The sequence below is a fragment of the Lithobates pipiens genome, unplaced genomic scaffold (genome assembly GCF_037356315.1).
Source record: "Lithobates pipiens isolate NorthernLeopardFrog02 unplaced genomic scaffold, aLitPip1_a1.2 Scaffold_28, whole genome shotgun sequence".
In the NCBI taxonomy this organism is placed as follows: Eukaryota; Metazoa; Chordata; class Amphibia; order Anura; family Ranidae; genus Lithobates; species Lithobates pipiens.
In genome coordinates this window covers 171,976,124-172,048,212 of record NW_027507789.1, presented here as the reverse complement: position 1 = coordinate 172,048,212, position 72,089 = coordinate 171,976,124, and the positions used below count along the sequence as shown (strand labels likewise).

At 43.4% G+C, this 72,089-nt stretch overlaps 1 long non-coding RNA gene across 1 annotated transcript; it reads left to right on the top strand.

Annotated features, from left to right (window-relative positions):
• Nucleotides 1-22,547: 22,547 nt before the first annotated feature.
• Nucleotides 22,548-65,103, top strand: LOC143934924 (uncharacterized). Its single transcript, XR_013263431.1, has 4 exons — nt 22,548-22,916; nt 26,568-26,624; nt 64,599-64,710; nt 64,799-65,103. It is a non-coding gene; the product is annotated as an uncharacterized LOC143934924 (long non-coding RNA).
• The last annotated feature ends 6,986 nt before the right edge of the window (nt 65,104-72,089 follow it).

Below are 72,089 nucleotides of genomic sequence, written 5' to 3'. Positions count from 1 at the left end.
CATCCCAGATCCTGCCCCCCCATGTGAATGGGTAGGGTCATTCACTAAAAAAAGGTCAAAAAGTAAAAACCACAATAGACAGTTTTTGACAATTCCTTTATTAAAAAAATAAGTGTCCCGCGATGTCCATCCATTTTCAATCACGCCCCCCCACAGGCCCAAAAAAATAAAAAAGCTCCGCCTCTATGGGAGGCCTTCCGCCGACTGCTGTCTCTTTTGGTTGTGACAACTATTATATATATAGGCAAGGGTTGGAGTCACCTGGGGACGTTGCTGGGTGAACCCGCCGCTCATGTGATGTTGGGGTAATCTAACGCAGGTTTCCGTTACATTAGAGGGGGGCTGGGTCACCCATATGTCATTGGGGAACCCCTGGCTTCCCTCACTAGCGTCAGAGGGAGCGGGGTCAGGTGACGGGTGGCCCCGCCCTCCTAATATAAGAAACGTCAGGTGCTGGGATCCCCACAGTGTCTCCTCAGTGGAGACAGAAGATGGATGCATGGATGGACTGCGCTGGACTGAAAATCACCCATCGCTGGATCAGATCAGCCATCGCTGGACCCCGGAGAGATGATCATCTGTCACTGGATAGCAAGAGTGGATTATCACCGCTGGAATTTAAAAAAAAAATATATATTTTTAATAAAGGAATTTTTCAAAAGTGTGTTTGTCTTATTTAACCATTTTTTACACTTTCCTTGTGAAATGGTAGGGTACCCCCTTACCATTTCAAACAGGGGGGGCCCCGGATCTGGGGGTCCCCTTGTTAAAGGGGGCTTCCAGATTCTGATAAGCCCCCCACCTGCAGACCCCCACAACCACCGGCCAGGGTTGTGGGGATGAGGCCCTTGTCCCCATCAACATGGGGACATGGTGCTTTGAGGGGTCACAGGCCCCCAAAGCATTCTACCAATGTTGAGGGCATGTGGCCTGGTATGGTTCAGGAAGGGGGGGCGCTCTCTCGTCCCCCCCCCTCTTTTCCTGCGGCCTGCCAGGTTGCGTGCTCAGATAAAGGGTCTGGTATGGATTTCTAGGGGGAACCCCACGTCAATTTTTTTTTAATTTGACGCGGGGTTCCCCTTATTATCCATACCAGACCTGAAGGGCCTGGTAATTGAATTTAGGGGAACCCCACGCATTTTTAAAAAATGTTTTTATCAATGAATGAATTGTCGGCTCCCGTAATACAGAGAACACTCATTGAGTGTTCTCTGTATTACGGAGCCGTCAATTCATTATAGCTGCGAGTGATTTTAAAATACTTTTTTTCCTGCAAAAATGACACTTTGTGCAGGGACAGTTCTAAGCACGGGAAACATGTGCCCCTTCACAGGCATACTATAGACACCCCCCAGGTACGAAATGTAAAGAAATATTACACTTTTATTGTTTCACTTTAATCATTATTGTAATCACTGCTCCGGAAAAAACGGTTGTTTTAAAAACTTTTTTTTTGCATTGATACCTGTCCCCTGGGGCAATACCTGGGTTCCCATACACTTTTTATGGCAATAACTTGTATATAAGACTTTAAAATTAGCACTTTTGATTTTTCATGTTTGTGTTCCATAGACTTTAATAGGGTTTGCATGTTTGCTTCAACTTTTTGCCTGTTCACATGTTCTTCTGCAAACCGAACCGGGGGTGTATGGCCCATCTCTAGTCAGGAGAACACAATGGTCTGGAGCATGCACTGGTCACACAATGATCAAGGGCACACTCTGGTCACACAATGGTCTGGAGGCGGAGCACACAGCGGTCACACAATGGTCTGGAGCACACACTGGTTGCACAATGGTCTGGAGCACACATTGGACACACAGTGGTCCTGAGCACACACTGGTCACACAATGGTCTGGAGCACACACTGGTCTGGGGGCACACACTGGTCACACAATGGCTAGGGACACATTGGTTACACAATGGTCAGGAGAATGCACTGGTCACACAATGATCTCGAGCATGCACTGGCCTGCACAATGGTCAGGGACACACACTGGTCACACAATGGTATGGAGCACGCACTGGTCACACAATAGTCTGGAGCACGCACTGGACACGCAATGGTCTGGAGCACACACTGGTCACACAATGGTCTGGAGCATGCACTGGTCACACAATGGTCTGGAGCATGCACTGGTCACACAATGGTCTGGAGCACGCACTGGTCACACAATGGTCTGGAGCACGCACTGGTCACACAATGGTCTGGAGCACGCACTGGTCACACAATGGTCTGAAGCATGCAATGGCCACACAATGGTCTAGCACAACACACAGATGACGCAAAGGTATAGAGCACACAATGGTCAGGAGCACACACTGGTCACACAATAATCTGCAGCACACACTGGTCACAGAATGTCTCAATAAGTATAAAGAGGGGTGCTGGCTACAGTGCTCGCTGTAGCTTCCCATAGAAATGCCCATGAATTGGGCTTTAGCCTGGGGTGCAGCTGACAGCCAGTGCAAAAAAAAAAAAAAAAAACATGCATTGATCTGGTGTATCTGGGAGATTGAACAAGGATTTTCTATTGATAGTACTTCTTTGTAGTTTATTAAATTGCATTATTTCGTGCCCATTTAAAAAAGTAAATATGAGCAAAGTACAGTACACCAAACCTACATATATGAATCGAGCATATTTAGGTTAAAGCCCAATGCCAGGGCTTTAACCTAAATGTCTTTTATTGAATGCAAGCAGTGTATGTACATGTATTTGGCTTGGCATCATCCACTTACACTCCCTGTACAGCAGAGCTCAGACTGGGAGGGAGAGAAGCAGCACAAGAAGCATGCTGAAAGGAGTGGAGGGCAGAGTGACAGAGAGAAGAGCTGATCAATCTGCTGCTTCTCAGCCACAGCGCAGGGGTGGGGAGTTGACGTTGAAGTGAAATTGGAACTGCAGCAAATAAAAATAAGCCCCATCACCTGCTAGACAGGGTTATGCTATATGCAGAGCTGTGTAAATCTCAGAACTGAATGGACAGAAATACACTATATTACCAAAAGTATTGTGACACCTGCCTTTACATGCACATGAACTTTAATGGCATCCCAGTCTTAGTCCGTAGGGTTTAATAGTAAGTTAGCTCACCCTTTGCAACTATAACAGCTTCAACTCTTCTGGGAAGGCTGTCCACAAGGTTTAGGAGTGTGTCTATGGGAGTGTTTGACCATTCTTCCAGAAGCACATTTGTAAGGTTAGAGACTGATGTTGGAGGAGAAGACCTGGCTCGCAGTCTCCACTCTAATTCATCCTAAAGGTGTTCTATCGGGTTGAGGTCAGGCCAGTCAAGTTCCTTCACCCCAAACTCGCTCATCCATGTCTTTATAGACCTTGCTTTGTGCACTGTTGCAGAGCCATGTTGGAACAGGAAGGGGCCATCCCCAAACTGTTCCCACAATGTTGGGGAGAATGAAATTGTCCAAAATATCTTGGTATGCTGACACCTTAATGCCCTGTACACACAATAGGATTTTCCGACAACAAAACTGTGAATTTTTTTCCAACGGATGTTGGCTCAAACTTATCTTGCATACACACGGTCACACAAATGTTGCTGGAAATGTCAAACGTCAAGAATGCAGTGACGTACAACATGTATGACGAGCCAAGAAAAATTAAGTTCAATAGCCAGTGCAGCTTTTTTGCTTGATTCCGAGCATGCGTGGACTTTTGTACGTCGGACTTATGTACACACGCTCGGAATTTGAGAATCTGCTCTCAAACATTTGTTGGTGGAAATTACGACAACAAATGTTCTATGGAGCATACACACAGTCGGACTTTCCAACAACAAGCTCACATCCAACATTTGTTGTCGGAAAATCCTATTGTGTATACAGGGCATTAGGGTTCCCTTCACTGGAACTAAGGGGCCAAGCTCAACCCCTGAAAAACAACCCCACAACATAATCCCCCCACCACCAAATGATTTGGACCAGTGCATAAAGACATGGATGAGTGAGCTTGGGGTGAGGGAACTTGACTGGCCTCTGACCTAAATGAGATAGAATACATTTGGGATAAATGTGGAGACTGTGAGCCAGGCCTTCTCGTCCACATCAGTGCCTGATCTCACAAATGCACTTCTGGAAAAATAGTCAAACATTCCCATAGACACACTCCTAAACCTTGTGGACAGCCTTCCCAGAAGAGTTGAAGCTGTTATAGGTGCAAAGGCTGGGCCAACTCAGTACTGAACCCCACGGACTAAGACTGGGATGCCATTAAAATTCATGCATGTGTAAAGGCAGGCGTCCCAATACTTTTGGTAAAATAGTGTACTTATCAAATGGCACGTCAGTTCATCTGTATATTATGCTGTTTGCCTGGAATACAGCTTTAAATGTGCACTTTGTTCTTGCCCCATATGTGACAGATCCTATTTTTTATTTTATTTTACTAAACAGATTTTGGCATTATATACATTTTATACTTTGTGAAGTTTTTTAGATTCGTTTGAATTTTGTCCATGCTCAGACTTTGTGAAAATGTAGACTGGTATAACAGGATTTGTCCATTAAAATTCCTCTGTCATTGAGAGATGGGGTGATGTGATATACGAAGAAGACTTCAGGCCAAATACAGATTTCTCAAAATATAAGGTTTACATTCTAACCTTTCACCAGGACTGCCATACCAGAAAAGGCTGGTACATGGACATGTGATCATCAATCAGTGCAGTTTTGTTCACAGTTTTCAAGGTAGGGGTGTCTGAAGGCTAAATAACACCATAATTCTGTAGCACCGTTACTCCTAATGGGTACCGGCGCTAAATTTGAAGTTCTCAACTCCAGTCCCCAACATGTCATATTTTCGGGATTTCAAAACTTCAAATTTAGTTTTTGCCCAAAACTTTAGTGAGTTTTGGGGTTAATTGTACTAAATTGTACTTTGGCATCAGTTTGGCTTGGCTGTATAGAAGTTCTGCCTGGTCATAGGTGGGGTTGTACACCTGTGGGAGGCTATAGAATGCAGTCTGGTTGGACGCATTAGGTACCAATCCTTATCTCGGAACCAATCAGTGGACGTGTTTGTCTCACTGCATAGTCCGGGAAGGAGTATTTAAGGTGCCGAAGTCACATGGTTCTGGGTTCCAGTCCAGAAGTTGTTGCTGACTCCATGGTCCTGGTCCTCCTGACCAGCCCCCGGGGGCCCTCATGGCCTGGGGTGCGGATCCATCCGTTTCCGAGTCTCAGAACTGGCTAGTTCGAGGCGCAGTAACTGGAAGGAGGATTCTAAGGTGTTCCGGTGTCGTCTCGGGTTTGGAGAGGCCCAGGAACTCTACACGCGACCAGAGGAGGACTCTTTAGTAAGAGAGCCACGCACAAGGCTGGCTGCTCGGTAAGAGCCTGGAAGCTGAGCTGCCATCCACAATTCTTACGGTATCGCCGGACCGGCTGAAAGATTCTGATACAGTAAGAAAGGTTCCTACTTCTACCTTTCCAGTTGTAACCAAGTTTCCAACCAGGTCTGTGTGAGAGACTTTGAAAACCTAGAATTACCTGTTGGCTGCTAAACCCAAATCTTAAGGATTTATCCAACAGTTAAAGGATCCAGTTGCGAGTGGCTGTTCCCTGGATTGTGTATATAGAAAGAGACTTTATTTGAAGTCAGCAGTTCCAAGCACCTGAGCTAAACTTTACCCCGATACCCTCTATTCCCAACTTAGAGACTGAATTTGTTCAACCGTTTTATGCAAAATAAAAATCCTAACAAGGAATTCGAGTGTCGGTCTCTACAGTTACTGGGTTATCAACCCTGGGAACCCCTAGATAAGGACAACGAGTACGAGCTGGCGGAGGTAATCGGTAAGCCCAAATCAAAATCAGCCGCTCCTTCGGGGGTAAGAGCTACAATTCTGTTTCTGTATCGCTGTGGTTTCCTAATGAAAAGGCAAACCTATCCAGAACTGGAATACGTGGCTGTTGAGTTTTGTTCATTGTAAAATATATACTATGATGAGTGCAAAAGACAAAAGAGAAATAACTTAAAGTAGGCCAAACTTCAAGGTATAAGGGACAGGTCTGAGTTGTGTTATCAAGATCAGAGGCATTGCACTTTATCCAGTGCTCCCAGTAGAGGCAAATGTTGGCATGTTCAAAATGCAGTCAACCACATAGAGTTATTGCCTGTAGGCAACCCCTACCATCTTTTTATAGCCACTGCCAGGAGGTACCCAACAAACCACCATGTACAGCCACTGCCAGCAAGCAACTTCTCCCCACCTAACACACCCTTTGCATGCCACTGCAGGCAACCAACAGGTGGAAAGTTAGAAAATCCTGCTTTATGCAATGACATACCTCCATCGATCTAGTTTGTCTAGACAATATGGTCACCTTCTGATTTAGCACCCTCAACAGGCAGATTAAAGGGGTTGTAAAGCTTCAGTTTTTTGTTGTTGTTTCTTTAAACAACAAACATGTCATACTTACCTCCTCTGTGCAGCAGTGTTAATTTTGGCAGCAAATTTTGATTTCGTTTTAGTCTTAGCCCTTGTACACACGGTCGGACATTCCGATGGACAATGTCCGATAGGACCGTGTTGTCGGATAATCCGACAGTGTGTGGGCTCCATCGGACTGTTTCCGTCAGAGTATCCAACGGACCAAGTTTTCCAGCTGGGCTATAAAATTTTCAGAAAACATGATCCGATCGGACTTTGTCCGATCATGTTTAGAGAATTCCGATCGGACAAAGTGCTACGCATGCTCAGATCAAATTCTTAGACCAAAGCTATTGGCTACTAGCCTGAATGTAGTCCCGTCCTAACGAAATAACGTCATCACGTTAAGTACGATCGGATTTTCTGACAACTTTGTCTAACTGTGTGTATGCAACAGTTTCGGACAAAATCCGATGAATTTGGTTGTCGGAATGTCCGACCATGTGTACAAGGGCTAAGACTTAGGACTAAAATGGCATTTTAGTTTTAGTCCCATTTTAGTCTTCTGCGATTGCTTTACCTTTAGTCGTATTTAGTCTACTAAATCTCCAGTACATTTTAGTTGACTTAAATGTCTTACGTTTTAGTCGGCTAAAATTTCCAGTATATTTTAGTTGACTAAAACTCATTTTAGTCGTCTAAAATCGAATGGGTGCAATTCAATTGTATTGCATTAGTTAACAATGCTCTACAATTTGCAAACTCAATATATACTGCTGGAGTGAAAAATCTAATATGTTATTATTTATGTCATTGAGGTGGGAACATGCACTATAGACCAGTGTTAATTTTGAAGTCAAATTTCAATTTAGTCTTATGCCGCGTACACACAATCGGACTTTCCGGCGGACCAGAGTCCATCAGACAATTCCATCGTGTGTGGGCTCTAGCGGACTTTTTCTTCCCAAAAGTCCGGCAGACCTAGAAATAAGACTGGCTTCAAATTTGTCCGCCAGACTCGGCTTTTAGCGTACAATCCGTTTGCCTGTGTGCTAGTCTGACAGACTAAAACCGATGCTAGGCCAGCTATTGGCTACTGGCTATGAACTTCCTTATTCTACGTCATCACGTTCCAATCCATTGGATTTATGGAGTGATCGTGTGTGACCAAGTCCGTTCGTTTGAAAGACCAGTGGACCTCAGCTGCAAAGTCCGTCGGATTGTCTGCCGGACCAAGTGCACCGGAAAGTCCGATTGTGTGTACGTGGCATTAGTCTTAGTCTTTTGACTAAAATGCCATTTTAGTTTTAGTCCCATTTTAGTCTTTTGACTAAAATGCCATTTTAGTTTTAGTCGTATTTTAGTAATTTCAGATTTTTTAGTCATGTCTTAGTCGACTAAAATAATATTAATTTAGTCGTCTAAAATGTTTTAGTTGTTTTAGTGGATAAAATTAACACTGCTGTGCAGTATCCCCGATCCTCCTCTTCTGGAGTTCCTCAGCGGCGCTAGTAGCACCTCCTCTTCTCCAGTGCTCCATCAGCAAAGCGCTGTCTTTTGGGACACTGGTATGGGTGCGCTCCCGAATAATGCTTCTGTGTTTATTGACACAGAAAGCAGGACTCGGCTCGCCTCCTGATCATTGGATTTGATTGACAGCAGCGGGAGCCAATGGCTGCACTGCTATCCAATCAGGACCCAAGACACCGTCTTTTGCTGGTGTGCTCATCCCCGATGCGAGATAGAGAGGGTACAGGTAAATAAAATGGGGGCTCAAGGGCGGGGGGCTGCAGCATTAGAGGGGGTTTAACTCTTCAATAAGACACAAAATCCAGTGCAATTCTACTTCAGATTAGTGCAGTACAGAGGACGTTTCCCCAGTCTTTTGAAGTGTAAGAAGAAAACAACAGGGTTGATTTGCTAAAACTGGAGAGTGCAAAATCATGCGCAGCTCTGCAGAGAAACCAATCAGCTTTCATTTTTTTTTTGGTCAAAGCTTAATTGAACAAGCTAAATTTACATGCTGATTGGCTACCATACACAGCTGCACCAGATTTTGCACTCCCCAGTTTTAGTAAATCAACTCCAATGACTTTCAAAAGCCCTGTCCTGCAAGGACTGAACACTGACTGAAGATACATGGAAGAAAAATATAGAGTCAAGCTAGGACTGAACTAACACTAAACAGGGCCACCCCACCCACTGGAACTGGAGTACCCTGGGATCAAGTAAGGAAGGCTCCTCACAGTAGCTGGGTCTTGTCGAGAAGCTGCATGCTATTGGTTCTGGCATGGGTACCCGCACATCAGTTCTGACAGTGGAGGACTTCTCAACTGGCAGCTGATCTTTTGCCCGGCTACCTTTGCCTCATCAGGAGTGGACTCTTCGCTTTTGAGAGACGGAAGCTGAGAAACGTATCTTCCTTGGGCATGTCCAGGAACCCAGAGGGTTGTGGGAAAAAGAGGTAAAGGAGAGTGCTCCTGGAGGCATAAAGAGTAAATGGGTTCTCTGCTACACTGCCACCTATGTATAGTCATTGCAAGCCAGCATTCCCCCACCAATTGCAGCCACTGCCAGACAGAAGCCCACATGTACAGCCAAAGACTGCTGTATTCAACCCTTTACAACTATACACAGCCAGGCAGCAGAACCTGCCCCTTCATGTAAAAACACATGCACAGTGCTACCACAACTGCATTACCCAGCCCCCTCATACAAATCCGTAATATACTTAGGCTCATTTGTCCGAGGGCACACAATTCCTTAGTGATGGTGGGCTGCTGGGCTTCCTTTCGGTCAGAATATTGACATTAAAAAATAGCAGGATTAAGCAAACATTGCAAGTTTATAGTGATGGGACTGGGGAGGTATTATTAAGCAAAGCATACCTACATCAGTATCTAGGATGGATTATTACAATGGCATTCACAAATTGGGGCACTAGAGAGAGACATGTGCTTACAATGTCTGGGCCTACTGAGGCTTGTGAGGACAGTCCAACCACTAGAGTCCCCCAAAAATATTGCTTTTGCGTGGTTCGGCACTCTAAGCCATTGTACACACGGTCGGAGATTCCGACAACCAAATCCGTCGGATTTTGTCCGACGGATTTTGTCCGAAACTGTTGCATACACATAGTCGGACAAAGTTGTCGGAAAATCCGACGTGATGACGTTATTTTGTTACGACGGGACTACGTTCAGGCTAGTAGCCAATAGCTTTGGTGTAGGAATTTGATCTGAGAATGCGTGGCACTTTGTCCGATCGGAATTCTCTACACATGATCGGAGTATGTCCGATTGGAGCATTTTGTCGGAAAATGTTACCAACAAGTTGGAAAAATTGGTCTGTCGGATACTCGACGGAAACAGTCTGATGTAGACCACAGACAGTCGGAATATCCGACAAAACGGTCCGATCGGACACATTCCGTCGGAATCTCCGACCGTGTGTACAAGGGCTAAAAGAGAACTCCAGGAGAGGGATAAAGAGGCAAGGTTGCGATCTAAGGAACTGGCTTAAAGGTCTTTCTCATCCAGTTCCAGTTCCTCTTCAGTTGCTCAATACCAATGGGCACATCAGGACGTAGAATTGTCTAGTGGTTTGTGGTGACACTCTTCACATAAAGACCACAGGCCATGCCTAGAGGATAGAAGAGGCAGTTGGGTCTGAATGCTCATAGGCGCCAGCTTTTCAGAAGCGTTCCCTTTGGAGTTCTCCTGTTTACTTCTTTGTTCATTCAAAATAAAATGGATACACGAAATAGTCACAATCAACAAATTATATAGTGTCCATTGACTGGAGCCTGCTGTTTGTACTTGAAGGTGCTTTATTATGAAATTAGATAAAATGGGAATCGTAAATGCATTACCTATGCTAACCCATGTATCATGGTTCCCTTTTGATTCTCTGCCCTGAAACTGATTTACAGGAACTGAAGCTAAAGTGGGGTAGTCTGTTCTGACCAATTGGGAGAAATGTTTCCAATTAAAAAATCTGATTGGTTTCTCTGTTTTATAGCCCCACTCTTGCACCACTAAATCAGACTCAGTAGAATCCAGCTGCATGTGATATTGGCTACAGAAGAAATCTAGGTGTGTGTATTAAGGACAATGAGGACCAATTTAGCAAGCCAGAAACATGGAACCTAAAAATGGAGCAAATGTTACAGGTAAAAATCAATTATGTTTAATTTTTCAGTCATCGTGACTTTCACTGGTTGTTATGGTTCTTCTAGCATTATATGCTAAAATGAGAGGGACATTGTATAAAGGAATTTACATAGAGCAACCTTTCTAAATTTTTTAAACATGGAGGTACCCTTGAAACATTTTTAAAGTCTCAATGAACCGCTGCTAATACTTTCTTTAGCTACAGCACATGGCAAATTAATGTAATGGTTGAGAAATAATAAAAGAATAAAGAATGTGACATACTTGGTATATGTAAAACCCAAGGTTGTTCTATACAACAAAATGTTTTCAGTAATTATAATAAAATGGATAATTATGCCAGCAGAAAAAATGCAAACAGTGAAAATTATATTGTTCACTCACATTGGTACTTTGAGGAGAAACACCCTCTTATATTGGTGATCAGAGTAAGGCCTATTACATTAGTGGTCAGTTTAGGACCCCATCACAGTGGGAGAGGTGCCCCGTTACTTTGGTGGTCCATTAGAATTGCTCCCTTACTTTACTAGTCAGTGTGGAAATGCCCTTTACATTACTAGTCAGTGGAAAAGTGTCCCCTTACATCATTGATCAGTTGCAGGGGTGCCCACTTACTCTGGTGGTCCACGGAGAAGACCCCCCTTACATTCACAAAGTATAAAGCCAGCCACTCATGCCACGTACACACGATCGGATTATCCGGCGGAGTTGGTGACTTAGAAAGAAGTCTTAACTCGAAATTGTCCGCCGGACTCTGCAATCCGCTCGTCTGTGTGCTAGTCCACCGGACTTTTGAAATGAACGGACTTGCCCACACATGGAGTAAAGTCTGTTCATTTTGAACATGGCTCCAGATAGATGTAACTAGCGCAGGAAGTCAATGTCGCCGCCTTCATCGGCGAGATTGACACTTCGCGAGCCCCATCACCTGGTATGGATTTAAAGGGGAACCTCTACACCGAAAAAACGCTGTGCCCCCCCCAAAGTCTATAGCAGACCCTTATTCAAGCACGTAGCATGGCTGATCAGGAAAGGGGCTGGGAATGCCCCCCCCTCCTGAGCCGTACCAGGCCGCGTGCCCTCAACATGGGGGGGTGCTTTGGGGAACGGGGGCCCTGAAGGGGGGCCCTGCGACCCCCACCCCAAATCACTTTGTCCCCATGTTAATGAGGGCAAGTCCGTTCATTTCAAAACTCCCGCCATAGTCAGGCGGATTGTCCGCCGGAAAAGTCCGGGTGTGTGTGACTAAATCCGCCGGATAGTCTGGTCGTGTGTACGCAGCATCAGTGTACTCTCAATAAAAAAAATCCTTTTACTGGCTACATATAATACGACACAGCATCAAAAATGCAATGCGTTTGGGCTTATACAGCCTTCCTCATAGCATACTATTCATACTGTATAAGCGGAAAGCCATTGCATTTTTTATGCTGTGTCATTTTATATGTAGCCAATAAAAGGATTTCCTTAGTGAGAGTACACCGAGTTGCTGGCTTTATACTTTGTGGACTTATGCTTCGGGAGGTATAAAGCCCCAGCTTGAGCACTGGTCTCCAGCATCTGGATTTTGAATATAGTAGTCGAACTAGGGTAAAGTTGGTTACATTGCCCCCTTACATTGGTAGCCAGTGGAGAAAGATCCCTTACATCGGTAGTCTGTGGAGAAAGATCCCTTTACATTAGTAGCCAGTGGAGAAAGATCCCTTTACATTACCGTAGTAGCCAGTGGAGAAAGACCCCTTATATTGGTAGCCAGTGGAGAAAGATCCCTTACATTGGTAACCAGTGGAGAAAGACCCCTTACATTGGTAACCAGTGGAGAAAGATCCCTTCACAATGGTAGCCAGTGGAGAAAGACCCCTTACAATGGTAGCCAGTGGAGAAAGACCCCTTACATTGGTAGCCAGTGGAGAAAGACCCATTATATTGGTAGCCACCCCTTACAATAGTAGACAGTGGAGAAGGATCCCTTCTACTGGTGCACAGTGGAAGAATGGTCCTGTTATTCTTGAGGAAAGCAGGAAGAATGCTCCCCTTACAGATCAATAAAAAGATAATAGGCATCAGTGGCTATTTACTATAGAGTCAGAAATCGCTCATAGCTTAGGGAACCCCTAAAAACCATTGAAGGACCCCTGGTTGAGAAAGTCTGGTATGGAGTGAGCATAAAATCAACAGACACCTTAACACTTTTGCTTTAGTATAGTTACAATATTGAATACAATATCTGTAGTAAATTGTAAGGGTTACATTAAATAGTTCCTAAACTTTGCTACGTGTGGTATGTCAGGAGGCTTGTCTAGCTGATCTGTGTAAACCTGTTTAATATAGGAGGTATTCATACTATGAGTCACATTGCTAGAGGGAGAAACTCACACAAAAAGAAAAAAAGAGAAACGCAAACTTAACTCTTGCAGTATTGGAATGTAAGCTTACATTATAGCAAAAACTAGAATTTTCTAAGTTGACTGACCATATTTTAACATACATAGAGACTGTGAGATGCAGCTTACCGTGTATTATTAGGGTATGAGCTAAGCAACATTACCTCCTGCCAAGTCTAAAGATAGGTATATACTGTATATAGGGTATAACTACCCTAAGCCAACCCCCCCTTTCATGCTACTTGAACCCCTTCCTTAGATCAGTGGGTGACCCTGTGCAGGGGCTACACTATAGGATTGATTTACTAAGAACGGAGAGTGCAAACTATGGTACAGCTGTGCATGGTAGCCAATTAGCTTCTAACTTCAACCTGTTCAGTTAGGCTTTGACAAAAAAAAAAAGTTTTTTTATGCACCAGAGTTTGCACAGTTGTATTAAACCAACCCCAGTGTCTCACCCTACAGCTCCTCTATTGGGGTGTATTCAGTTTAGACAGTGCGGTATCGTTCTGCCCCACTGGCTAAAAAGAGAACAGTAGTGCTGTCTTGCATAGGCTGCGGCTTCTGTACTGGGTCACCCCAGCAGACCTCATGTAAAATGGAGTATAGGTAGTATGGGGATGGCAATGGGGAACTGTTAGGATTAGGTTTGTTAAAATGATTCCTATCCTTTAAACAGCAACCATGACATCAAGGGACCCAAGTATAGCACCCAGGTGTATACTCACATCAGCTTAGATACCCTTTACATAATCTGATTGAGCCACATGTAAGCTACTCAGTCTTTACTTAACCAAAAAAGGTCTAATTTTATTAAATGTGAGCAGCAAGGGGCTTTGGCTTCTGGTTAAGCTTCAAGTCGCCCAATTTGTGCTCGCATGGTCTGCGTTTTCACCATGGTTCAATTGACAATTCAACATACATTACAAGCTGGTGTGTATGTGTAACCCAGTTGCTGCAGGCAGGTGCAAAGTTTTTTTTTCTATAAAATTCACAAAGGTTGTTATAGTCACTTTTTAGAATTTGGTTGGGGTGCACCACCTAAATTGCCAGTGCTCGCGCCCAATTAATATATCTGTCAAGTACATGAATCTGCTGATGCCAGCAATGAGGTAGGAGTGTCTATACTGGACCCATTTTCCTCAGTGCATTCCCCCCTTAGTGCAGCGCAGTGTACCCGCAGTTTTTATTCAAGCTACACATTCTTTCCAAAAGACTTCTATTAGATTGGGTACTTGTAGGTTTCCAGCCAGAGTGACAGCATCTGTAGAGAGGGGGAGAATGCAGCCTGGTTGTCTTGTGTCCAGTCTGGAAGATGCTCAGAGGAGATGTGACCCTACGCTTTCCCTCCTCCTCAGGAACCTTTCCCTAAAGCTAGCACTGTCCCTAACAGATGGGGTACCCTTCCCTGCACTACCCACTTGCATAAAGCATACCAGGCCTGGGAGTCAGAGCCTTAAATAGGCTCTCCCTAACCCAAGATGGCAACCAGAGTCATGTGGGGCAACAGCATCCAACCGGATTGCTTCCCCAGGGACTAAGGAAACCATAGAGGAATCAGGTTACTTCTGACTTCCTCTCCAGCTGCAGAGCCACTGCGGTTGAGCGCCATCTGCAGTTGCAGAAGCAAACTGCACCTGCCTATACATTTCTGGTGTGTTTTATAAAAAAGCATCAAAAGTCCTGCATGCTACATCTGTGGTACATTTTTAGAAAATGCACCAAAACCCTCAAATCTAATAGACATCTTTGGGAAAGCGTGGGAAAACCTGCACGAAAACCGTAGGTACAACGCCCTGCACCCTCACTGTGGGGAAACCAGAGCAGGGCAGTGTGAAAGGAGCCATACCACCAGTAAAGTAATGTTTCTGCTTTATTACTGAATTTCCCTGTATGTGTTTGGTCTAATCCCACCTCCTACCTAATGTTACGCTGTGATTGGCTTTAGAAAACATTCCCCCACCTGGGAAAATTCTGCCTTTCTGGAAGTTTTAATTCAGCTCTGACTAACCTCAGCCAAGCTGATTGTTAGGCTTCGTTCAGATGGGCATTAACAATCATTCTGCGTGCCAGCTGCATTTTTATTGTGCTTGCATCCACCCTGAGCTGTGCACAGGCAGCCTATAGGGTGGATGCAGACGCAGTGGCTGCAAGGACACATGCCAGAATTTAAAATGCGTGCAGGAGTGGGTGTACAGATTCAAACACAAACAGTGTGCATTGTGATCCATGCACTCGCTCCTGCTTGAATGTAAAATTTTGACATTCAGCTGTGTTAGGGTTGCCACCTTTTCTTCAAGTCAATCCCGAACACTTTAGAGGCGCACAGCAATTTTTTTTTGTAGTATAAACTATACATATATTTTGCTATTAAATAAAATTTCTAATCATATGAAGTTAATAACAAGAATCCCCCTTTACATCAGAGACCACAGAGTTCCCCTTTTACATCTGAACTCGCAGAGTTCCCTTTCACTGTAAGGGGGGACTCTGCAGACTCTGATATAATGGGGAACTCTGGGAACTCTTATATAAGGGATGCTCTGGGAACTCTTTTAAGGGGGGACACTGAGAACTCTGATGTACAGAGAGAACTCTAATTGAAGTGGAAACACTGAGAACTCTGATGTACAGAGAGGACTCTGATTGAAGGGGGAACACTGTGGCCTCTGGTGTAAAGCGGGAACTCTGATGTAAGGGGTGCTCTGAGAACCCTGATTTACCTTAGTGTACTCACTCAGAAGCAGGAGATCGAAGGGGGGAGACTTCAGTCACAGACAGAGATGGGTGGTTGAGCTCACTCACCCCTTGGCAGTCAGCACCACTCACCTAGATGTATCTGAGACTGCCGGACTTCAAATTTTCAGCCCGCACTATTTTCTAAGGAGTGTGGGCAGACACAGAGGGGTATGGGCGGGAGGAAGAGATGCAGATCGAGCCCTCTCTCCTCTCCCATCTGTGTGTGTGTTTGGGGGTGGTGGGGATTGCTAGTGCTGGCTTTGGGCATCATGAAAGAGAGTGTAACAGACACTCTCAGCTTAGACAACTGCAGCCAACAACCCTGCTGTGAAGCCATAGTCCGGTCTGAATAATGTCCGGTTTTCAGGCACTCTGAAACCCGGACACATGATTCCAAACCCAAACTGTCCGGGTGAATCCCAGACAGGTGGCAACCCTAAGCTGTGTCCATGCAGCCAATGCGCTTGCATCTACCTCTATAGGATGCCTGCGCACATCTCTGGGTAATAATAACAAATACAGACCTGCACGCAGAATGTGTGTCAACACCCATCTGAATGAAGTCTAATGGTTCTGCAGCAATCATAGAACTAGCTGTACATAGTGAGGATCTTCAGCATTCAGCAAGCAAAACCCAAACTGGTAACTGCTTCCTGCAAGGAGAGTTCCTAAAAATGAAGTCAGTGTAGTGGGGGGGGGGGGGTCACACATCAATTTCGGTTTTAAACTATCTTTTATTAGGCATCCAATTTTAGTTATAAAATAGGCAGCTCGTCCACAGCAGAGCAACATAAAATCTAAAAATAAAGCCTGTCCTGTTTGGCACTAGCTAAATAAGTCCGTTACTACCATTTGAAAGGACCTTGTACCCAGATCCCTAAAAAGCAACAGTCAAAGCTGCCACCACATAGTGTCTCTCTGGAGGGCAATATACTCTGGCTTCCTTAAAGTGGTTGTAAACCCTTACAAACCACTTTGACCTACAGGTAAGCCTAGATTAAGGCTTACTTGTAGGTCCAAGAAATATCTCCTAAACCTACACGGTTTAGGAGATATTTACCTGAAGACAGCCACCGCTATCTACGGCGCATGCGCCGTAGACAGCAGCGCGCAGGCGCACTGGGCAGGCCGCAGATCGCGGCGATATGCTACGAGTGTCGGCTCCCGTGCGCATGCGCAGGGAGTGATGTCATCGCGGCTCCGGCGAATCACAGCGCCGGAGCAGCGAGACCCGGAAGTCGCTCCGGGATACATGGCAGCGGCGAAGAGGAAGACGGAGGACCGCTTCGGGGGCTTCGTTCTCAGGTAAGTTATTCATAATGAGCTAGTATGCTATGCATACTAGCTCATTATGCCTTTGCCTTACAGGATGTGCTTTTTATTTTATTATTTTTTTGCCTTTACTTACTCTTTAAGGCCCCTTTCACACTGAGGCAGTGCAGGCGTCAGCAGTAAAGCACCACTATTTTTAGCTGCGCTTTACCGTCGTTTTAGCAGTGGTATGCGGCCACTAGCGGGGCAATTTTAACCCCCGCTAACGGCTGAAAAAGGGTTAAAGGCGCAGTTGAAGTGGTTGAAGGAGCAGTGAATACACCGCTCCTTCACCGCTCCAAAGATGCGGCTAGCAGGACTTTTTTCACTGTCCTGCTAGCGCACCGCTCCAGTGTGAAAGCCCTCCGCCTTTCACACTGGAGTGAAAGGGGCCGTTTTTTTCAGGCGCTACACAGGCGTTATTTTTAGCGCTGTAGCGCCTGAAAACCGCCTTGGTGTGAAATGTGTTTAAGGGTTTACGAAGTTCTAGAAAGACATATCGGAAGGCAGATGATCAGAACTGTCCTTGATTACACAAGGTTCTCAGATACACACAACAGTCTTGCCAGATTGACTCTCCTTATTCTTCCACCACACACACACTACTTTAGAATAAATTAAGATTGTTAGCAGGTACCCTTTGCCACAGGTTCTTCTATCTTTACAAATTCTGGCATCCTCCTGAATGCACCACCACAACCTTTCAAAGATCTCAGGTCCTCCTACCCCCTTCCTTGTAACAGTACCCAGGCCTGGCACTTGATTGCTTAGGCCCCAAGCATTCATTCTAGGATATGAAATACATTCCACAGACACAAAGGAAAGGCAAGATGGATGCCAAGAGAACAATCAGAACATTTATTTACGGTACATTGGAGGATCTTTTATGCGAAACATACAGGACTATCTGTTACGACTCACCTATGTAATATGTAGAGGTGACTGTACCTGTATGTGATACAAATAACATATATAGAGTAGATATTAATATATATAGTATAAAGAGACCTAGTTGTGATTGGAATTGATACAGTTTACTGTGTGTGAGAGCAACCATAAATCCAGAGTAAACACAGTGTGTTTGTGTGTTGCTAATGCTATGTTAGTGGAATCTGCCCTGGGGATTTGGGTGTGGGTGCGCCGTCTTTGGCTGACATATCTGTACGAGTCTGGGCTGGGCCCTGAGGGATGGGCGCAAGAGGAATGCGAGTGATCAGCATTTTTCTTGAGAGCTGACAACACCTCAAGTTCTGGCTGGACTTGTGAGAATCTTCTTTACACTGTCCAGACCTCACAAGAGCCTGGTCAAAAGGTCCCTTTGTGTAGATAAAGTCCCTTTAAAACCAAAATAATTTAAATCAAAGTGATTATTCTTCTTCAGGTTCTCATATTTATGTAATTTCAGAAATTGACTTTAAAGCAGAGTTCCACCCATTTAAAAGTCAGCAGCTACAAAAAGTGTAGCTGCTGACTTTTAATAATCAGACACTCACCTGTATCACAGTCCAGCGATGCGGAGGACCTTCTCCGAGGCGCCAACATTCTAACTGTGGGCGCCCGGCTGTGGCATCTCAGGCGGTCGAACACTGCACAGGCGCAAGCCATGCTGTGTGCTGTGAATGGTCGGACAATCTTCTGGGACCTGTGACGTCCTCCTGCCGGCATCGCTGGAACCCGGGACAGGTGAGTGTCCATTTATTAAAAGTCAGCAGCTGTAGTATTTATAGCTGCTGGCTTTTAATATTATTTTTCCCCAGTACAGTCCCGCTTTAAAGTGTAAGTAAACCCCCTACCGTTTTCAGCCAAGGAAGTTGTCATCTTTGTCTCTGTTTAATCTACAACTGCCATGATGCTGCACATGTGATCAGTTATGACATCAGCCATTGGGTGGATTGACAGTTTGGTTGAGAGCAAAACCAATGGGAGTACTACATTTCCGGCATGTGCTGGAAATCAAACTGTTTTATGGATGGGTTTACTTCCACTTTAACCTCCCTGGCGGTATGATTCAGTCTGATTTTAGGTGCTGAAAGCGGTACAATTATTTTGCATGGAAATTTGGCGTTTTATATTGTAGTCCTGTAAGCCCTTGTACACACGGTCGGAGAATCTGTCGGAATGAGTCTTATCGGACCGTGTCGTCAGATAATCCGACTGTGTGTGGTATGCATCGGACTGATTCCGTCCGAATCTCCATCCGACCCAATTTTCCAACATGTTGGAAATATTTCCCGACCAACTGGGCCGGACGGACCTAATCCGATCATGTGTAGAGCATTTTCATCGGACCAAGTGCCACGCATGCTCAGATCAAATTCCTACATCAAAGCTATTGGCTACTAGCCTGAATGTAGTCCCATCGTAACGAAATTACGTCATCACGTTCTGAAAAATCTGATTTTTCGCCAACTTGGCCCGACCGTGTGTATGTAACAGTTTCGGACACAATCCGTCGGACTAAATCCGACGGGCAAAATCCGACGGATTTGGTTGGCAAAATCTCCGACCGTGTGTACATGGGCTAATTCTTAGGAATAACTCTCTTAAATCTGTTCAAACCAGAGTCTAGCAGACATCCCGGGTATGATAACGTTTATAATATAATAAATAATAATAAAAATTATTCAATAATGTAATCAAATCCTAAAACACTGAAAAAGGGACACTTTTTGGTTGCTATGGACAATCTTCAAATTTCAGGCAGAAAAAACAGTATTTATAATATAAAAGTGCATGCAGGGCATTGCACAGACCACTAGGGACAAAGGGGGTGTGTAATTTTTTTATACAGTACTGTAATCTGTAAGATTACAGTGCTGTGTGTGTTTTGTGTCTTTTTACTTTTTTTAATTTGCCGCCGTTCTCTGCTCCCGTGCGCCATAACGTCGCAGGGAACGGAGCTCGGCGGCATTCGGCACTGTGAATCAGGCGGAAGACAGCTCGATCACATAGCGCAGAGGACATCACTGAATCCAGGGGACAAGGTAAGTAACTCTCCCTGTGTCCTCCCTGTATCCAGCGATGCGATCCCGAGTCTGGCTCGGGGTTACCGCTCCTGTTAGTAAAATCCCAACCCGAGCCAGACTCTGGATTACCGCTAGGGAAGTTAAAGAGGAGCTTGAGTCTTACCGCCACCAAAAAAAATTAAAAGTCAGCAGCTACAAATACTGTACCTGTTGATTTTTAATATAAGAATACTTACCTGTCCAGGGATCCAGCAATGTCAGCACCTGAGGCGATTCTCCAATCAACTTCAGGTGCTGGGCTTCTTAGGTAAGGGAAACCGGCAGTGAAGCCTTCTGGCTTTACAGCTGGGTTCCTACTGCGCCTGCATGAGTCGTGCTGCACTCTCTGAATGGTCCCACAGTCTTCTGGGACCTGTGTATCCCCCAGAAGGCTGTGGGGGAAAGGAGGACCGGACATTATTAAAGATTGTCACTGCGATCTGAGAAGGAAGCTGGAGCAGGTACCTGTCAAAACCAGGTACCTGCTTCCCCCCCTCAAAAAGTGGTAAATGTGGCAGTGGAGGGGGGGGGGAGGGTGCAAACAAGCGGAGCTTCCCCTTTTGGGTGGAGCCCCACTTTACTTGAACAAGTTGGAAGGCTGGCCGCAGGCTAGCCTGAATTTGTAGGAAGAGTGCCTGTAGAGGTGTACACTGAAGTGCCTGCATGTGCAAACAACATGTTCACTTTAGACCAACCTATTTATCAAACATTGAAATAACTTTTCAGTCTCAGGGAACCCCTGCTAAAAATCACTATAGCTACAAATCATGATACATGAATTACCCCCTAATGCCCTGTACACATGGTCGGACAATACGACGGAAAATGTGCGATCGGATTGTGTTGTCGGAAAGTCCGATCGTGTGTGGGCTCCATCTGATTTTTTCCGTGTGAATATCCGACACACAAAGTTTGAGAGCTGGGTCAAAAATTTTCCAACAACAAAATCCGATCGTTTAAATTACGATTGTGTGTAGAGAATTCTGACGGACAAAGTGCCACACATGCTCAGAATAAATTACGAGATGAAAGCTATTGGCTACTGGCCTCTTTATAGCCCCATCGTACGTCTTCTACGTCATCACGTTCTGAACGATCGGATTTTCCGACAACTTTGTGTGACCGTGTGTATGTATGTTACCATGTGTAACTAAGATGAGTTTGGGCCAAAATCCGTCTGATAAAATCCAACGGAATTTGTCGTCGGAATGTCCAACCGTGTGTACAGGGCAATAGAGATAGCTAAAATTATCAACGGTGTCAATGGAAACTTATCAGAGAGGCAAAAATTGCCCGTTGTTTAAGGAACCCCTAACAAACTCTGGAGGAACCCTGGCTGAAAACCCTGCTTTAGAAAATAGCTGCACATAATATTCAAATAACTTTAGGTAAGGTAAGAACAAAAAAACAGTGATGAATATTTTGAATGTTAGGAATACCTAAGGTTGCATCAACTTTTTCTGCACAAGCAAAGTTCTTTGCTGTCCGTCATTATTACTTGACATGTAGTGACAGCAAATTACATTCGATTTTACTATTTCATCAAAAATCTGAATCAAAGCTTTAAAGCAGGGGCGGACTGACCATCAGGGTTGCCAGCCTCAGTAAAACCAGGGACAGTATGTAAAAATTTGTGTTTTTTTTACATCTGTCTCTGAAATGTCCCTTACCGACATCCTTTTGGTCTAAAAATCCTGAGATTATAGCTGCCCCACCTCTCCAGTACCTTCTCAGCCAATAGAAACATGTCTGTGTATACTGTGTGTACATGTATGTGTATACTGTGTGATTGTATACTGTGTGTGTGTGTATACTGTGTGTTTAGTTTTCTTCAAAGTACCAAGGATTCAGTGTATGGCAGGACCAAGTTGTGCAGTTGCGGTACTGATTGCTTGTTCAGGCACATGGATCCCCACCAAAGCTTAGACCAAATCTTCTGCTACACTTACCTCATACCCGCCACCACAGCTTGGAGCAGGTTCGGGGTTCCTATAAAGAAGCTTTTCTTGGTGTTTTTGCCATGAAGGAACCCTTTAACTAAGGTTAGTCAACATGCAGTCAATGTGGCAGGGATTTTGGGTTCTTCATTACTGTCTAGCAAGGAAGAAGAACCCTTTCCTATTAGTAGTACAGATTGGCAAATGATCGGGCAACACTGCCTGTAATGTGTATTAATGAATACAAAGATTCCTCTGCTTGACCCAGGTGGAGAGGTAGGCACATGATGTCACTGTAGCCAAGTCCCGGGCCTCTCCAGGCCTAATGGTGACCTCCAGAGTTAGGGACAGCTCACATCCTTCTGTGTAGAGTGGGTTATGAGGCATGGTTGGTGCAATATAAGGTAGACTAATGGGTGTCAATCACTTCTTGAATGCAAAGAGATTTATTTTCTCTTGAACAGAACAGTGGGAGAGAGGGTTAGGGCCAGGACACCCTTTAGTAGTTGCAATGTTAATTAGCAGACTACGAGACTTCTATAGGTAGATAGCTATGCAGAGAAAGGCACCCAGCTAGGCACTACATCTGCATGTGTAGACACGCTGTCTCCTATGACAACAATCTTGAACAGTTTCTAACACTGGTTGTAATGAACTCTCTCACTTACTCCACAATCTCCTTTTTAGATCACTCACCTGAGCTCCCAGTCTATCATTTAGACCCACTGATCCACTGCCACTGGATCTCCTGAGCTCTTCCAATCTTCTCACTGAGTATCTTCCTCAAGCGCCACCCCTCGCGCCCTGCTGGGTCCCTAGCTTGGCACTCACAGATACTCCTCAAGTGTCACTCCACTGGCCTATTTGATCCCTGGCTTGGCACATAAGACTGCTCTGCAAACGTCACCTCTACTGGCTGGGTCCCTGGCTTGACACCTGCTGAAGTTTCTCAAGTCTTCACCGTCCCCGGTTGGTGAGTATACTGCTCTGGTACTTACTTCAGCTACTGTGGTTTCCGGCAGAACCATCACTCTTGGTTTGACCCAACTCTGCGCTGCTTTCCTGCTTCTGGATAGGCCCTCAGACAGCCTAGCAGCCTGATGTCCCCAGGATTGGCCTCAGGCTCTGGCCTAGCAGCCCGGGGCAATGCAACACACGTTCACCCAGACAGCCATCCAGGTGGCACAGAACCCCCGATTACCTGACCCCTACCCAAATAAATAGGCTCTCCAAGCAGGCCAAGGGACATGTAGGGTGGAGCATCTTACATAACTTCCATTGTATAATGTCCGGGAAAATAAAATGCAAGATGCGTTCCACGAGTGTCTACAATACTTCCTCATATATAAGACACTTTGTATCCTATATTAATGTAAGTGCATTACTATGTTTTATAGTGTTTAAATATAGCAGTATTACACTATGTTCTGGTGCTCTCCCTGTTTTTTTCCTAAAACCTCATGGTCACTGCATGCTGGAGAGGAGATGGAGTGGGGGTATATTAAGTCCATTTGAGGGGTATATAAACCTGGTAAATCCAGGCTATCTAATTTTAAAGGCCAGGTTGCTAGATGCTGGGAAGATCTGCTCGGCAGGGGAAGGGATGGCTTTGTATTTGCCAGTAATAATGGCAGACACAGCAAAGGGTTTTTTTTTTTATTTTTTTTATCAAGTTCACTGGAAATGGAAAACACATGTAAAATAAACCTTGTGAAAGGGAACTTTCATTGTTTTTAGATAGCCATAAGAATAGGGTCAGCTGGGCTATCCCCAAACACAAAGGTTCCAGAGCCCTTGAGGTTCTCAGCTCAACCTGTTAGTATCCTCTAAATGGATGGTGGCCAGAGGCCTATATCTCCCATCCTCCCAACTGTGCATGGTTAACCTCCTCTTTGCTAGTAGTGTTCCCACGATAATTCCAAGCACCAGCTTCCAAGACTTTGAGGCCAGGTTTGCATCAGCAACCACTTCTCTCATCTCACCCTACAAGCCATATGTACCTTTTTACTATTCAAAGTAGTAATTATTAAGTAGCAGTTCATATATTGGCATAAGGAAGCAACTGATCAGATATTGGCTGAGGTAGCAATAGATCACTTCATGCTTAGAGGCTTGTGCCTTCAATAAATGATTAAGTTGATCCTTCCTATGCTCCATCTGCCCTCTAGTTCAACTGTTCCTCTCTTCCTAAAGGGGAGAACCAAGGAAAAAACCAACTCCTGGTCACAGTCCCTCACTTGAGCTCTACTTATTTTCCCCTAGATGTCCTGTCCTATATGGGGTACCCATCGACAGCCCTGCCTCCAAACAGGGGAGAGCAGGAGAACCTCAGCAGGTCTTCCTTGTCTTCTGCTCCCCTGGCCACCAAGACCCAGAGCCCCAGCTCCCTTCACCTTATAAAGAGAATCCCAGAAGCCCTACAATTCAGGCCTGTTCTAACTGCATGTGTGATCTACTTGTGTGTATCTGCTCCAACTGATTGTATGCTTTGACTGTGTACTGCATGTGTGCTCTGTGAGTATATTCTCCAACTGAGTTCATGCTCTGGTTCTCTGATTGCATACTTCTGCTTTAAAGCGCGCTTTTTCTGTGTGTCTGCTGTAGCTGCGTATAACATCTCTGACTGCAAATGTGTTCTGACCTCTAGAACTGCACAACATCTGAAGTGTCTACTTTTTCCAGGCCAAAGTTGTTTACAACCTTAATGCATATTGCACCATATGTTGGCTTAAAGCATACCCCTTTGATCTTGTAGTGCTGGAGTTCTGGTTTCCAACCCTGCCAGGACATAATTTGCATAATGCTTGAGAGCTGACCCAATGCATTGCAGCAACGTGCACTACCACCGTGCATGGCAATCAGGGCCGTCTTTAATATTGATGGGACCCTGGGCAAAAATTTTCTTGGGCCCCCCCAATGCAATTTCACTCTTCACCTGCTCTGAGACATACAATAAATAGCAGCTAGACTTAAAATCAGTTTACTGTATTAGATCAGGCAACAATTATGATTGGTTGCCAGTGGTTACAGTATATCATTACTGCTTACTGACTGGTTGCTAGAGGTTACAACACACATTACGGCTCACTGATTAGTTGCTAGAGGTTACAGCAAATGATTTCTGCTTGTTAATTGGTTGCTAGAGGTTACAGCACATCATCTCTTCACTGCAGGGGAGCATGATATACATGCCTTTATTTACATATCAATGCCACGGGCTGCAGCTATTTACTTAGTAATGCCTCCGTTATTTACATGTAAACACGGGCTCTGCAGGTGAGTCATCTGTACACAATAGGGCAGAGCTGGGCAGCATTAGTACCAGCACTTCACACTAGGGTTGCCACCTTTTCTTCAAGTCAAACCCGAACACTTTATCGGCGTACAGCAATTTTTTGTTTTTTTTTATATTATAAACTATATATATATATATTTTGCTATTAAATAACATTTCTAATCAAATGCAATTAATAACAAGAGTCCCCCTTTACATCAGAGTCCGCAGAGTTCCCCTTTTATATCTGAACTCGCAGAGTTCCCTTTCACTGTAAGGGGCGACTCTGCAGACTCTAATGGAAAGGAGAACTCTGGGGACTCTGACATAAGGAATCCTCTGGGAACCCTGATTTAAGGAGGAACACTGAGAACTGTGGCCTCTGTTGTAAAGGGGGAATCTGATGTAAGGGGTGCTCTGAAAAACCCTGATATACCTTAATGTACTCTCTCAGAGGCAGGAGAGGGAAGAGGGGAGACTTTAGTCACAGACTGGGATGGATGGTGAGCTCACTCACCCCTTGGCGATCAACACTTCTCATCCAGATGTATTTGAGACTGCTGGACTTCAAATTTCCGGCCCCCACTTTCCTTTTCTGAAGTACAGCGCCAGGGATTGGAGTGTGGGCAGACACAGAGGGGTAGGGGTGGGGGGGGGGAGAGGTGCAGATCGAGCCCTCTCTCCTCTACCATCTGTGTGTGTGTTTTGGGGGGGTTGTTAGTGCTGGCTTTGGGCAGCGTGAAAGAATGTAACAGTCACTCTCAGCTTAGACAACTGCAGCCAGCAACCCTGCTGGGAAGCCATAGTCCAGTCTGAATAATGTGTCCGGGTTTCAGGCAGTCTCAAACCCAGACATATGGTTCCAAACCCGAACTGTCCGGGTGAATCCTGGACAGGTGGCAACCCTACTTCACACTGAGATATCGGGACACAGCACAGGACTAAAACTTCAAGGGACGAGGGAATTTAAACTGGGATATTTGGCAAGTATGAGGCAGCTGCTTTGGGCCCCTAAACAATGACAGGGCCCAGGGCAGCTGCCCCTTTTGCCCTGCCTTAAAGACGGTCCTGATGGCAATGCACATTACATGTGTTGACTCATTGCAGTCCAGAGACTTAGGTGATTACCTATGATTCCCAGTGCCATACAAGTGTGTAAAATAAATAGGTTTATATACAAAATATTGAATTTATAGTTCCTATCTTTGTCCATTTGATTAATAATTATAACTTTATAATACATGTTATACACTAATATTGATGCTTTTTATGCTGACTTTGATTTTTGTTTAAAATGGTATTGTTAACACATACTGCAGGTACTTAATTTAGTGACTCCTTTTTTTGCAGACCTACACAGAATATAAATGTACATGATTCCCAGACTACTCCTGCTCTTTATCTTAGGTGAGTACTGCGGGTGCCAAGTGTTTGGCTGTACCCTGACTCATAGCTTCGGGTGTGTCCATTTTACAGGCAGAGCCTTGCCTCTTCCCACCCTGTGAAAGTCGATTAATCCACCTTTGTGTTCCTGAGATTAGCAAGCCAAGCATCTCAAGGACAATTTACTTTGGCAAGCGCTGCACCCATAAAATCTGTAGCTGTTGTTATACTTTAGTATCCAAGCCATCCGGGACATTAGATCCACTTCAAATAAATTTTATATTGTATATCTGATCCTCTTATTTGCACAATATCCATTAACTAATATAAAGATTTCCCTTAAAGTATATCTAAAGCCAAAATATATATATCTTGGTCATTTTGGAAGGTGTAGTGCAGCTATTCTCAACTACAGTTCCTCCAGAAGTTTCTAGAGGCACATTGAGCCATGACTAGTTGAACCTCCATCCGGAGGTGCCTTCATAGTTTGAGGCCTGTCACTACTTGAGAGTAGGGATGAGCCGAACACCCCCCGGTTCAGTTCGCACCAGAACTTTCGAACGGACCCCGCGTTCGTAACGAACGTTAGAACCCCATTGAAGTCTATGGGACTCGAACGTTTGAAATGGAAAGTGCTAATTTTAACGGCTGATATGCAAGATACTGTCCTAAAAAGGGTTTGGGGACCTGACTCCTGCCTCAGGGGACATGGGTCAATGCAATAAAAAGTTTTAAAAGCGGCCGTTTTGGCGGGAACACTGATTTTAATGACGATTAAAGTGAAAAAAAAAATGAAATATTCCTTTAAATATGGTGCCTGGGGGGTGTCTGTAGTATGCCTGTGAAGTGCCACGTGTTTCCCGTGTTTAGAACAGTCCCTGCACAAAATGACATTAAACGGAAATAACACCATTTAAAACTGCTTGCGGTTTTAATGTTATATCTGGTTCCTGCAATATGGTTGAAAATCATTCAGAAAAATGGCATGGGTAGCCCTCCCTGCCCATTACCAGCCTATTTGGGTCTTGTACGCATATTAAGGGGAACCCCGTACCCATATTAAAAAAGGAAATGTGTGTGGCCCCCAGGCCCTATATACTCAGAACAGCAGTATACAGGTGGTGCAAACAAGACAGGGACTGTGTAGGTTTGTTGTGTTAAGTTGAATCTGTTTGTAATTTTCAACTGGTACATTTTTAAAGTGTAGCTCCAGTCAAAAAAACTATTTTTAAGCTTTTTGGAAAACATAGGGAAGGGTTATCACCCCTGTATAATTTGTTTTGTCGTCCATCTTTTTTCATCTCACTTGCTGTTGTCTCCTTCCGTTTGCAAGTAGGAGATGTTTGTAAATTGGATGTTTGAAAGTAGGGGCCTGCCCTATATGCTCTGCAGAAATGGCGGAACAAGGTGTTGGTTTTGCCACAACATTGTAAGCCCTCAAAGTGACTCTTGGTGGGCGCTGGAGCGCCCTGCTGTGAACGATTATATCAAGAATTGTAATTACATGCCATTGTTGAACAGTGGTAGAAAAATTGACCTTTGGTGGTTGAGGTGCTGGTGCCACAACACTATAAGTCCTCACCGTTACTCTGGGTGGGCACAGGAAGGGGCCCTCCTGTGAAATATTATATCAAGAATTGTAATTACATGTCCCTGTTAAACAGGGGCAGAAAAATTGGGCCTTAGGCACTGGTGCCATCACACTGCAACCTCTGCCATATACTGTAGTTTTATTGCAGGAATTAGCCCTGCTGCAAAGCATTGCATCAAAAATTGGACTTAAACGCCCCTGTTAAACAGGGGCAGAAAAATTGGGCCTTAGGCACTGGTGCCATCACACTGCAACCTCTGCCATATACTGTAGTTTTATTGCAGGAATTAGCCCTGCTGCAAAGCATTGCATCAAAAATTGTACTTAAACGCCCCTGTTAAACAGGGGCAGAAAAAATGGGCCTTAGGCACTGGTGCCATCACACTGCAACCTCTGCCATATACTCTAGTTTTATTGCAGGAATTAGCCCTGCTGCAAAGCATTGCATCAAAAATTGTACTTAAACGCCCCTGTTAAACAGGGGCAGAAAAATTGGGCTGCTGGCATCACCCAGAACCAAAAATGTTCTTCCAACATATAAGCGGAGGAGGAAGAGGATAGACAATCAACATAACAGGACAGTCACTCAGCATCAGCATAGGCAGTCTTGAAGGGATGTGGTATTTCAAAAAAAATTATTCGGTTACATCAGCTTCAGGTGCTTGGTAGCTGTGGGTGATCCAAGACTGATTCATCTTGATGAAGGTCAGTCGATCAACTGATTCGGTGGACAGGCGCACCCTGTGATCGGTAACAAAGCCACCAGCAGCACTGAAGGTGCGTTCCGAAAGAACGCTGGATGCAGGACAGGCCAGTAGCTCAATTGCATACTGTGCAAGCTCTGGCCAGTGATCCATCCTCAAGACCCAGTAAGCCAGAGGATTTTCAGTGGGAAAGGTGTCCAAGTCTGACCTTGCCCCTAGGTATTCCTGCACCATGTAAATTAGACGCTGGCGATGGGTGCTGGAACCAATCATACCTTGGGGCTGCGGACTAAAAAATTGTCTGAAAGCATCAGTCAGACGGCCACCTTCTCCACCACTCCTTCTGACTGATGCCTCAGCAACACGTTGTCCAGGACCAGGAGTTTGTGACCTCCCAGTCTCTGGGAACGCGTTGCACAGAGCTTTCTGCAAGGCCTCCCGGAGATGTCTCATCCTCTGCTCCCTCTGCGATGGCAAGATAAGGTCGGCAACCTTACCCTTGTACCGTGGATCAAGGAGAGTGGCCAGCCAGTAATGGTCCCTCTCCTTGATCCGAAGAATACGAGGATCCTTCCGCAGGCTTTGCAGGATCAGGGAGGCCATGCAGCGTAGGTTAGCTGAGGCATTCGGTCCGGAGTCCTCTGGGTCACTAAGGACAACATGATCCGCAGCTACCTCCTCCCAGCCACGTACAAGTCCACGTGTTTCTTGGGACTGTAAATCATCCCTATAAGACTGCTGCTGCTGCTGCTGATGCTGAGTGCCAGCCTCCACCTCCATGCTGACACAATCCTCCTCCTCCTCCTCTTCCTCCTCCTCACCCTCTTCCTGTGTGATGGGTGGCACAGCAGGAACACTGTCTGGATAAAGGGGGCCTTGAGAGGCAAGGAAGTCCTCCTCTTCCTGCCTCTGTTCTGCCTCAAGTGCCCTGTCCATTATTCCATGCAGCGTATGCTCCAAGAGGTGGACAAGAGGTACAGTGTCACTGATGCATGCACTGTCACTGCTCACCATCCTTGTGGCCTCCTCAAACGGTGACAGGACAGTGCATGCATCCCTGATCATGCCCCACTGGCGTGGTGAGAAAAAACCAAGCTCCCCTGACCCTGTCCTGGTGCCGTAGTCGCACAGGTACTCATTGATGGCCCTCTGCTGCGTGTGCAGCCGCTGCAGCATGGCCAATGTTGAGTTCCATCTGGTGGGCATGTCACATATAAGGTGGTTCTTGGGCAGGTTCAACTCCTTTTGGAGCTCAGCCAGCCGAGCACAGGCATTAAATGATCGGCGGAAATGCACACAGACTCTCCTGGCCTGTTTCAGGACATCCTGTAAGCCGGGGTACCTGCCCAAGAACCGCTGCACCACCAGGTTAAGGACGTGAGCTACACAGGGCACATGGGTCAGTTGTCCCTGTCGGAGGGCGGAGAGGAGGTTGGTGCCATTGTCGCAAACCACCATTCCTGGCTTAAGCTGGCGTGGCGTCAACCACCTCTCGGCCTGCCCCTGCAGAGCTGACAAAACATCCACCCCAGTGTGGCTCCTGTCCCCCAAACAAACCAGCGCAAGCACGGCATGGCATCGTTTTGCCTGCGTACTTGCGTAGCCCCTGCAACGCCTACGGAGCACCGCTGGTTCTGAGGACAGAGCACTGGAAGAGGCCATGGAGGAAGAAGAAGAGGAGGGGGTGGAGGAGAGAGGTGTGTCACAACCAATAGTAGCATTTTGGAGGCGTGGTGGCGGAACAACCTCCAACACTACTGCACCTTGTCCTGCATCCTTCCCAGCAGCCAGAAGAGTGACCCAATGGGCCGTGAAAGACAGGTAACGTCCCTGTCCATGCCTGCTGGACCATGAGTCAGCGGTAATATGCACCTTACCGCTGACCGCCCTGTCCAGCGAGGCAAGGACATTGCCTTCCACATGCCGGTAGAGAGCCGGAATCGCCTTCCGTGAGAAAAAGTGGCGTTTGGGGACCTGCCACTGAGGAACCGCACATTGTACAAACTCACGGAAGGGGGCCGAGTCTACCAACTGAAAAGGCAGCAGTTGAAGTGCTAGCAATTTAGCCAAGCTAGCATTCAACCGCTGGGCATGTGGATGGCTGGGAGTAAATTTCTTCCGCCGGTCCAGCAGCTGGGGCAGGGACATTTGCCTGCTATAATCGGACGTGGATGTACCACTAGCAGAGTTCCCGGAAGCACTTGGCTGTGACACACCTAATTCTACACCTTCATTCCTCTCAGAGCAGGTTTCAGAGAGGACTGAAGGTCTAGTGGGGTTGGAGATGCCAGCTGATGAGGAGCAAGGAGAGGTCCGCTTTGTTCTTTGGTGTGGGTCTTTGAGGTATGCTTGCCAACGAGCTGCATGGCAGGTCAACATATGTCTGGTCAAGCATGTGGTGCCCAAGCGGCTGATGTTTTGGCCACGTGAGATACGCTTGAGACATATGTTGCAAATAGCAGCGGTGCGATCTGATGCACTCGTCTCAAAAAAGGCCCACACCAAAGAACTTTTAGAATAACGCGCAGAGGAAGCGTTCTGCGCAGGCGGAGCTCTGCGGTGTGATTCAGTCGGTGTGCTGCCCCTAAGCTGGCCCCCGGAGGGCATCCTGCCTCGTTGGACATGTGCCTCCTCCTCCTCCTCCTCCCTCCTTCCAGGCACCCACGTGGAGTCAGTGCCCTCATCATCCCCTCCCTCTTCATCGCTGTAGCAAACCTGGCAGTATGCTGCAGCTTGTGGAACATGACTGCCAGATTGCTGTGCTTCTTGAGCATCCTCTCTCTCTGCGCTCACGCTACTGCCTTCCTCTAGCTGAGTGTCATCATCAGAGCCCACCAAACACTGGGCATCCTCCTGGAGCATGTACCCAACACTGTGCTCAAAGAGTTCAGGAGACTCCTCAGGAGGACGTGGTGGGTCTAGGGAAGGAGTCACTGATGATGACATTGAGAGGAGGGACGACGATGTGTTGGCAGCTGCTTTTCTACTACCCTGAGACTGGGTGAGAGAGGATGAGGAGGATGAAGAGGGCTTGGTCATCCACTCTACCAAGTCGTTGGCATGTTGCGGTTCAACATGTCCAGCTGCAGAAAAGAAGGACAAGAATGTCCCACGGCCACGTGCTGATGACAATGCACCGAGTCCACGACCAGCACTGTTGTCTCTAGACACAGAGCCTGCTTGCCCTCTTTTATCGGCTCGCGCCTGTCTGCCTCTCCTTGCTGGCCTTCCAGACATGGTAATGGCCTGAAGGGAGTTGGGTAAAACAGTAGTTGGGTAGTTTATATTGTGCTGGAGGCACACAACACCCACTAACTCCTGCAGATGCCTTTTTTATAGAACAGCAGAGTTAAAGGGGTATATACAGATGTATACTGTGCTGTGCTGGAAGCACACACAACTTCCAATAACTCCTGCTGATGACAATCGGGCCCAAATAGAGAACAGCTATGTAGGTGGATTATAGCGGTATGTACTGGGTACAGAGCACGCACACAGCACGCACTATCTCCTGAGTGACACTACTGACTGCAAGCTCTATTGTTAAAGATGGACCACTAGCTATATAGGTGAGGTGAATATCACGGTGTATACTGCGGTCAGGGCACGCAGACAATAACCAGAAAACAGCAGAGTTAAAGGGGTATATACAGATGTATACTGTGCTGTGCTGGAAGCACACACAACTTCCAATAACTCCTGCAGATGACAATCGGGCTCAAATAGAGAACAGCTATGTAGGTGTATATAGTGGTATGTACTGGGTACAGAGCACGCAGACAGCACGCACTAACACTACTGACTGCAAGCTCTATTATTAAAGCTAGATCACTAGCTATATAGGTGAGGTGAATATAGTGTAGTGGTGTATACTGCGGTCAGGGCACAGACAGTAACCACTACACAAGAGCAAGATAGTAAATCAGCCAAAAACGATTGGTGTGTAACTGTGTTGAAGGTACACAGAACACCCACTGCTTCAGACGCCAACACACTGCACGAGGCCGCCTTAATTGCGGCCTTATATAGTGTGGGGCGTGCACTACACAGCCTGAGCTATGATTGGCCACAGGCAGGATGCCTGTGGCCAACCATGGCTCTCCTCGCTGCTGGCGCTGCGATTGGCCAAGCATGCGGGGTCACAGTGCATGCTTGGCCAATCGTGAGACAGCAATGCATTGCACCATCGCAGTGCATTGTGGGCCACACGAATTTTGCCGCGAACGGCCCAAACGTTCGGAATTCGGCGAACGCACGAACGACCGATGTTCGAGTCGAACATGCGTTCGACTCGAACACGAAGCTCATCCCTACTTGAGAGAGTCAGTAGCATGGCATCAGTGTTCTTTTTAGCTGGCTTTAAGGGGGGCAATCAAGCCACCACTAACCACCAATGTAACAAGCATTCTCCTAATGACCCCTGGTGGTCTATTCTTAGCATGCCTTCCATGAGACCTGGAAATTATTTCAAGGGTTCCTCTGGGGTAAAAAGGTTATGAAAGGCTGGTGCAGGAGATGGTAAGAACCCATCTCATTATTTGATATCTGTGTGCCAAGGAAGAGAAATCGCTCCCAAAGTGAGGGAAATCTAATTTATTCCTGGAACAGATGTCCTCATTGGAAGACTTTCTATTATACCTAATTAAGTGACAACCTCAAATGTTGGATTTTTCTTATCGCACGTGCATCTAGAAGTATTATAGCCAAAGGCACTTAAGGCACCAATTTCCCAATAATTCTAGACTTAGGTTGGCCATACATGGTGCAAATTACTTTTTTCTGCAGGCTTGGGTTCATGATTCCTCCATCAATATCCGCAATTGTCTTCTCCCAGTGGAAGGGGGGAGACTGTCCCTGCCAGGAGAAGACAATTATTTTGAATCCAGCAGGCTAGTTGTACCAAAGTTGATCAATCGTTTAACTTGATACATTCAGCCTGCCCATTAACGCTAATGGCCAATTATAAAGTATAATTCTGTTAGGAAGATATCACCCCTTTGGTACAGGAGATCATTGTTAATAAAGCTTTTTATGTTTGTGCAAGTTTTTATAGAGGTGTAAGTGATATTTGATAAATTGAGAGGAGTTACTTTTTTGAAATCTTGTAAATTTTATTTGCAGTTACAATAAATCATCATTATCCTCTATGCCAGTGGCGGCTGGTGAAGTTTTAGGATGGGGGACGCAAGACCACGCCCCCTCAGATTTGGCCCCTCTCACTTCTCACAAGCCACACCCCTTATCGAATCAACATCATATACCAGGCTGCACATTATACACAGGGCTCTACTAAAGCAGATGAATCATGCTTATCTTGTGTATAACCACATCAGGCACCTTTTCTGCAACCTGTAAATCGCACATATTTGCATTCTTCAACCTGTAAATCACATATATTTGCATTCTTCAACCTGCAAATCACACATATCTGCATTTTATAAATCGCACATAACTGCATTCTGCAACCTGTAAATTGTACATATCTGCATTCTGTAAATCGCATTCTGTAAATCGCACATATCTGCATTCTGTAAATCGCATTCTGTAAATCGCACATATCTGCATTCTGTAAATAGCACATATCTACAACCTGTAAACAGCACATATCTACAACCTGTAAATCACACATATCTGCATTTTGCAACCTGTAAATTGCCCATATCTGCATTCTGCAACATGTAAATCGCACATATCTACATTCTGTAAATCACACATCTGCATTCTGTAAATTGCACATATCTACAACCTGTAAATTGCACATATCTACAACATGCAAATCGCACATATCTGCATTCTGTAAATCGCATTCTGTAAATCACACATCTGCATTCTGTAAATCGCACATATCTACAACATGCAAATCGCACATATCTACAACCTGTAAATAGCACATATCTACAACCTGTAAATCATACATATCTACAACCTGCAAATCGCACATATCTACAACCTTTAAATCACACATATCTACAACATGTAAATCGCACATATCTACAACATGCAAGTCGCACATATCTACAACATGTAAATCGCACATATCTACAACATGCAAGTCGCACATATCTACAACATGTAAATCGCACATATCTACAACCTGCAAATCGCACATATCTACAACCTGCAAATCGCACATATCTACAACATGTAAATCGCACATATCTACAACCTGTAAATTGCACATATCTACAACCTATAAATCGCACATATCTACAACCTGCAAATCGCACATATCTACAACCTGCAAATCGCACATATCTACAACATGTAAATCGCACATATCTACAACATGCAAGTCGCACATATCTACAACATGTAAATCGCACATATCTACAACATGCAAGTCGCACATATCTACAACATGTAAATCGCACATATCTACAACCTGCAAATCGCACATATCTACAACCTGCAAATCGCACATATCTACAACATGTAAATCGCACATATCTACAACCTGTAAATTGCACATATCTACAACCTATAAATCGCACATATCTACAACCTGCAAATCGCACATATCTACAACCTGCAAATCGCACATAACTGCATTCTGCAACCTGTAAATTGTACATATCTGCATTCTGTAAATCGCATTCTGTAAATCGCACATATCTGCATTCTGTAAATCGCATTCTGTAAATCGCACATATCTGCATTCTGTAAATAGCACATATCTACAACCTGTAAACAGCACATATCTACAACCTGTAAATCACACATATCTGCATTTTGCAACCTGTAAATTGCCCATATCTGCATTCTGCAACATGTAAATCGCACATATCTACATTCTGTAAATCACACATCTGCATTCTGTAAATTGCACATATCTACAACCTGTAAATTGCACATATCTACAACATGCAAATCGCACATATCTGCATTCTGTAAATCGCATTCTGTAAATCACACATCTGCATTCTGTAAATCGCACATATCTACAACATGCAAATCGCACATATCTACAACCTGTAAATAGCACATATCTACAACCTGTAAATCATACATATCTACAACCTGTAAATTGCACATATCTACAACATGCAAATCGCACATATCTACAACCTATAAATCGCAAATATCTACAACCTGTAAATCATACATATCTACAACCTGTAAATTGCACATATCTACAACATGCAAATCGCACATATCTACAACCTATAAATCGCAAATATCTACAACCTGCAAATCGCACATATCTACAACCTGTGAATAGCACATATCTGCATTCTGTAAATCGCACATATCTACAACATGCAAATCGCACATATCTACAACCTTTAAATCACACATATCTACAACATGTAAATCGCACATATCTACAACATGCAAGTCGCACATATCTACAACATGTAAATCGCACATATCTACAACATGCAAGTCGCACATATCTACAACCTGCAAATCGCACATATCTACAACCTGCAAATCGCACATATCTACAACCTGCAAATCGCACATATCTACAACATGTAAATCGCACATATCTACAACCTGTAAATTGCACATATCTACAACCTATAAATCGCACATATCTACAACCTGCAAATCGCACATATCTACAACCTGCAAATCGCACATATCTACAACCTGTAAATCGCATTCTGTAAATTGCACATATCTACAACCTGTAAATCATACATATCTACAACCTGTAAATTGCACATATCTACAACATGCAAATCGCACATATCTACAACATGTAAATCGCACATATCTACAACCTGTAAATAGCACATATCTGCATTCTGTAAATCGCATTCTGTAAATTGCACATATCTACAACCTGTAAATCATACATATCTACAACCTGTAAATTGCACATATCTACAACATGCAAATTGCACATATCTACAACCTGTAAATTGCACATATCTACAACCTATAAATCGCACATATCTACAACCTGCAAATCGCACATATCTACAACCTGCAAATCGCACATATCTACAACCTGTAAATCGCATTCTGTAAATTGCACATATCTACAACCTGTAAATCATACATATCTACAACCTGTAAATTGCACATATCTACAACATGCAAATCGCACATATCTACAACCTGTGAATAGCACATATCTGCATTCTGTAAATTGCATTCTGTAAATTGCACATATCTACAACCTGTAAATCATACATATCTACAACCTATAAATTGCACATATCTACAACCTATAAATCGCACATATCTACAACCTGTAAATCGCACATATCTACAACCTATAAATCGCACATATCTACATACTATAAATCGCACATATCAACAACCTGTAAATTGCACATATCTACAACATGCAAATCGCACATATCTGCAACCTGTAAATTGCACATATCTACAACCTATAAATCGCACATATCTACAACCTATAAATCGCACATATCAACAACCTGTAAATCACACATATCTACAACATGCAAATCGCACATATCTACAACCTGTAAATCTTGTTGGGGGGGCAGGTATGGGGGTTAATGCTGCCAACCACCGATAATAACCCTTTTTTTTAAAAAATCTTGTTTGGGGGGTATGCTGCGGTGGTCGGCAGCATACCCCCCCAAACAAGATTAAAAAAAAAGGGTTATTATCGGTGGTCGGCAGCATAAACCCCCATACCTGCCCCCCCTAAACAAGATTTAAAAAAGGGTTATTATCGGTGGTCGGCAGCATACCCCCCCTTATTATTAATAACCCCCTTTTTTTAAAGCTTCTTTGGGGGGGTGTATGCTGCCGGTCACTGATAACACTATTTCTTTAAATCTTGTTTAGCAGGGGGTGGGGGGGTTGGGGTATGCTGCGACCACCATAAGATAGATCGATGTGGAGGGGGTACCGGCAGCTGGGCAGAATAAACTATCAATATTGTTTAAGCTGCCATGCGGCAGCCCCTTACCTGATCCTCTCAGGCGGGCAGAATAGAGAAGTGCCGTGCCAATGTCACTTCCTTGAGTGACATCGGAAGCACCGCTCACTCAAGTGCAAGTCTATGCACTTGCTCGGCCAGTCGATCGTGCCAGAAGCTGTGGCGCAATCGGCTGTGCCACAGATCGCTGTTTTTTTGGGCAAATGAAGCGCCTCGTCTGCAATCTTGTGATTGCATAGACGTGGCGCTTCCTATATTGCACTGCGCCCGGGGCCAGTGCACATAGGGGAGGGAAATTTGAAAAAAAATTTTTTTCTTAAAGGGACATGTTTAAAATATATATATATATATATATATATATATATATATATATATATTTTACTTCTTTTTTTTTACTACATGGGAGGGGGGGGGGGGCGGCGCCCGGGCGCCCCCTATGGACGGGCCTCCACTGCTCTATAGCCAGCTAAGGCAGGCTATAGATAATGCTATTTTCTTTCCTGCAACCTGTTTGCTGCAGGAAAGAAAATAACTAGATTCCACCATCAACACAGTCAATGTTGATGAGGGAATCCTTTCTGTGCTGGGGGGTGCCAGGAGATGTCCCTGCTGCGAGAACAGAGATTATTGCTAGCAGCTACAGCCGCTGGCAATAATCACATGTAAAATTCCAATTGATGGATCAACTTGGGTACAATCACCCTGCCCATTAATGGTTCAAATCTCAGCCGGTCCCTGCTGAAGCAGCCGAGATTCAAACCATCTATGGCCAGCTTAAGGCTAAAATAATCATTTTCAAACAGGTTGAGTTTTAAAGCATCACAGACATCTCACCAACTGAATTCCTATAAGATATAACAACTGCTGGGTGATCCCTGGCAGCTACTTAAAGCCAAAAACCTACAGAAAGAAAAGCATTAAAGGACCTGATCCTAAACAGCTTGGTCAGACTAATGTACTCTGTTACAGATTGTCTGAAACCTTTAGACCCTTAATGCTGAAATGGGGGCATGTTACTTGACTCCTGTGCACTATTAAGTAATCCAGGACCTCCATACATTATATCAGTGGTCATCAAACCTGTCCTCAGGGCCCACTAACAGGTCAGGTTTGCAAGATAACTGAAATACTAACAGGTGATATAATTTCCTGCTCAGTGATTGCAGTATTCTAGTCTGCATCCCCCCAAGGTAATACATAAAACCTGGCCTGTTAGTGGGCCCTGAGGACAGGGTTTATGACCACTGCATATGACCAAAAGTTGTTGGACACCTGACCATCACACCTGTAGCAAGGTCCCAGGCCTCCTTCAGTCTAATGAGAACCTCCAGAGCTTAAATTGAAGCTTAACAGTTCCTTTATCTTCCACTACAATCTCTTGTTGTAGTTCTTCAGCACACTGAGCTCCCTGTCTCTCACTAGACTGATATCCTTGAGCACCTTCAATCTTCAAAGTGGTATCTTCCTCAAGCGTCACCCCCGTTTCTCTGCTGGGTCCCTAGCTTGGCACTCTAGATACCTCTCAAGCTTTACCCACGCTGGCCTGCTCAGTCCCTAGCTTGACACACAAGGCTGCTCTGCAAGCATCACATCTCCCCAGTCGGTGAGAATACTGCTCCGGTACTTGCTTCAGTTACACACTGTGGTCCCTGGTAATAAGGCAGATAGTCCCTTACTGGCAACAGCTTCCCCACTACCTCTGACCATGACAGCCTCTCCAACCGGCAGAACCGCCACTTCTGGTTGGACTGCAAGCCGCAGTCCCAACAATGCGCTGCTCTCTTGCTTCTGGTTAGGCCCTCAGCCTAGCAGCCAGATGTGCCCCGGATAGACCAATCTCTGGCCTAGCAGCCCAGGCAATACCATACACGTCCACCCAGACAGCCGTCCAGGTGGCACAGAACACAGATCATCTGACTCCACCCAAATATATAGGCTCTCCCAGCAGGCCAAGGGATCCAAGAAAACCCCTGCTTATTGGCTGACATACCCCATATACCCATAACCTGACCTTGTGTTGCCCTTCTCGTATCTAGTACCACCAAGTACCCGGCCACCTAATGGTAGAAGAGAAAAATGCAACAAGGTCAACCTTCGGGAGAAATCAACGGATCTCTAACAATCAACCAGGATAATTATTTCTTGCAAGTAAATTTGTGAGGAGCAACCATGCCTAAACTCCAGTGTGCTACACACCCATATGAGCTTGTTGGTTATTCCATTTTTTAAAACCACTAGCATTAATATGAAATTGGCCTCACCTCCACATCTTCTGGAAAGGTTTTCAACATGATTTTAGAGTGTGACCATGGGATATTGTGCCCAATCAATTAATCGAGCATTTGTTTGATCAAATCCTAATATTGGATGAGAAAACCTGGCAATTAGTGTTCCATCCAAGGATGTTCAGTAGGGTTGTAGTCAGGTCTCAGTGCAGGCCACTCTGGTTCCCCCACACCAAACCTAAACCTAAACCTAAACCATGTCTTTATAGAGCTGCCTTTGTTCACAGGGGCACTGTCATACCGGAAAAGAAAAAGGGCCTTCTCTAAACTTTTGCCACAAAGGTTGGAAGCACATAACTGATTAAGGCTGGGTTCACATTTATGCAAATCAGTTCACACTTATGCGAACGCATCCAGTTCGCATAGCAGGAGATTATGACTGGCTCTCTATTGAGCCGGTCACACATCTCCGCAGCGGGACAGCTGCAAATTGCACAGGAGCCCTGTGCATCTTTTGGTTCCATGTCAGATCCGAATTCAACCCAAAATTCAGGCTGAAATTGGACCTGAAACGGAGAATGGAGACGCACTGGACTCCTGCTGTGAGCCGCTGCGTGTTCCAGTGTGAACCCAGCCTGAAAGGTCTTTGCATGCTGTAGCTATTGACAAAACCCATTACTGGAAACCCCTGAACTTAGTCATTTTGAGGGTTGCCCATGTTCCTTTTGCAATATAGTACATCTCTGCTAGTGGAGGTTTCTTATAATTATGAACAGAAGACATAGCAAATGCTGAGCTTCTCAGAGAGCATAATCTGCATGATGACATCAGTATTCTACTCCACTGGGGCTGGGACAAAGGGTGGGCAAGAAGGATGGCTGCCCTGGGCGTAATGGTTTATTGCAGGGGTGAGGGCGCCCTGTGCCAGTTGCTTCTGATACAAGGCTGACTGTAGTGGTGACAGCGACATTACTACTAAACATAACCATCCATCACTGCTAACCCTAACCATCCATCCTCTCCCTGTCTTGTACCATTGGCCACCTTGATTGGCTGGACCCTAACCATCAATTTTGTCACTGTTCTGTACCTTTGGCCACCTTGATTGGCTGGGTCCAGGCTGGGTCCAGGCAGGGCCAGGAAGGGGGGTGGGCACTGCCCTGGGGGCCATGGTTTATTGCAGGGCTGAGGGTGCCCTGTGCTAGTTGCTTCTGCTACAAGGTTGACAGGAGTACTGACAGCGACATTACTGCTAAACCTAACCATCCATCACTGCTAACCCTAACCATCCATCCTCTCACTGTCTTGTACCATTGGCCACCTTGATTGGCTGGACCCAGGCAGGGCCGGGAAAAGGGGTGGGCGAGGCTTCCCTGGGCACAATGGTTTATTGCTGGGATGGGGGCGCCCTGTGCCAGTTGCTTTTGTTTCAAGGCTGACAGTAGTGACAGCGACATCACTGCTAACCCTAAGGGGGGGGGGGGGGGGTTGGCATCTTAGGCCTTGGTGCTGTATGATCTTGCCCTGCACTGTACCCCGTGAATGTCTTCTTGGATTTTGGTCCAGCCAGTTGCAAGCATACATTTTGGACATTATCTAATGGTCCCAGTAAGGCCAGGCAATTTATGCACCTATGCCTGTTCCTGTATAGTTGCTATATTAATGTTCTAGATACAGTATTTTGCACTAGTGTGCAGTTTCATCGAGAAGTGCTGAAGCAGCTGGCTCTGGCTTCTCCACTTCCACCCTTCCTCCTAATTGCCCTAAAGCTAGGGCGTCTCCAGGCTAGCTCAGTAACTTGGTAATCACAGCCTTCCACTGCCTGTTTGGGCAGAGCTGCTGCATTCCTAGACACACCTATACAGCAAGCACGAAGCTGCCAATACACTCTCACCTGTATACACATACATGCTTTTAAAGTATACACCAGGCATGTGTGAATTATTTCAACAATCTACATTTCAAAAGAAAGTAGTTCAATAATGACATTATTACAAAAACACAGTTATGTGGAAGTACAATTAAAACACATTGGTTGCACTGTGCATGCATGTACTTTCCAACCCATGAGAGTCTGCAAGACTGGCCATACACGGATGACATTTTGGCTTAGTCCTGCTGAATTGGCTGAAGTTCATTAATTGTGTGGCCTTGCTGGCACCACCAGGTGGTGAGGTGGGTGAAAAATTATCCAATCATATGCAGGAAATGTTTGGGTAATCTGACAGCTGCGGGTGCAGGCTGTCAAAATACAATAGCTGGCACTGCAGACTTGTCTATCCATGCTATTTAGCATGAATGGGGAGTCTAAGGATTTCTCCGTAACGAGTGTCACCAGCTCAGGACTAGGGCTGTGGTGACAATCTACATCAACCCAATAAGAGTCCTTGTTTCATTTGAAGGATAAAAGTTGACTGGTTGCTAAAGGAAACAGCGTACCTTTGCCCAGTGGCTGCAGGGAACCTTGGCATGGTACCTCAAATCCTCTCAAGCAGCCATAAGTCTGTAATGCATGGGATCTAACTATGAAATCATGAACTACAACCTCAACATTGATAATGTTCTAAAAAATTATTTTTAGATCACTTCCTTTATTCAATACTTTATTTTTTGATCTGAACCATATGAGATGTTAATGGGTTCAAATAACTCGAGCCTGACAGCACTGAAATATTTCCCAGCTAGCAAAGCAGGAGAGCTTGCCTCTTACCTTGGGCTGGCCAATGTATACATTTCAAAGTTCCTGTTTTGTCTGCAGAAGAATGGGGTGGACTGCAAGGATTGAACATGGGAGCAATGAGCCCATCTTGACATGAATTTCCATTCAGGGGAAGTCTGGGAACTTTTGGTCTAGGGATTAACTACAACCAAGTGGACCTTTCATGGCAAATGTATGTGGGCTAAAGAAACTGTGTCAGTAATTGGTGGGCATGGTAAAGGATGGGTATCCTAATGGACATAGGTCATTGTGACATTTAGGAAGTGATCTTCCAGCATCAACTTCTTTTGCACCTTTCTGCATTTGGTCACATGACATCACAGAAGAGCAATGGAAGTCAAGCTGGAAGACTTCCCCCTGCCAGACACTATGATCACAGGTCTGAATGTGCAGCAGGTAGCTACATTCGGTCCAGTGTGTATTTACTGAATATGGAGCCTGTACTGATCAATGTCTAAATGAAGATCTCCACTTTGAGCCATTAGACCAGCATATGCTATTTGTGTTGGCCTGGGGTGCAAATGTCCCCCACCCAGCCATGTCTTCCGCTGGCTTAAGTAACAGACACATTGCTTTCAGCTTCTCCTGCATGGAAACTGGCTTTTATGTATGAATAAGAGCACAGCACCCTCAAAACCTGCACTCACCCACAATGAATTTTCGCAAGTTCATTGCATGCATAGAATTGATTTGTGCAGAGATAGTCCACTTCCAGTAAAGGGTTCAGAATAAACATACAGAGGTAATGGGTTACTGTTTGCTGTAAACCCATAATCTAGCTAACATCAGTCTGTGGACTAAAGAAGCAATTTTGCATAAAACGAGGATTTTTAGTTCAATATATGTTACAATACAATACAATACATGTTTATGCTTTACAACTGTGTCACAATAATCTCTCTCTCTAGCTGGTCCCTACACTACTCAGCTTATTACAAATTACTTACTTGCCTATAGTATACTATACCTTGTATAGCTCTCTTACATCTGCACTCTGTACACAGCACACTCCTGAACCCTGCACTCTGTACAAAACACACTCCTGAACCCTGCACTCTGTACAAAACATACTCCTGAACCCTGCACGCTGTATGTAGTACACTGCATAATCCTGCACTCTGTATGTAGCACATTCCTGAACCCTGCACTATATCATACTATATCTTGTATAGCTCTCTCTGTATAGCGCATTCCCGAACCCTGAACTCTGAAGGTAACAAACTCCTAAAATCTGCACTCTGTACACAGCACACTCCTGAACCCTGCACTCTGTACAAAACACACTCCTGAACCCTGCACTCTGTACACAACACACTCCTGAACCCTGCACTCTGTACACAACACACTCCTGAACCCTGCACTCTGTACACAGCACACTCCTGAACCCTGCACGCTGTATGTAGTACACTGCATAATCCTGCACTCTGTATGTAGCACTTTCCTGAACCCTGCACTCTGTACATAGTGCTCTCCTTAAAGTGGTTGTAAACTCAGAAAAAACCCTGCAAGACAAAGGCATAATGAGCTAGTATGCATCGTATACTAGCTCAGTTTGAAATACTTAACTTAGATTGAAGCTGTTGCAGCGATCCCCGACACACCACTGTGACCGACGACATGTCTCCTGGAAGTTATTTCCAGGTTCCCGGGGCTCCGGCGTTGTGATTGGCTGGAGCCACGATGATGTCACTCCCGGGCATGCATACGGGAGGCACGGCTACTGGAGAAACGAGAGGGCCGTTTCTTCAGTGCGTATGTTCCGATGATGTCGGCACATGAAGATACAGTGAATATCTCCTAAACTGTGCAAGTTTAGGAGATATTCATGGTACCTACAGGTAAGTCTTATTATAGGCTTACCTGTAGGTAAAAGTGATGTAACAGGGTTTACAACCACTTTAATCGTGCACACTGTATGTAGAACACTCCTGAACCCTGCACTATGTACATAGTGTACTCCTGCAAGGCGCCACAACCCCGGCAGAGTTAACATAATTGGTCTGCAACATGGGAGTCTGGTTTTGGCACCAATCGCCGGACGATATAGCCGTCTAGGTGATGGCACCTCCCTCTTCTTTTGCATGTAAGCATGATGTTCGGGGCTGTGATACTGTGGCGCTCCATCATTAGGTATCGTCCCTGGCTGGGCTAGGCACCCTTGGTTGCTTTCTCCACATCACGGACACTATGCCTAGCTTTGATCTATGGTCTTCACCTCCCCACATTATGTTTGCTATGCCTCCTACATGTCACTTTTTAGTTTTGGTTTTTCCTCATCCTTAACTCAGTATTCCTACATTTTCTCTTGGCTTTCTTTTCTTTCTTTCCCTTCGTTTTTTCTTTTTCCTTTGTTTATCCTTTTTTTTTCCCCAGGCTGTCTTATTTTCACCACTAGGTGTGTATCTGTTTTCCCACACATCACATTCAGTATTATGGGTCACCCCACCCATGTTAAATCCCAACTTGCACATTTTTTCACAGAGGTCCCACATGGTTTCGTCATTTTCATTACACATAGGGATCACGCCATGGATGCCTATCCACCATGGATGCTGTCTTTTTTGGTCGTTGTCACACTGTGCATGCTCCCACAACACCTGGGGATGATGTCCTCGGATGACCTGTGGTTTACAGCACTATACCATTAGCACACATATGGTTTTGTAAGTAGTTTGTAGTAGGGGGTCCCTTATTTTTTTTCTGTACCATTTTCTGACCTTGTCAAATCACATTATATATATATATATATATATATATATATATATATATATATTGTATTTTTTATAGATAGATAATATGAGCTTGGTCCTGAAGAGGGGCCTAAAGCCACTCAAAATTACTTTGTGCCAGAAGGTTTGAGGCGGCTTGTCACTGTGCTGTTTGGTGTATTGTAAGTGGGATACTTTGTGGCATTTGTGTAGTAATGGCTTTCTTCGTTCGACTCGACTATGCAGCAAATCGTTCTTCAAGTGCCTCCTTATTGTGCATCTTGACGCACTACATGTTTTCAGAGAGTTCTGTATTTCATCTGAAGTTGTTTGTGGGTTTTTCTTTTCATCTCAAAAATGTTCCTGCCAGTTGTGGCTGAAATTTTTGTTGGTCTACCTGACCGTGGTTTGGTTTCAACAGAACCCCTCATTTTCCACTTCTTGATTACAGTTTGAACACTGCTGATTTTCATTCTCAATTCCTTGGATATCTTATTATATCCCTTTTATACAGTTCAGCACTGGATAAAAGATACAAGGGTCTGGCAGGAGTCCAGAAACTCATTGACCTTTTATACACACACACTCATTACAACAGATCACAGGTGAGGATTGTTACCCTTAATAGCCATTCAAGCCCCTTCATGTCAACTTGTGTGCATGTTATCAGGCCAAAATCACCAGGGTATATAAACTTTTGATCAGGGTCATTTGGGTAGTTTCTGTCGTCATTATGATTTAAAAAAGTAAACACAGTTGATTGATAATAAATGGCTTCAACCAAACACTAACCACGAGTGAAAGAAAAGTTTTTGTGTTATCATTCATATCCTCTGCAAAAATTCATATTCTCTGAAATCATAATTTCATTAAAAATGAAAATGCTCCAAAACACCAAAACACCTCCCCGCTTCGCTAAAACCCCCCCCAAAAAAACGCATGTTGGGAATGCGAGTTCCCGCTATGCAGAGATGTGAACGGGGCTTGACAGCTGAGTGTTTCCGTCCACTTCCTTATATGTATTTGTATAAAGATGGCCATACACTATGCAATCTGATTGTATATTGTGTATTGATTGCATTTCATTTAAAAAACGTGCAGCTGGGAGTGGCAGGGTGGATGATGCAGGATGTGTGCTAATGAGATCAGCTGGTCAACTCCTTCTTGTGCCATGGCCTAAAGTCTGTAAGGACATAAAGACCCATACACACGATCAGACTTTTTGACAACAAACATGAAAATGAGCTGTTTTGGAGCAACATCCGGCTGTGTGTACGCTCCATTGGACAAACTTTTTTGGTTTTCATTGGACTTTTGTTGGCTGTGCGAACGGACAAACTTTCTGGCAACAAAAGTCCGATGGAGCAAAGTCTGATCGTGTGTACAGAAAACCATAGGACTTTTGTACAAAGTACAAACAGGCATGCTTAGAACCAATGCAAAAGATCAGACAACAATACAGAAGTTGACCAAAGGTGGTGGTAAAGAGCAGAAAAAACACGTGATTTGGTGAAAGTTGGCTGAAAAAGTCCTGCTGTGTGTATGCAATACAAGTTCTCGGCTTACGCCCTTTGTACAAAAATCCACAGGAAAGTTTGTACAAAGTCTGATCATGTGTATGAGGCTTAAGACAGAAGCGACAGATACGTCTGGAATCATGGATGTAGGACAGTAAGGCACGTGTCTGTAGATTTTATGGAAAGCTTTGATATTTTTGCACAAAAAGTGCATGAATGTTATATTGGTACATAGGGGAGCTGGAATTTTGAAAAAAAAAAAGTGAACTTAGCCTTTAAAAGTTGATATTGCCATTATATATATATATAAACGAATAAATATTTTTATATTCATTTATTGTTTACGACCGCGTACTTCATATAAAGCCTCAGTCTCTCGCCTTTAATCTATTGATTAGGGATGGAGGCATAGTACCATAGTTGGCCTTGCTTCATTTAAAGTCCCATAAACCCCCATTTTTGTATAGTAAACTTCAAGTGATTGTAAAGGTAAATAAAAAAAATAACAAACATGTCTTATTTACCTTCTCTGTGCAACAGAATTGTACAGAGTGGCCATGAACCTAGGGTTGCCACCTGTCCAGTATTCACCCGGACAGTTCAGATTTTGAATCATGTGTCCGGGTTTCAGTCTGCCTGAAACCCAGACACAATATTCAGACTGGGCTGTGGGCTAGTCACACACAAATCTGTTGCTGTTCGGGAGCTGCAGCGTCTGTCTGGGGGCAGGTTTGCACACCTCCCAACTTTTTGGAGAGGGGAATGAGGGACATCTATTAGCAAAAGTATGTAGGCATAAGGTACTCCCCATGCCATGCCCCCTTAAAGGAGAATTACACTGAAAAATGATTAGTTAAATCCACACGTGCTTTTTTTTACCATTACCGTATATACTCGAGTATAAGCCGAGATTTTCAGCCTCTTTTTTGAGGCTGAAAGTGCCCCCTCGGCTTATACTCGAGTCACCGCTGTCTGACTGCTCGATCAGCGTATCGAGCAGACAGACGGCGGACATTAAAATTCAAAAGCCGCGCCTCCTTCTCCGCCTCCGCCTGTGATAGGCGGAACACTGAATTTCCCAGCAGTCAGTGTTCCGCCTATCACGGACATCCGCTCATTCTCATACTACGGACGACGATGAGAGGATGTCCGTGATAGGCGGAACACAGGCTGCTGGGAAATTGAGTGTTCCGCCTATCACAGGCGGAGGCGGAGGCGCGGCTTTTGAATTGTAGAATGGCCGCCGAGAAGAGCGGCGATCCATCGGCACGACACGGGACGGAGGAGGCACGGGACGGAGGAGGCACGGGACGGAGGAGGCACGGGACGGAGGAGGCTCGGGACGGAGGAGGCTCGGGACGGAGGCTCGGGACACAGGTAGGCTGGACACACACACAAGGCTGCACGGACACACACACAGGGATGGATGGATGGACACACACACACACACACACACACACACACACACACACACGGATGGATGGATGGATGGATGGATACACACACACACACACACACACACAGGGATGGATGGATGGATGGATGGATACACACACACACACACACACACACACACAGGGATGGATGGATGGATGGACACACACACAGGGATGGATGGATGGATGGACACACACACAGGGATGGATGGACGGACACACACACAGGGATGGATGGATGGATGGACACACACACAGGGATGGATGGACGGACACACACACAGGGATGGACGGACACACAGGGATGGACAGCCATGTCTCACCCTCGGCTTATACACGAGTCAATAAGTTTTCCAGTTTTTTGGGGGTAAATTGGGGGCCTCGGCTTATATTCGGGTCGGCCTATACTCGAGTATATACGGTACTATTCCTTTATATTGGCTTTTTAAATTTACAAATGCAGCAATTTAGAGATTGGATGAAAGGTTTAGCACTGGAAAACACTTTTTGAATGATGAAAAGCGCATTTTATATACAACTACGTAGACCGGACCAAAAAGAGGGACTGAGGGAGTGTTCCAAGTCAGGGATAGTCCATCGAAATCAGGGACAGTTGGGAGCTATGGGTTCAGCATCACTGGGGGCGGGACAATGATGTCAGCAAGAGTAGTTTAGCCACATCCACTGTTCGCCATAGCGCACATAGTCTACTCTCCTTATGGCACCTAAAGATGTCCCTGGTCTTTTATAATCCTGTAGTGTATACTACAGAAAAAAAATGTGCCCTGTGCTGATAAAGTGTTTGGGTTTGGCTTGAAGAAAAGGTGGCAACCCTATGCAAACCTCCTCTTTTTGGGTCCCCTGCCGGCACTCCTGGCCCCTTCCCTCTGTCCAGTGCCCCCATGGGAAGCCGCTTCCCATGAGGGCCCTCACTGGATCCACTTCTCTCCTCAAACCTCCGGGTCTCACTGGCTTTGCTGGGGCACCAGGAGCCAGTGAGACCCGGAGGTTTGAAGAGAGAAGAGCTGTAGACACGCATGGTGCTGGAACCAGTGAGGGCTCAGGTAAGTAAAAGGTGGGGGGGGGGGGATGCTGACACTAACATATTTTTTACCTTAATGCAAGAAATGCTTTATAACCACTTTCAGTTGGTGAATAGACAGGAAGGAGCTCAACACAGAGCACTTCCCATTTGTTCACTGTCCAGTGCAGCTGGGGCTGCAGAGAAATGGACTGGGGAAGCTCGGTCCTCAGTCCCTTTTTCTCTGTTTAGACCCTTGATATTTCACCAAAGCCCTCCCCCAACACACGAGGCTCCTAAAGAAATTGTAAAGAAATAATAAAAAAATAATACTGTAAAAAAAAAACAATAAATAGAAAATAATCCAAAAAGTTTAATTGTAAAAAAATAAAAATAAAAACTACTGATACCATCCACTGCCCTACTTACACCAATCTCTGCTCTACTGACACCCTCCATGGCTTTGGGTATATACATGCATGTGTGTTTATGCTCTGGGGTGCACACCCTAATGCAATATGCTGCGCGCACACACATGATGTAAGGGAAATATGGCTGTAGATAAACAGGTACAACTGATCCAGGAGGATTTGTTTCATCTCTGTGTATCATCTGAGGCCAGTCGCTTCACTGGGTACATGGAAGGGTTTACAACCACTTTAAGTATTTTCTTTGCATAAAGCATTTTTGAATAAAAACAGGCTATCAGTGAAATTTCAAATTATTGTGCCTACGCAACATTCAGGTTTTTCATTTCAGTTTCCACTTACAATGTTACATCAGTGATGGTGAACCTTGGCACCCCAGATGTTTTGGAACTACATTTTCCATGATGCTCAACTACACTGCAGAGGGCATGAGAATCATGGGAAAAGTAGTTCCAAAACATCTGGGGTGCCAAGGTTCACCATCACTGTGTTACATAGTAGGTGAGGTTGAAAAAAGACACGTCCATCAAGTCAAACCTATGTGTGTGATTATATGTCAGTATTACATTGTATATCCCTGTATGTTGTGGTCGTTCTGGTGCTTATCTAATAGTTTCTTGAAACTATCAATGCCCCCCGCTGAGACCACCGCCTGTGGAAGGGAATTCCACATCCTTGCCACTCTTACAGTAAAGAACCCTCCACGTAGTTTATAGTTAAACCGCTTTTCTTCTAATTTTAATGAGTGGCCACGAGTCTTGTTAAACTCCCTTCAGCAAAAAAGTTTTATCCCTATTGTGGGGTCACCAGTATGATATTTGTATATTGAAATCATATCCAATCTCAAGCGTCTCTTCTCCAGAGAGAATAAGTTCAGTGCTTACAACTTTTCCTCATAACTAATATCCTCTATAGGGATGAGCTTCGTGTTCGAGTCGAACGTACGTTCGACTCGAACATTGGCTGTTCGGCCGTTCGGCGAATTCCGAACGTTTGGGCCGTTCGCGTCAAAATTCGAGTGGCGCGCGCGGACCACAATGCACTGCGGTGGCGCAGTGCATTGCTGGCTCATGATTGGCCAAGCATGCACTGTGACCCCGCATGCTTGGCCAATCGTAGCGCCAGCAGCGAGGAGAGCCATGATTGGCCACAGGCATCCTGCCTGTGGCCAATCATAGCTCAGGCTGTGTAGTGCACGCCCCACACTATATGAGGCCGCCTTTGAGGCGGCCTCGTGTAGTGTGTTAGCATCTGAAGCAGTGGGTGTTCTGTGTACCTTCAACACAGTACACACCGATCGTTTTTGGCTGATTTCCTATCTTGCTGCTGTGTAGTGGTTGTTGTCTGTGCCCTGACCGCAGTATACACCACTATATTCACCTCACCTATATAGCTAGTGATCTAGCTTTAACCACTTAACAACTGCCCATTGCCGATTAACGGCTTCAGGGCGGTTGTTTAACTCTGAGAGGCCGTTAATTAACAGCCTCCCAGAATTCTGCTCTCGCGCGCCCCCTGGGGCGCGCACTCGAGAGCATCCGTGACCGCCGGGTCCACAGGACCTCGTCGCGGCCGTTTACCACGTGATCGCTCCGTCAAATGACGGAGTGATCACTTGTAAACAAACCGGCGTCATGTTATGACGCCGGTTCCTCCCTCCCCTCTCTGTACCGATCGGTACAGCGGAGGGGAAAGAGATCGGGGTCAGCAGCGATGTGGGCTGCATCTGCAGTGCCCACATCGCTGCTCACCGAATTTAACCCCTCAATTCCCTGCCAATACTCTGCAATACCAGTGCATACTCTGCAGTACCCTGCCATTACTCTGCAGTACCCCGCCATTACTCTGCAGTACCCCGCCATTACTCTGCAGTGCAGTACCCTGCCATTACTCTGCAGTACCCTGCCATTACTCTGCAGTACCCCCCATTACTCTGCAGTACCCCCCAATACTCTGCAGTACCCCCCAATACTCTGCAGTACCCGCCATTACTCTGCAGTACCCCGCCATTACTCTGCAGTGCAGTACCCTGCCATTACTCTGGAGTACCCTGCCATTACTCTGCAGTACCCCCCATTACTCTGCAGTAACCCCCATTACTCTGCAGTACCCTGCCATTACTCTGGAGTACCCCCCAATGCTCTGCAGTACCCTGCTATTACTCTGTAGTACCCCGCCAATACCCCGCCAATACTCTGCAATACCCTGCCATAAATTGCCATATCCAGCCATACTCGGAGATACCCAGCCATACTCGGTGATACCCTGAAATACCCAGCCATAGACGCCCCCCACCCCTCACCGCCCTCCGGTGCTTCTACCAACTCGCCAGTACGATCAAAGCCAGAATCTTTTTTTTATTTTTTATTTCAGGCTTCCCAGCCTAGAGGTGAGATGTGGGGTCATATTGACCCCCAGATTTCACTGTAAAGAGGACCTGTCACCCCATATTCCTATTACAAGGGATGTTTACATTCCTTGTAATAGGAATAAAAGTGATCAAAAATATATTTTTGGGGAAAAAAATGTCAAACTAAAATAAATAAAGTAAAATGAACAATAAAAAAAAAAAAAAATTTTTTAAAGCGCCCATGTCCCCATGTGCTCGCATGCAGAAGCGAACGCATGCGTAAGCCCCGCCCACATATGAAAACGGTGTTCAAACCACACATGTGAGGTATCGCCGAGAACGTTAGAGCGAGAGCAATAATTCTAGTCCTAGACCTCCTCTGCAACTCAAATCATGTAACCAGTAAAAAAAAATGTAAGCGTCGCCTATGGGGATTTTTTAAGTAGCGACGTTTGGCGCCATTCCACGGGCATGTGCAATTTTGAAGAGTGACATGTTTGATATCTATTTACTCAGTATAACTTCATCTTTCACTTTATGCAAACATTGGGCTAACTTTACTGTTTTTTTTGTTTGTTTTTTAAGCACAAAACAGTTTTTTCCCCCCAAAAAACGCGTTTGAAAAATTGCTGTGCAAATACCGTGTGAGATAAAAATTTGCAACGACCACCATTGTATTCTCCAGGGTCTTTTGGTATGCATATGCTGTGTGTGTGAAATAACCTGATAATATGACAATTTTGTGGAAAAAAAAAAGGAAATAGGCCGTCAGTACTTCAGGTGTGATCAATTTTCAGATATTGGCACCATAGCTTGTGGACTCTATAACTTTCACAAAGACCAAATAATATCCACCAATTTGTACTTATTTTTACCAAAGATATGTAGTAGTATGAATTTTGGCCAAAATTTATGAAGAAAAAAATTACTAATCTGCTAAATTTTGCTAAACAGAAACGAAGAAAAATTCATTTTTTCGCAGAATTTTCGGTCTTTTTTCTTTTATAGCACAAAAAATAAAAAACTGAGAGGTGATTAAATACCACCAAAAGAAAGCTCTATTTGTGTGAAAAAAAGGACAAACATTTCCTATAGGTCCAGTGTTGCATGACTGAGTAATTTTCATTCAAAATGTGAGGGCACCGAAAGCTGAAAATTGGTCTGGTTATTAAGGGTGTTTAAGTGCCCAGTGGTCAAGTGGTTAATAATAGAGCTTGCAGTCAGTAGTGTTAGGAGATAGTGCGTGCTGTCTGCGTGCTCTGTACCCAGTACATACCGCTATAATATAGGGCAGGCCCCTACTTTCAAACATCCAACTTACAAACATCTCCTACTTGCAAACGCAAGGAGACAGCAGCAAGTGAGATGAAAAAAGATGGACGACAAAACAAATTATACAGGGGTGATAACCCTTCCCTATGTTTTCCAAAAAGCTTAAAAATAGTTTGTTTGACTGGAGCTACACTTTAAAAATGTACCGGTTGAAAATTACAAACAGATTCAACTTACCACAACAAACCTACACAGTCCCTGTCTTGTTTGCACCGCCTGTATACTGCTGTTCTGAGTATATAGGGCCTGGGGGCCACACGCATTTCCTTTTTTTAATATGGGTACGGGGTTCCCCTTAATATGCGTACAAGACCCAAATAGGCTGGTAATGGGCAGGGAGGGCTACCCATGCCATTTTTCTCAATGATTTTCAACCATATTGCAGGAACCAGATATAACATTAAAACCGCAAGCAGTTTTAAATGGTGTTATTTCCGTTTAATGTCATTTTGTGCAGGAACTGTTCTAAACACGGGAAACACGTGGCACTTCACAGGCATACTACAGACACCCCACAGGCACCATATTTAAAGGAATATTTCACCTTTTTTTTCACTTTAATCGTCATTAAAATCAGTGCTCCCGCCCCAAACCCTTTTTAGGACACTATCTTGCATATTAGCCGTTAAAATTAGCACTTTCCATTTCGAACGTTTGAGTCCCATAGACTTCAATGGGGTTCTAACGTTCGTTTCGAACGCGGGGGTCGTTCGCAAGTTCTGGTGCGAACCGAACCGGGGGGTGTTCGGCTCATCCCTAATCCTCTAGACCCTTTATTAGCTGTGTTGCCCTTCTTTGTACTCGCTCCATTTCCAGTACATCCTTCCTGAGGACTGGTGCTCAGAACTGGACAGCATACTCCAGGTGCGGCGGGACCAGAGTCTTGTAGAGCGGGAGAATTATCGCTTTATCTCTGGAGTTGATCCCCTTTTTTAATGCATACAGGCATACCCCACTTTTAAGTACACAATGGGGTTTATTCACTAAAGCTGAAAAGTGCAAAATCAGGCTCACTTCTGCATAGAAACCAGTGAGCTTCCAGGTTTTATTACCAAAGCTTAATTGAACAAGCTGAGGTTAGAAGCTCATTGGTTTCTATGCAGAAGTGAGCCTGATTTTGCACTTTTCATCTTTAGTAAATAAATCCCATTGTGTACTTAAAAGTGGGGTATGCCTGTACCAATATTCTGTTTGCTTTGTTAGCAGCAGCTTGTCACTGCATGCCATTGCTGAGCCTATCATCTACTAGGACCCCCAGGTCCTTTTCCATGCTAGATTCCCCCAGAGGTTCTCTCGCCAGGGGGATTGCATTCATATTTTTGCTACTCGAATGCATTATTTTACATTTTTCTACATTAAACCTCATTTGCCATGTAGTTGCACATCCCATTAATTTGTTCAGATCTTCTTGTGGAGAAGTTATTGCCCTGCTTGACTTAGTATCATCCACAAATACAGAGATTGAACTGTTTATCCTCCAGGTTGTTTATGAATAAATTAAATAGGATTGGTCCCAGCACAGAACCCCGGGGGACCCCACTACCCACCTCTAACCATTCCGAGTACTCCCCATTTATCACAACCCTCTGAACTCGCCCTTGCAGCCGGTTTCCAATCCATGTACTCACCCTATGGTCCATGCCAACGGACCTTACTTTGTACAGTAAACGTTTATGGGGAACATGCTCTTACATGTGTACCGAGATTTGGGGTCACAGATACAAGGAGTTCACTTTTCTCCCAGACTGTCCATGGTACAGCAGCTAGGCACTACAAGCTGGGCACCATCAGTCATAGCATACCTCCCAACATTTTGAGATGGGAATGAGGGACACCTACTAGCAAATGTATGTAGGCATAGGACACTCCCCCTGCCACACCCCCTTAAAGGAGAATTAACCCCGAAAAAGTTAATTAAATCCACAAGCGCTTTTTTTTTTACCACCACTATTCCTTTATATTGGCTTTTAAAATGTAAAAATGCAGCAATTTAGAAATTGAATGAAAGGTTTAGCACTGGGAAACACTTTTTGAAAGATAAAAAGTGCATTTTATATACAATGATATAGATCAGACCAAAATGAGGGACAAATGAGGAGGAATGAGGGACAGCGGGACATTGCTCCAGATAAGAGACAGTCCCTCGAAATCCGGGACAGTTGGGAGGTATGGCGATAGCGAGCGTCTCAAACACCTTACAGCCTCAGCTGTGCAAACAAAGGCAAATCACAGCACAGCAGCCGAGGCTGTAAAATGGATTTAGCGGGTATATATTTTCAAACTACGGATGTCAGCTAGATAAACGATCTTATATTTTAAGAGAGCCGACCCCCCCCCCACTTTCCAGTAAAAACAATTATCTATGTCCCTGGGAGGTCTAAACCGGCCTTTCCCAAACTTTAAAGGAACCCTTGAAATAACTTTCCAGACTCTTGGAACCCCTGCTAATAATTGCAATAACACTGCCCAGCGCCAGCAGAGAGAGCCACACTGCCCAGCACCACCAGAGAGAGAGCCACACTACCCAGCACCAGCAGAGAGAGCCACACTGCCCAGCAGCAGCAGAGAGAGAGCCACACTGCCCAGCACCACCAGAGAGAGAGCCACACTGCCCAGCACCACCAGAGAGAGAGCCACACTGCCCAACACCACCAGAGAGAGAGCCACACTGCCCAACACCACCAGAGAGAGCCACGCTGCCCAGCACCACCAGAGAGAGAAAGGCTGAGCCACTACCAGGGTACAGACATACTAAACGACTCACCAGAGTCTATATAGAAAGACTACAGGTGGGACTTTATATGAGCCGTGACCATCCGGTACACCGAGCTTCATCCCCGATATTTGGACACAAAGAAGGGAAAAAAGGGGCAACAAAGGGGCAGCGATGGGACTTTATATGAAACAAGACATTGAGGGTCAATTAAATCAATCAATAAAATAATAATTTATTGGCGATGCACAGGGAGATACTACAATAAGTTAATAATACGGCAATGTTATAATACATAAATATACACAAAAATATAGTAAAATAAAATAAATAAAAAATATATGATAATAACATAGTCACATTTATATTCTGTAAGCATTAATGTATATACTTCATATTATAGTAACACAATTACACATAATTAGTAGAAGACCAATAGTATATCCCAAGGTGCATATACAGTAGAAACAAATAAAATGAATTGATGATTTAAATAAATAAATCAAACCCATGGGGGGATCTTGGTTATTGGGGCAAAATATCCACTGGTAAAAAGCTTGACGCGTTTCGTGGACTGTTTCCACTCATCAGGAGCTGCTATAAAAATTGGGGTACCTGTGACAAATAATATACTAAGTATTAATAATAAAGAGTCGCCCCGGGGAACCAAGAGTGAGCGACCGTCCAGCCGGAGGGATCACTGCTGTAGTTTTTGCTGGGTCTGGTAAGAGGGCCTGTTTGCCATTATCCATTACTTATCCTAGAGAGAGACTACTATGTCTGCAGACTCTGACCATGATAATGTGATAATGACATTGTCAAAAAGGGGCAGTGCATGAGTGACCCTAAAATGATGCCCCTCCCCCTGAAAAAAGTTCTGCGGACTACCATGTTTAGGCATCTAGACGTGGTAAAGACGACTTGCTGAAGTTCAAACTGAGCATCAGAATGGGGATTTAAGTGCCTTTGAACGTGGCATGGTTGCCACTTCAGCTGCAACATTCAGATGGTAGGGTCAGAACTTGGCGCAAACAACATGAAAGCATGGATCCACCCTGCCTTGTATCAACTGTTCAGGCTGGTGGTGGAATGGTGTGGATGATATTTTCTTGGCACACTTTGGGCCCCTTAGTACCGATTGAGCATTTTTTAAACACCACGGCCTACTTGAGTATAGTTGCTGACCATGTCCATCCCTTTATGACTACAGTGTTCCCATCTTCTGATGGCTCCTTCCAGCAGGATAATGTACCATGTCACAAAGCTCAAATCATCTCACCACTGGTTTCTTGAACATGACAATGAGGTCACTGTACTCCAATGGTCTCCACACTCAGCAGATCTCAATCCAATAGAGCACCTTTGGGATGTGGCGGGATGGGAGATTCAAATCATGGATGTGCAGCCAACAAATCTGCAGCAACTGTGCGATGCTGTGATGTCACTATGGACCAAAATCTCAGAGGAATGTTTCCAACACCTTGCAGAATCTATGCCACAAAGAATTAGGGAAATTCTGAAGGCAAAGTGTACCTAATAAAGTGGCCTGTGGGTGTAGTTAATCTGGTTGAAAAAAGTCCATCCAGTTCAACCAACCTAGAAAAAAAAAACACACACTTAAATCGAAAACTTCCATATATACAAACCTATACCCATAGTTTATCCAGAGGAAGGCAAAAGAACCCCCCCCCCCAATAAAAAAACATGTTTCTGTTCCCACAACAGGCAATCGGATATTTCCTGGATCAACTTTACCTATAAATATTAGTGTCCAGTTATATTATGTGTATCTAGGAAAGAATCCAGGCCTTTTTTAAACAACCTACTTAGCTGGCCATAACCAGCTCTGGAGGGAGTCTATTCCACATTTTCACATCTCTTACTGTGAAGAATCCTTTCCGTTTTTGTAGAGTAACCACTTCATATCTGTGCTATAGACAGACAAAGCGAAAGACAGCTACAACGCAGCTCTGTTGTTCTCAGGGGGCTTCCATGGACGTCCCCCCGGAACCACGCCCCCTCCCACGTGCTCCCTGGGGCACGCTTTGTGATCTGTGTCCTTCCTTCAGACACAGCTGATCACAGATTGTGGCCCTATACCATGTGATCAGCTGTGTCCAATCACAGCAGATCACAATGTAAACACACTTGCCAGTTATCGGCAGTACTTTCCTCACACCCTGCCACAGCGTAATGAAAGCAGAGCCAGTGACTGGCAAGTGTGACAGGGGGCATGCACACAGATAATCAGCACACTGATCATTAGTGTCCTGATTATCAGTGCAGCCCCATCAGTGCTGCTGCCTATCAGTGCTCATCAGTGCTCTCCATCAGTGCCACCTATCAGTGCCCATCAGTGCCTTTTCATCAGTGCCGCCTATCAGTGACCATCAGCACCGGCCTATTAGTGCCCATCAGTGCTGGCCTATCAGTGCCAGCCTATCAATGCCCATCAGCACTGGCCTATTAGTGCCCATCAGTACCGCCTATCAGTGCCCATCAGCACTGGCCTATTAGTGCCCATCAGTGCCAGCCCATCAGTGCCCATCAATGTTGCCTATCAGCGCCCATCAGTGCTGAACTATCAGCGCCCTTCAGTGCCAGCCTATCGGTGCCCATCAGTGTTGCCTATCAGTGCCCATCAGCACTGGCCTATTAGTGCCCATCAGTGCCAGCCTATCAGTGCTGCCTATCAGTGCCCATCAGTGTTGCCTATCAGTGCCCATCAGTGCTGGCCTATCAGTGCCCATCAGCACTGGCCTATTAGTGCCCATCAGTGCCAGCCCATCAGTGCCCATCAATTTTGCCTATCAGTGCCCATCAGTGCTGGACTATCAGTGCCCATCAGCACTGGCCTATTAGTGCCCATCAGTGCCAGCCTATCAGTGCTGCCTATCAGTGCCCATCAGTGTTGTCTATCAGTGCCCATCAGTGTTGTCTATTAGTGCCCAACAGTGTCAGATACCAATGGAGCCCCATCAGTGCCTCCTAATCAGTGCCCATCCATGCCACCTCAGTGACCATCAGTGCAGTCTATTAGTGCCGATCAGTGTTGCCTATCAGTGTCCATCAGTGTTGCCTATCAGTGCCCATCAGTGCCACCTATCAGTGCCCATCAGCACTGGCCTATTAGTGCCCATCAGTGCCAGCCTATCAGTGCTGCCTATCAGTGCCCATCAGTGTTGTCTATCAGTTCCCATCAGTGCCAGATATAAATGCAGCCCCATCAGTGCCTCCTAATCAATGCCCATCCATGCCACCTCAGTGACCATCAGTGCAGCCTATCAGTGCCCATCAGTGAATGAGAAACATTACTTATTTGCAAAACTTTATAACAGAAACTAAAATATTTTTTGTTTTTCAACATTTTTGGTCGTTTTTGTTTGTTTAGCAAAAAATAAAAAACCCCAGCGGTGATTAAATACCACCAAAAGAAAGCTCTATTTGTGCGAAATATATATATATATATAAATGTCATATGGATACAGTGTTGTATGGCTGAGTAATTGTCATTCAAAGTGTGACAGAGTTGAAAGCTAAAAATTGGGTATAAGTGCCCAGTAATCAAGTGGTTGAATCTCTTTCCCCCCAGATGTAGAGTCCCCCCTTGTCCCCTGTGATGACCTTAAGGTGAATAATTCTACACTGACTTCATTATATGGACACTGATGTATTTATACATGTAACCCGAGGTGGGGTAGGTTCGGATAAACATTTTCTACTGCAATAACTAAAATGAGCCAAAGCAAAAATAATATTGTAGTTCTGAAGAAGCGACCAACTGTTGTTGGACTTGTAGATGTGAAGGAATTCTCGCCCAATCTGATTTTGGCCGGATTGGTTGAAGATCTGAATATCTATGGATGGTGAGAGATGGGACGACCCTTATCATTGGAATCAGAGTTGAAATGTGTTGGATATTTTCATCTAGTGGACTCTGTTTTCTGAAAAGACAAATGTTTTACAATGAAAGCCAAAGCCTCATAACATTCGGTGCCCCCCGATTCTATATCTCTGATTATACTACCACGCCTTCCTCTTTACATTCATGATATACCATATACTATAATACTGCATGAGAAATATCTGTGCTTTTTTCTCATGCAGCTATCAGACCCAACAGCGGCGTTATGCAACTTGTAAGCCTCTGATTGGCTGATATTTTTAAATGACTTGCACAGAGATTTCTCCCATTACCAGCTATAACTGAAATACTAGAAGTACAGTAGAATGATGAGTGTGGCTCACTATCTCCACCCACTGGTAGATGTTGGAATTGCAACTGCATGTGATTTAAAAAAAATAAAAAATTAATTTGCCTGGATGGTTACCATTTGTGCATTTTGTTTCTTAAGAAATGATTACGTAATTACCCCAAATTATTTATTAGAATGTCGAAAATATATATATTTTTTCAAAATGCCTTTTTGTGCACCTATAGGACATTATTTTTTACAATGCAAGCTCTACAAGTGTCTACACACAATGCACTTGATTTACTAAGGCTGCATTCACACCTGAGCGCAGCGTTTCTCAGTGTTTTTATATAGCGTTTTTTTTATTAGCCAATAGAGAAAACTATCATCTGTTGCATCATTTGTAGGTAGGGTTTTCAGCGTTTTTTTAGCTTCTCCATCAGTTTTTATTTATTAAATTATTATTATTCATTTATTTAAAAACAATGGGTAAGGGGCTCGAGTTAAGGTTAGGTTAGGATTATGTGTTGGGGTTAGGATTAGAGGTCAGGGTTTAGGTTAGGGATTAATATTTTATTTATCGTCTTATTTATTTATTAAGGTTAGGGTGTTAATACTACTACTACTTTTTTATTATTATACATGATTTCTATAGCGCCAACATTTTATGCAGTGCTTTACAATGTAGAGGGGGGACAGCATAATTACAGTACAGTTCAATACAGAAGGGACAGGAGGGCCCTGCTCATAGAGCTTACATTCTAAAGAGAGGGGGTGGTGGTATTACTACTACTACTACTAATAATAATAAATTAATAAATAAATGTGAAATAAACACACAATTAAATAAAAATAAACATAAATAAATAAATACAATAAATGAATACTATGCCATAATAAATAAATAAATAAATAACCCCTAACGCTTTAAAAAATAAAATAGCAATAAATAAATCTCCTAACACAAAACAAATAAATACATTATTATTATTAATAATAATAATAATAATAATAATTATTATTATTATAATTATTATTAATGATCATTTTATTTTGTTTGGGTTGTTATTATTATTATTATTATTATGATTATTATTAATTTATTTTTTTGTTTGGGTTTGGGTGTTTATTTCTTCTTTTATTATTATTATTATTATTATTATTTACTTTTTGTGTATTTATTTCACATTTATTTTATAAATTATATAAAGCATGTATAATAATAAAAAAAAAGTAGTAGTAGTATTAACACCCTAACCTTAATAAATAAATAAATAATAATAAGATGATAAATAAAATATTAATCCCTAACCTTAACCCTAACCCCAACACATAATCCTAACCTAACCTTAACTCGAACCCCTTACCCTAACAAAAAAAAACCCGAATAATAATAATAATATAATAAGAAATAAACAGCCAAACCCAAACAAATAAAAAAAATTAATAATAATCATAATAATAATAATAACAACCAAAACAAAATAAAAAGATCATTAATAATAATTAGAATAATTCATATTATTATTATTAATCATTTTATTTTGGGTTGTTATTATTATAATTATTATTTTTTTTTTTTGTTTGGGTTTGGGTGTTTATTTCTTATGATATTATTATTCGCTTTTTTACATTCTATAGAGAGGGGGTGGTGGTGAGACTACTACTACTACTACTAATAATAATAATAATGAATGAATAAATAAATGTGAAATAAATACACAATTAAATAAAAATAATCATAAATAAATATAATAAATGAATACTATGCCACAATAAATAAATAACCCTTAACTCTTTAAAAAATAAAATAGCAATAAATAAACATCCTAAAACAAATAAATGGATGATGATGATGATGATGATGATGATGATGATGATGATGATGATGATTATGAATAATAATTTTTTTTATTGGGTTGATATTATTATAATTACAGTTTACGCAGCATTTTTCAATGTAGAGGGGGGACAGCACAATTACAGTACAGTTCAATACAGAAGGGACAGGAGGGCCCTGCTCGTAGAGTTTACATTCTAAAGAGAGGGGGTGGTGGTACTATTACTAATAATAATAAATGAATAAATAAATGTGAAATAAATACATAATTAAATAAAAATAATCATAAATAAATACAATAAATTAATACTATGCCACAATAAATAAATAAATAACCCCCAACTCTTTAAAAAATAAAATAGCAATAAATAAACATCCTAACACAAAACAAAATACATATATTATTATTATTATTAATAAAAATAATAATAATAATATTATTATTATTATTATTATTAATCATTATTATTTTCTGATTGGGTTTGGGTGTTTATTTCTTATTATATAATTATTATTATTATTTGATTTTTTTTTGTTAGGGTAAGGGGTTTGAGTTAAGGTTAGGTTAGGATTAGGATTATGGGTTGGGGTTAGGGTTAGGATTAGAGGTCAGGGTTTAGGTTAGGGATTAATATTTTATTTGTTGTCTTATTATTATTTATTTATTAAGGTTAGGGTGTTAATACTACTTTTTTTTATTATTATACACGATTTATATTATTATGCCCTGCTCATAGAGCTCACTTTATAAAGAGAAGGGGTGGTGGTGGTACTACTACTACTACTAATAATAATACATGAATAAACAAATGTGAAATAAATACACAATAAATATATAAATAACCCTTAACCCTTTAAAAAATAAAATAAAATAAAACAATAAATAAACACTCTAACACAAAACCAATAAATACATTTATTATTATTATTATTATTATTATTATTATTGTTATTAATAATAATACTATTTATAGTATTATAGTAATTATTATTAATATTTTTTTTGTTTGGGTTTATAATTGTATTATTATTATTATTCACTGTTATTCACTTTTTTTTGTTAGGGTAAGGGGTTCAAGCTAAAGTGAGGTTAGGATTAGGATTATGGGTTGGGGTTAGGATTAGGGATTAATATTTTATTTATTGTCTTATTATTTATTTTTTTATTAATTTTTTGTTAAGGTCAGGGTGTTAATAATACTACTAACAATAATAATAATAATAAATTAATAAATACATGTGAAATAAATACACACATAAATAAAAAGAATAATAAATAAGTGTGAAATAAATAAATACAAAAAAAGTCATAATAAATAAATACATAAATAAATAAGCCCTAACCCTTCAAAAATAAATAAATAAATAAATAAACACCCTAACACAAAACAAATAAATACATTATTATTATTATTATTATTATTAATAATAATAATAATATTATTATTATTAGTAATAATAATACTAATAATTGTTATTATTGTTTATATTATTATTATTATTATTATTATTATTAATAATAATAATAATAATAATAATAATAATAATAATTTATTTATTTGTGTTTGGGTTTTTATTTATTATTATATTATTATTATTTATTTACTATTATTATTTTTTTATGATGCTTTTTAGTTATTTGTGTATTTACTTTACAGTTATTTTTTCATATATTATTTAAATTTTTTGTTTACATTTTTGCATTTGAGCAGAAAATCATGCATAAACACGCATCAACACATGCAAAAAAAGTGCACAAAAATGCGCAAATTGTGCATTTCCATTCATTTCTATGTGAATAAAAATGCTCCAAAAACGGGCAAATCTGCCCAACTGGAGCTACAAAAAAAAAGCTCCAGAACTTTTTTGAGCTTTAGGCGACTTGAAGTGGAGGCATGAACCATCTCCAAAGAGAATAATTGCTGTTTTTTCTCCTCCAGCATTTTGAAGCTTCAAGCTGCAAAACGCTGAGGTGTGAATGGGGCCGAAGGTACAGACTGAGGAAGTTCTAGGGCCGCCCATTATACACCAAAGAGGCTCAGGTTGGGCACCGAGGCTATAAAACCTCATGTACTGGGTATTGCTTGAGTTTAGGCATGCAGGGATCTGCACGTGCTCAAGATACAACACCATCTATACAAATTTTCAGAATTTTTCGGGACAGTCGTGCATCTAAGACCTCCGTCCCTATTATGCCGTGTTTTTGTTTTTAAATACATTTTGTTAATTTGTTACTATTAAAAACAATTTTTTTAATATATTGGTGTCTAAAAAAAGTCCATGATTTCCTCTGATTAAATTGCATTTCTGTATAAGACGTGGCACTTTTTATAACTTCTTGTACACCCGCAGTACCATCCTGCGATGATGTATCTATTGCCAAACTACCCACACAATCAGAGGTGGCTTCGAGGACCAGTATCTGGATGAGACCATCACTGGGCAGGCCTATGGTGGACTACAGGTGGGTTTACCTGTGTTCTTATCAGCCCTTCCTTCTCTGAGCTGGTCGCTCAGCTGTCGGCTAATGGCCAGCTCCTATCTCTCCACAGTGACTCACCTGTTGATGATCCTGCTCGTCAGTCCTGCCTGCTTAAGCCGTCCAGCCCAGATGATCTCTGCCTTCGCCTTGGTCACATCTCTAGAGACGCTCTCCTGTGTTACTGTTAAAGACTTGCTCGGCTAACATTCCTTCTGGCTCCAGATCCTGCTTGCTGTTCTACTATGCTCATCTCTAGCTCCCTGACGTTTTGGCTTGTCTGACTATCTGTTCTGGTTCATGAACTCTGGCTATGTTTTGACTATGTTTACTCTGTTTACCTTTTTATTATTATTAAACAAGTGTGATTTAACTGTACTTCTGTCTCAGAGTCATGGTTTCTGAGCGTTCTGAGCACTGGGACTAAAATGTTTGTTAGTGTGCTTCATGCAGTTTTATTCCTACATGGTTTTCTTATTTAACATCAGACAGATCCAAACACATAAAAAATAAATATATATATATATATTTGGACTGGCACAGATTGGCCAGCCTACATTCAGACACAGAAGCGTATTTTAGTAAATTTAGCACGTTTTAGCAGCCTGTGCTTGCTCATTTGTGCTCATTGTCAGTGTACAGTAAATACCGTACCAAATACATGTTATTCGCCCCTGGACCATTGCTGTTATGGTGTATTACCCACATACTCTTCCACTGCTGACCTCTTCCAATGAAAATACCACTGGATTCATTGACTTTAGTGCTTCTTGAATCTCTGACCTGGAACAAGTGAATATTTCTCCTTTTTTTCTGGCACTACTTTGTCCATGTCTGTAAGGCCTCCATGCACACTAGCGTTTTTTCATAAGCTCAAAAAAACTAGAAGAAAAATAAAAAGACGCTGGATGAAAAATACTGATAATAGCATTTTTGTGCCAGCTTCTAGTAGCATTTTAGTCATTTTTAGAAGCTTTTTTGAGCATTTAGAAGCATTAGCATTTTATTAGATTTGTTTGCAGTACTTGAAGAAAAAAACCCCCAAAAATTAAGCTGTTAGGAGCATTTTAGTAGCATTTAGGAGCATTTAGAAGCATTCAGCATTTTTTTCAAAACGCCCCAAAAAACTCTACAAAACCAATTATTTTTTCTGCTCCTAGACGCTGAACCTCAAAAAACGCTAATAGCCTAACGTAGTGCTCATGGACACATAGGATAACACTATTTATGCTAATAACAGCTTCTAGGAGCTTAAAAAAAACATGCACACTAGCATTTTTTTAAGCTAAAAAAAAATGCTGCAAAAAATGCTGGAGAGAAAACACTGATAATACTGTAGCTTTTTGTAATTTTTTTTTAGGAGCGTCTAGGAGCATTTAGGAGCACTAGCATTTTATTTGCGTTTTTACAGTTCCTTTAAAAAAAAGAAGGGAAAATAAGCTCAAAAAACGCTATTAGTATTATTTTCTGCCTCTAAAAGTCTATGTGTGCATGGACACATAGGTTAACACATAGTTTAACATGCAGGGGCATTTAGAAGCTGAAAAAAATGCCACCCCCCCCCCCCCAGGGGCAGCTCTAAAAACATCCAGTGTGCATGAGGCCTAAATCAGAAGTACTAAACCGGATACAACCAGGCAAACAGCATTTTTAAAGGGAGTTGATCAACAGCAGCCTTCATATATGTTACATGTTACAAATACGGTACATTAAAATGAACCCATGTCTTTACACATTCAAGGCAATGCAACAGGTAAACCACTTCAGCTCCAAAAGGTTTTACCCCCTTCATCATCAGGCCGTTTTTTCCTATGCGGCACTAGGCAACTTTAACTCTCAATTGCTTGGTCATACAACACTTTACCCAAATTCAATTTATACAATTTTATCACACAAATAGAGCTTCCTTTTGGTGGTATTTGATTTTTGCTTTTTTGCGCTATAAATGAAAAAAAAAAATATCTTTTGCTATGCAGCACTGCACTACTTTAACTGTCAATTGCTTGGTCATAAGAAGCTATACCCATATGAAATGTATACCATTTTTATCACACAAATAGAGATTTCTTTTGATGATATTTGATCACCTTTGAGGTTTTTTTTTGTTTTTTTGCACTATAAATGAAGAAAAACAAAACTATATTTTTTATTTTCTCCTATATAACATATCCCATAAAAAGTAAATAAAGAAAAAATCTAATCTCTTAATGAATTTTAACCATCCTAAAGGTTAAGTGGACTTGTAGTGCATCTATTTTCCACTTTTTGTGGTCTTAAGCCCCATACACACTATCAGATTTTCTGCAGAATTTTTCCTTCAGATTTACCAAAACTATATAATATGAGGTCAAACCTTAGGAGTTTTAATGTGTATGCAATCAGGCAGGCCCTTGCACTACATGGTTTTGGTAAATCTGAAGAAACAAATCAGCAGAAAAAATGATAGTGTGTATGGGGCTTTAGGTTAAGTAGGAGAGTGCAAGACCTTTCGTATTCACTTGGGAGGATATCTCTACAATTCTCTTAGATGCCACTAGATGCCCCATAATCCCTTTGGTCATTGCTACCAGCTCCCGTGTAGGACCCTTTCAGGGTTGGCCTATGGACTTCTGTGTAGGAACCTTTCAGGGTTGGCCTACGGACATATGTGTAGGAACCTTTCAGGGTTGGCCTACGGACATATGTGTAGGACCCTTTCAGGGTTGGCCTATGGACATCTGTGTAGGAACTTTTCAAGGTTGGCCTACCGACATCTGTGTAGGACCCTTTCAGGGTTGGTCCCACCATGTTAAAGTTGCTTGCTTTTTGCAAGATCTTCCTTGTGTAACCTTGTGGATTCGTAAGCCTTAGTTGTTTTGAGAAACAGTTAATTTGGTGGGTTTAGTTTCACTTCAAAAGCATTTCCTGTGTGCCTCTCTGATTCTGCTACTAAAAGCTTGGCTCCCCCAAGTTGAGGACAGAGCCCCACCCTCCATCAGTTGGTCCCCTATCTAAAGAAAGAACCCTTATTGGCAGTTGAGGTGCTCTCTATCAGCAGACAGTTGGTGATTGGGTGGGGAATAGCTCTGGGGGTGGAGCTTAGCTAAGAATTTCAGTTCTTGGTTCCCCAATAAAATCAGAAGGGTACACGTATTAGACTTATCTGGCTAACAAAGGTAATAGCTGAGACCTTGTAGCACTTATAGTACTCAAGATTTTCGAATGGGTTTTCTTTGAACTTAGCACAACTTTAGTAGAACTGCACAATGTTTGTGTCATCAGGTTCATATGATTGTCAAACCAACCAATTCCTGTTGGATCATCCAAAACGTTCACTCTCTATGGGCAGTAGATAATCTCCAAAGGCACCCTCTGGCCAACCAATCTCATATTATTAGTACATTTTCTGGGATTCATTTATTTCAGTGAATTACTTTTGTTTCTTACAAAAAAAGTTAGCACCCGAAATGCCTCTGGCATGGAGGTTTAGCTGATACCAGCACTTCGAATGCTTGTTTGTCTTCTAAACGAAAGCTCATGTCTCTGCTACCATTACCATTCTCTTCTTGCCCCAGTCAGGTCTTTCTGACTAGAATCAATGCATTCCGTGTTGCCGATGTTTAATTGATTAGCTACTAATAAAGAATGCTGGCTCATTGGTTGTGATATACAAATAGCCACTAGAGGGAGAATTTACAGACCAGTACATCATTTGAATTACAGTACAGAAATCAGGCAAAACTTTAGTCACATAAAGAAATTGCTTTTAGGTGACAATTGTCATATTTTCGTTATTTATTTAAATAAAATTGAAGTTGAACTCCAGGTATCATCATAATTCCATATAGTTACGTTGGTCCAGCTTGGTACAATGTAAGTATGCATATTTCATGCTTGAGGGTCCATTGGGGAACCTGATAATTATTGTGTAGAGTATTGCAATAAGCGCTGGAAGCTTCTTGGATGCAGTAATACACCTTTACTTTCATGGAGAAATATATTACATGTCTTACAGCATGGAGAAACAGGAACAGGAAGCAGGAATATACAAATACATGCACTGAGATAGACAATACATCCTGTTATATTATGAACTATACACTATAATACTACAGCACCACCTGCTGCATCAATAGGTATAATACATACAGTATTTTCAGTTTATTAACAACTTTACTTTACACACTGTTGTTCTTTTTCAACGATAATCACTGTAGTAGTTGGTACTACTACAGTGATAATTGAGATTATCCTGGTCCCTCTGCACGGTGACCACAAGGGTCATTCCCTTTGCACATGGGGTCACTCACAGGCGACACAAGTTACCTTGTATCTCATACCTGTGGGACCTCTGTAAAAGCTGGCAAGCACTACTACAGTGATCACTATGATCCTCTGTGTCTTAGGTGGAGCAGCTACCCCACTGCACACTAACCACAAGGGGCCACTTGCTCACCACTGCCACCATACGCAGAATACCTTTGTAGCGCCCACCACCTTTAGGTGGGTGCAAATAGATATATGTTAGGAGAAATTGCCACTGCCTTACACTGTTTGTTTAAGCCTGGAGGGTCAATTTGGTTTGGGGAGAGCAGTAGAGTAGAGGGGGGTGTGACCACCTGTTCTTCTTCTGACCTCCATTGCTTCTCCAGGGTAATGTTCTGGAAAGAAGGTGGGGCAGGTACTGAAGAGCAGGCAGTGTATATGGCCCTGGCCCAATCATTAATTTGTATGGGCAGGGGTGGGGTATACATATATACTGAGGTCACATGCTTCCTAGGGGGAGATGGGAAGAGACTAGGGCCAGAGAAGCTTCACAATGTGACCTTCAGGAGCAGGCTCAAAGGCCTGGGGGTTCAGAGACCCCAGCGCTGGAGAGCAGGAACCTAACTGGAAGGCCTGAGACCTCAGAGCTGGATGGTTCAAGCCTACAAAAAGCAAAAACCCTGGGGGAAGAAACCAGGCATCCCCGCTGGGATGGATCATAGGACAAGAACCGGGAAGTAGCTGCAAAGCGGACAGAGTAGACCAGGGGCGCCTGGACTTTCCTGAACTGGCCTGGGGAGGATTTGCAGGAGGCGAGAGAGGCAGATGAGGCCTGGGACTTCCAGCATTCCAATTTACCAAGGTGTGTTTCAGAGGGGCATCGGCCAGTTCGCTAAGGGAAAGGGTCTTAGCTACTCAATATGAAACAAGCAGCTCATACTTCCTCGCACTACTGATAACACCATGGACTGCAGCAAGAAAATAAACTTTCACTGTTCAAATGTGTCTGTTGTTACTCATGTGGGGTGGAAGAGCAGGGTTACACCAGCAGTACTGTAATGAACTACACCAGCAGTTCCCAAGGGAGTAGTGCGCTACACCTCGCATTTCTTTTCAATGAATACAAGGCATTCTGTGATTGGACAAGGTAGATGGGAGGGGCCGTGACATCATGATCGCCTTATGATTCCATCATAAGTTAGCAATACTTTATTAAAACACACATACATACAGTGCCTTGCAAAAGTATTCACCCCCTTGGCATTTTTTTTGTGTTTTGTTGCCTCACAACCTGGAATTAACATGGATTGTTTGAGGATTTGAATCATTTCATTTACAGAACATGCCCACAACTTTGAAGATGTTTTTTTTTATTGTGAAGCAAGCAACAAAATAACAGAAAAAGTTAATGTGCATAACTATTCACCCCCCTAAAATCAATACTTTGTAGAGCCACCAATTGCGGCTATCACAGCTCCAAGACGCTTTGGATAAGTCTCTCTACATGTTTCCCCTTAAACCACTCAAGTGTTGCTTTAGCAGTGTGTTTGGGGTCATTGTCCTGATGGAAGGTGAACCTCCATCCTAGCCTCAAATCAAACACAGAGTGGTACAGGTTTTGCTCAAGAATATCCCTGTATTTAGCACCATCCATCTTTCCCTCAACTCTGACCAGTTTCCCAGTCCCAACTGCTGAAAAACATTCCCACAGCATGATGCTGCCACCACCATGTTTCACAGTGGGGATGGTGTTCATTGGGTGATGTGATGTGTTGGGTTTGCGCCAAACATAGCGTTTTCTTTCATGGCCAAAAACTTTAATTTTAGTCTCATCAGACCAGAGAACCTTCTGTCATACATTTTGGGAGTCTCCCACATGCATTTTCACAAGTGCCATTTTGTTTTTTGCTGAAAGTAATGGCTTTCTTCTGGCCACTCTGCCATAAAGCCCAACTCTGTGGAGCGTATGGTTTATTTTTGTCCTATGTACAGATACTCCAGTCTCTGCTGTGGAACTCTGCAGCTCCTCCAGGGTTTCCTTAGGTCTCTGTGCTGCCTCTTTGATTAATGCCCACCTTGCCCGGTCCGTGAGTTTTGGTGTGCCATGTTCTTTCCATCTGGTTATGATAGATTTGATGGTGCTTCTACGGTAGAGATCATCAAGGATTTGGATATTTTTTTATAACCTAACCCCTACTTCTCAACAACATTGTCCCTTATATTAAAAGGAGGACAAAACAGGTGGGACTTTAAATGAAGCATGCAGTTACAGTATATAAAAAAGGTCAAAGTTTATTGTATAACAGTATTTTGCAAGAAAAAATTGTTAGAGCATGTTAGTGATAACAATGGTTCAAATCCCAGTACAGTTTATATATGTACAATCATATAAAAACCTTGGTGCTACAGCACAGTGGAGGGAGAGGTGGGTAGGTAACCCACCACCCTCTTTGTAGGTCATCAGAATCAATAAACGTAATAATTGGGTAACCTTGTCCCTTACTTGTTTGGAAAGTTCCTTGGTCTTCATGGCAGTGTTTGGTCAGTGGGTGCCTTTTGCTTAGGTGTTGCAGCCTCTGGGGCCTTTCAAAAAGGTGTGCGTATGTAATGACAGATCATGTGACACTTAGATTGCACACAGCTGGACATCATTTCACTAATTATGTGACTTCTGAAGGTAATTGGTTGCACCAGAGCTTTTTATGGGCTTCATAACAAAGGAGGTGAATACATACGCACATGCCAAATATCAGTTTTTTCTTTCTGAAAAATAGTTTTATGTATATATTTTTCTAATTTTACTTCACCAACTTACACTATTGTGTTCTGATCCATCACATATAATTCCGATTAAAAAAAACATTGAAGTAAAGGCTGTAATGTAACAAAATAGGTAAAAAGCCAAGGGGGTGAATACTTTTGCAAGGCACTTTTTTTTTTTTTTTTTTTTATCAAATTGCATTTTATTAAAAATAAACAGGTACACCAATACAGAACTCGGAAGGGAAGTTGCGGTGTGCTCTCCACAGGCCAAATGTGATATCACCGGAATCAGGAAGCTCTTCCCAATGCATTTTGCCCCTCTGCTGGGAGTCCCCAGGAACCTTTAGCACTTTATG